The 72,089-nt window shown below is 37.0% G+C and overlaps 1 protein-coding gene across 1 annotated transcript; it reads right to left on the bottom strand.

Annotated features, from left to right (window-relative positions):
- Positions 1 to 29,861: 29,861 nt before the first annotated feature.
- On the bottom strand, positions 29,862 to 68,954 carry RBM46 (RNA binding motif protein 46). The gene is made up of 4 exons (XM_065904814.1): positions 68,804 to 68,954; positions 67,438 to 67,905; positions 66,162 to 66,944; positions 29,862 to 30,061 (listed from the first exon to the last, which is right to left on the bottom strand). The coding sequence occupies exons 1-4, from the start codon at positions 68,952 to 68,954 to the stop codon at positions 29,862 to 29,864; spliced, it is 1,602 nt and encodes a 533-aa protein (XP_065760886.1).
- Between the last annotated feature and the right edge of the window lie 3,135 nt (positions 68,955 to 72,089).

Genomic DNA, 72,089 nt, shown 5'->3' with positions numbered 1-72,089 from the left:
CTATGTGTAACAGAGCTTAGACATCCAAAACTAATCAATGCTGTGGTGGCTGAATACCTGGCCTTTTACATGTAAACCTGTCTGCAAAATTAGTTTTTTAAAAGAAAAATTTGGGGGAGGGGGTTAATTTATCATTCAGAAATCTTGCATTTTCAAAAATTCAGTGCAAGCACCAGGCGATCTGTGTCTAAGGATATGATTTTGAACCATATGGGCAATGCAAAAATATCATGAAACAACTGTTTCCACATTTTACCTGATCAAGAACAGTGCTTCTCCATTTGTTTTGCAGAGAAATGTTTTTCATTTCCTGTGTGTTCCATTTCCCGCTAAAATCCATGATCTGATGTTATCCATTTTTTAAGGCTCCCCCTTTTCTCCTTTCTTAAGGCACTGTTGCTATGGCACTTTTCTATAATCTTTTCATCCTGTGTACAGTAGCTTAAAATTGCAGTGATTGAGCATAACCCACTTGTTTGTATAAATTATTGAAGTCCATTTGGACCCTGTAAGAATGGACTTAAAGTACTGCTGGGTATGTGTGCTGAAAGTACATTGATTGCTCAAATATAAAGAAATGGCCCAATGAACTTGGTTGTGGGAGGGAAGAGAAAGCAAAGCTAGTCAGATGTGAATTGTATTGGTTATAATAAACATGTTTTAAAAAGAGAGAGAAGAAATGAAAAAGGAGAGGTTATAACAGATAATGCAGAAATAAAAAGGGTTGTAAGAGACAATTATGAACAACTATATGGCAATAAAATGGATAACCTGGAGGAAGTGGACAGATTCCTAGAAAAGTTCAATCTTCCAAGACTGAACCAGGAAGAAATAGAAATTATGAACAACCCAATTACAAGCACTGAAATCAAAACTGTGATCAAAAATCTCCCCCAAAAACAAAAGCCCAGGCCCAGATGACTTCACAGGTGAATTCTATCAAACACCTAGAGATGGGCTAATGCCTATCCTTCTAAAACTATTTCAAAAAATTGCAGAGGAAGGAATATTTCCAAACTCATTCTATGAGACCACAATCACCCTGATACCAAAAGCAGACAGACAACACAAAAAAAGAAAACTACAAGCCAATATCACTGATGAACATAGATGCAAAAATCCTCAACAAAATTCTAGCAAACAGAATTCAACAACACATTAAAAAGCTCATACATTGTGATCAAGTTGGATTTATTCCAGGGATGCAAGGACTCTTCAATATATGCAAATAAATCAATGTGATACACCATATTAACAAATTGAAAGATAAAAATCATATGATCATCTCAATAGATGCAGAAAAAGCCTGACAAAATTCAGCACTCATTTTTGATTAAAACTCTTCAAAAAATGGGCATAGAAGGAAACAACCTCATCATAATAAAGGCCATATATGGTAAGCCCACAGCAAACATTATTCTAAATGGTAAAAAACTGCAAGCATTCCCCCTAAGAACAGGAACAAGACAAGGATGTCCACTCTCACCACTATTATTCAAGATAGTTTTAAAGATCTTAGCTACAGCAATCAGAGAAGAAAAAGAAATAAAAGGTATCTAGATCAGAAAAGAAGAAGTAAAGCTTTCACTGTTTGCAGATGACATGATACTGTACATAGAAAACCCTAAAGATAGTATCGGAAAATTTTTAGAGCTAATCAGTACATTTAGCAAAGTTGCAGGATACAAAATCAATACACAGAAATCACTTGTATTTCTATATACTAACAATGAAAAATCAGAAAGAGAAATTAAACAATCAATCCCATTCACCATTGCAACAAAAAGAATTAAATATCTAGGAAGCAACTTACCTAAGGAGACAAAGGAACTGTACACAGAAAAGTATAAGGCACTAATGATAGAAATCAAAGACGACATAAACAAATGGAGGGATGTTCCTGAGTAGGAAGAACCAATCTTGTGAAAATGACTATACTACCAAACGCAATCTACAGATTCAATGCAATCCCTATCAAATTACCAATGACATTTTTCACAGAACTAGAACAAAAAGCTTCACAATTCATATGGAAACACAAAAGACCCTGAATAGCCAAAGCTGTCTTGAGAAAGAAGAATGGAGCTGGAGAAATCAACCTTCCTGACTTCAGATTATTCTACAAAGCTACAGTCATCAAGACAGTATGGTACTGGCACAAAGACAGAAATATGGACTAATGGAACAAGATACAAAGCCCATGAATAAACCCATGCACCTATGGGTACCTTATTTTTGACAAAGGAAGCAAGAATATACAATAGGGCAAAGACTTATCAATAAGTAGCGCTGGGAAAACTGGACAGCTACATGTAAAAAATGAAATTAGCACACTTCCTAACACCATAAACAAAGATAAACTCAAAATGGATTAAAGACAAATGTAAGACCAGAAACTATAAAACTCTTAGAGGAAAACAGGCAGAACACTCGATGACATAAATCAAAGCAACATTCTCTATGACCCACCTCCTAGAGTAACAGAAATATAAATAAAAGTAAATAAGTGGGGGCTGATTAAACTTATAAGCTTTTGCACAGCAAAGAAAACTATAAGCAAGGTGAAAAGACAACCTTCAGAATGGGAGAAAATAATAGCAATGGAAACAACAGACAAAGGATTAATTTCCAAAATATACAGCAGCTCATACAACTCAATACCAGAAAAACAAACAACCCAATCAAAAAAGTGGGGGAAAGACCTAAACAGACCTTTCTCCAAAGAAGACATACAGATGGCTAACAAACACATGAAAAACTGCTCAACATCACTCATTATGAGAGAAATGGAAATCAAAACTACAATGAGATATCATCTCACACTGGTCAGAATAGCCATCATCAAAAAATCTACGAACAATAAATGCTGGAGAAGGTGTGGAGAAAAGGGAACACTCTTGCACTGTTGGTGGGAATGTAAATTGATACAGCCACTATGGAAGACTGTATGGAGATTCCTTAAAAAACTAGGCATGAAACCACATGACCCAGAAATTCCACTCCTAGGCCTATACCATGAGAAAACTAAAAGCGAAAAAGACACGTGTATCCCATTGTTCACTGCAGCACCATTTACAATAGCTAGAATATGTAAGCAACCTAGATATCCATCGACAGATGAATGGATAAAGTAGTTGTGGTACATATACACAATGGAATAGTACTCAGCCATAAAAAGGAACACATTTGAGTCAGTTCTATTGAGGTGGATGAACCTAGAACCTTTCATACAGAGTGAAGCAAGTCAGAAAGAGAAAGATAAATATCATATTCTAATGCAAATATATGGAATCTAGAAAAATGGTTCTGAAGAATTTATTTACAGGGCAGCAATGGAGAAACAGACATAGAGAACAGACTTATGGACATGGGGAGAGGGGAGGAGAGGGTGAGATGACTAACATGGAAACTCATACTGCCATATGCAAAATAGATAACCAACAGGAATTTGCTGTATGGTTCAGGAAACTCAAACAGGGGTTCTGTATCAAACTAGGGGAGTGGGATGAGGAGGGAGATGGAAGAGAAGTTCAAAAGGGAGAGGTTATATGTATCCCTATGGCTGATTCATGGTGAGGTTTGACAGAAAACAACAAAATTCTGTAAAGTAATTATCCTTCAATTAAAATATAAAAAAAATTTTTTTAATTAAAAAAAAAAAAACCAAAGTGATAATAGCCATGATGACCCAAAATTTTCACAGACCAAAAGATAAACTGGAGGAGTGGAGGGATTCCTAGCGAGGTACAAGCAGGCAGAACTGAGAACTTGGAGTCTGAGGCCGAGCATGGGGAGGAGAGGGGCAAGTCAGGGTAGCCCGGGTCCAGTGTCCACTGTCTTATCAAATGTCACTCTCCTTCCCATATAAAAAGGCCCACTGGGGAACTCCAGTGGTTAAGACTCTGTCCTTTCACTGCCCAGGGCCCAGTGGGGGACCTAAGGTCCCAAGCCTCTTGGCATTTCCTTTATAGCACTTACCAGGCAGTACGTTTGCATTGTGACTTGTAATCCCTCTCCCCAACTGGACCATAAGTTCCAGGAGGACTGAGATGTTTGTCCTTTGCCTGTATCTAGAATAGTGTAGAACAGTACCCAGGATACATGTAGTATCACTCTATAAGAATTTACTGAATTTATTAATTCATGAAAACTCATCCCCAGAGAAAGAAAAAAAGAAAAAGGAATTAGACACCAAAGAAAAGCATAGATGACACACCATGAGAACCAGAGATAGCACTTGGTTTTGGATGAGTTTATTTACCTCTAGCTATAATCTCTCATGAGACCAGAGTGTATTATATGCCCATGCATTCTGTTAGAGGCATATCCCTATATTTTTCAAAAATAAATGTCCTCTTTTTATTTGTTTGTTTTCTCAAATTTAAGTGTCTTGCAAGCAAAGGAGCCCTATAAAAGACAACTGGAAAAGTAGGTGTAAGCCAGACAGTGACAGCAGTGCTTAGACCTGAGTGCACCACGGAAGTGGTGGGACAAGGATGATGCAACCAGAGTGGGCTCTGGGAACATCATCATAGCACCACCATCAAGCCAACACTCATTTATCTGAGTGCTGCCATTAGGTGGTGACGTGCGTGTGCATGCTCAGTCATATCTGACTCTGTGACCCCCTGTACTGTAGCCCACCAGGCTCCTCTGTCCATGGAAATTCCCAGGCAAGAATACTGGAGTGTGGAGAAGGTAATGGCAACCCACTCAAGTATTCTTGTCTGGAAAATCCCATGGGAAGATGAGCCTGATGGGCTACAGTCCATGGGGTTGCAAATAGTCTGACATGACTTAGAGACTAAACAATAACAACAATGAACTAAATGCACATCCAGAGAAGAGGAACCATCACTGAAGCCTCTCTCGAAGTTCTCTAAGAAGAGTGTTTCACTCTGGAAGTTATTTGGCAAATTATATCTACGATAGCTTTTTAGCATCTTTGGAAAAAGTATTAGTACTGGAAAAGCTGCATTAAGAGACTGGAGATGGTGTTTGTCTGAATGTCTTTCTTTTATGCAGTCCCACAGAACACTGTGTATAGATATATGGTTGTTATGTAAGATGGAATAAGGAAGCAATGAAGCTTCTAGTCCCTGGAAAAGAGACCTGTTAGTCTAGATCCCAGCCCACTGGCACCTCTACCCCCTTCATCCAATGCCCCTTCACTCCGTCTCTGAGCCCCCTGATGGCTAATCACTCGATGCTCACTTGTCCCTTGCCTTGCCCAGCCTGTGCCAAAGAAGCTCCACAGAGGCTGACGTAGACGTGTCAGACATAAGCCGTGCCTTCGTCACTGTTAAAGGCCCTAGGGAAAACAGGTACACACTGGAGACGGTGGCACACCGGTGTGAGACTGCGTCTGATGAAATGCCGAAATCAGTGACCCAGACTGTGAGGGTCATGGCAGAGTGACCGCAGTAGCTCCATCTTTAGACTTAACCACAGGCTCCCAGTGCACTGTGCAGAGCACCTCACCACCTTAGTTCATTCAAGCCTTCTGGCTGCCCCCACCTGGTGATGGTCATCCTCATAGTTGAGAGATCAAACTTAGGGAAGTAACTGATACAAGTAAGTTGTTACCAGAGATTCAGGCTCAAACTTCTATTAAATCACTGAGAGATGCAACTTATCTGAGGCCTGAGGACTTCAGGAAGAGCTTCCTATGAGACACAGATCTTGAACTGAATGAATGATTTTGAATACTATAGCCAGTGCTATTTCAGATATGTGCTGACCTCCAAGCTACCAGCCTATTCCTCCCCTCACCCCCAATGAGTCCTTCTGCCCTTTAGCCAGAACCAGAAACTATTATTGTTGTAGTCAAGAGTCCTGAAGTGGGCCACCCCAGCTCTGTTAATGTTATAAAGAATGCACTTCACTGACTTTACGTTGTGGTAACCTAGACTGAGGACTGTCAGGGCCTCAGGAAATTGAAGGAACAAAAGAATTTTCTGTGTCCTTGTTTCTAGACATTACTCTTGAGGGCAGAACCTAGATTAATTTAGAGACCTTTATGCTTTCAAAATAAATTTAATGATAATGTCAAAAGATAAAAAAAAAAGAATACTGGAGTGGGTTGCCATTTCCTTCTCTAAGGGATCTTCCTGACCCAGGGATAGAACCTGAGTCTCCTATGTTTCCTGCATTGCCAGCAGATTCTTCACCTGCTGAGCCTTCAGGGAAGCATTAGGTGGTTGAGGACAAGGTAAAAAACAAAGAGTGTAAAAGCAACCTCTCTCTAGGCCAAAGATAAAGCAAGATGACAACAACATGCCTCAGTTCATCTCCCTGAGAAACAAACATCTTCAAAATCAGACTGAAAACAGTCTTCAAATTCTTTATTTCCAAAGTTATGTCTTTTTTCTTTCAACTCAAACTCGGAAACATAAATGCTTTCACTTGTATCCCTAGCACATAGCACAGTGTCTCACCCATGAGAGGCAGTCAGTAAACTGAGGGAATGGCAGTCCCCATTTTATTCATTCCTGAATATCTCTCTTGTTCCTTTAGCTTTCACCTGTGACCTGGTAGCCTTTTCTAGCTTTGCAAATAAGCTAAATAGAATAGGTGGTCAGGTACACTTTTAGATTATGTGGACATCCAAGAATTGTTTATGCAATAAATATTATTTAATGGCTAGCTAATATTTATTTAAGATAGTACACACTCCTTCACCCAGGGAAAACAACAAGAATCAAGCAAACATATTTGTAACTTTTATTTTAAAAAAGCATTTACAATCTTTGCTAAAACCAGTTTGCTGTTGTTATAGGTTTTAATTTTTTTTCCTTAAAAACTGGCGGATGTTTCCCCCTGCAGGAAAACTCAGGTAAGTTCACAAACTGTTATAGGAGGGAGATACATCTGGAAAAGTCATTCTTTGGGTTGGGCAGAAAACACAAAGAGCTTCTGAGAAAAGGCAGTTTGGAGGAAACAGCCACTGAAGCACATTCTTTTGCATACATTTTGACAAACTAGGGAGACGAGAACGTGCTCATTTGCTTTCTCCTTCCCATACACTTCAAACAACAGGGAATGTAGCATCCCCTTCTGGTGGGCCCTTAGAATAGCTGTGGATTCTCTGTTATGGAGCAGGGCTATCTATCGAAGGTGATGGCAGAAAAGGTGAGGTAGCTTATGACTGATTCATATGATGCCATGATGATCTGAGGTACATTTTATGCCTAAGGTTATTCTCCCCTATCAGGGTGCACCTATCTATGTATTAAACTTTTAACATTTAATTTGTTCATCCACTGAGTGTTTCATTTTAATGGATCATGTGAGGTAAAAATCTAATGACACTTCTTTTCCAAAAGTTTAGGCATTTTTCCTAGATATATTTGACATTCCATCTACATAGACCTGTGCAAGTTTCAATCTTACAGTTTACTTCTCTACAAAAATTAAAATTTCAGATACAAAGTGATTAAGGTAACCAGCAACTTAGTAAAGATGGGTGCTCCATACCAGAGTCAGCAAGGGATATACTTCCCATCCTGCCAGTGCAGGATACAGAAACCATTCTAGATATTTCAAGTAAAAAGTAATTTAAGACAGGAAATTCTCAACTCACGTAAAGCTGTCTCACAATGCATCTTTGCATATACAATTTTTCTGCCTGGAAAACTGTGCCCTCTTGTCTGCTTAGAGAACAATTTTCCCTAGTTCACACAGTATATCATCCAGAATTATTTGTGTGGCACCCAAGGTCATTAATCATTATGTACTATTTCAGTGATTATATTGGGGAATTTAAAAGGTCAGAGGGCAGCAACTCAAGTGGAATTGGGCAACTCAAGACAGTTCAAAAGTCAAAGAGCTGTCAGTGGACGATAATCTGGTTTGTGTTCTTCTCTCCAAAGTCTCTGAACATTGCCCTTTTCTTTGAAGAAATGAAATATTTACTTTACTACTTTATTAGTAATAACAAATGACTTGCATCAGTTTATAGATTTTTTTTTCTTTACAGTTGCTTAGTACTCCATGGTGTGGAAATGCCAATCTATCCAGCCAACTTCTCCTTATGAATATTTAAGTTGTTTGCCACATTTTGCACAAATCGTGCTGCAATGAATAGAGATGTTCATATGTACTTTTATTTCCATCTGCATGGTATACATTTGTCATCCCTTTGCATTTGCATTCATAATTTGCTTTGTTTTACCTCTGTTTCATATAGATCGCAGAGTTGAAAACTGTTTTGTGATCCAGTTCACAACTGGGCTTCCCTGGTGGCTCAGCAGTAAAGCATCTGCCTGCAATGCAGGAGATGCAGGTTCAATCCGAGTCAGGAAGATCCTCTGGATGAGAGCAAGGCCACCCTCTCCAGTATTCTTGCCAGGAGAATCCCATGGACAGAGGAGACTGATGGGCTACAGTTCATAGGGTTGCAAAGAGTCAAACACGATGGAAGTGACACAGCACACACACATGCACACATGCAATTCACAATTACTTTATTATCTTAGGGCATAAGTACTATGTGTATTACATTATATTTGTTTTTTCTCTATAGGATGACTTTCCTTCTTTTTCTATCCTTTTAATATTTCAGAAGGCTTGTATTTGTGCTCTGGCAGCTACATTTCTTATTGAAGTGTAGTTGATGTACAATATTATATAAGTTAGAGGTGTGTAATATAGTGATTCACAATTTTTAAAGGTTATATTCCATTTAAAGATATTAGAAAACACTGGCTATATTCCCTGTGTTGTACATATGTCCTTGTAATTTACTTTACACATCCTAGTTTGTACCTCTTAATCATCTCCCTCTGGCCACTCTCCTTTTCCTTCTCACCCCCGGTACCCTTTAATTTGATCTCTGTATCTGTGAATCTGCTGCATTTTTGTTATATTCACTAGTTTGTTGTATCTTTTAAATTCCATGTGATATCATACAGTATTAGTCTTTCTGTCTGACTTATTTCACTTAGCATAATATTCTCCAATTCTATCCATGTTGCTGCAAATGACAAAATTTCATATTTTATGGCTAAGTAATATTCCATTGTGTATATATGAATCACATCTTTTTATCCATTCATCTATTGGTGGACACTTAGGTTGCTACTATATTTTGACAATTGTAAATAATGTTGCTATGAACATTTGAGTGCATAATATCTTTTCTAACTAGTGGAGATTTTTGGATATATATATCCAGGAGTGAAATTGCTAGGTTAAATGGTAGTTCTGTTTTATTTTTTTGAGAAAACTGCATATTGTTTTCAACAATGGTAAACTGGTGGCACCAATTTTCATTCTACCAACAGTGTTCAAGTGTTCCCTTTCACCATGCTATTGCTGATATTTGTTATGTTCTTTTTGATGATGGCCATTCTGACAGTCATGAGATGATATCTATTGTGGTTTTATTTTTGTCTTACCCTAATGATTATCAATGTTGAGCATCTTTTCCTGTGCCTGTGTGTCAACTGTATGTCCTTTTTGGAGAAACCTCTATTCAAACCTTTTCTGTTTTTTAATTGGGTTGTTTGTTTATTTGATGTTGAGTTGTATGAGCTATTTCTATATGTTGAATATTAACCTCTTATCAGTTATATCATTTGCAAATATTTTCTGCATTCAGTAGGTTGTCTTTTTGACTTGTTGATGGTTTCCTTTGCTGTGCAAAAGGTTTTAAGTTTAGCTAGGTTCCATTTGTTTATTTTTATTTTCTTTGCTCTAGGAGATAGGTCAAAAAATATTCCTATGATTTATGTCAAAGAGTGTTTCTTCTAGGACTTTTATGAAATCCTGTATCACACGTTGGTCTTTAATGCATTGTTTATTTCTGTATATGATGGTACAGAATATTCTAACTGCAGTTTTGACACACAGTTGTACAATTTTCAAAGCACCACTTACTAAAAAGACTGTCTTTTCTCAATTGCACATTTTTCCCTCTTTTTTGTCATAGATTAAGTGACCATTTATTTTTGGCCTCTCTATTTCATTCCATTAAGGTAGGTGTCTGCTTTTGTGCAGTACCATACTGCTTTGATTACTGTAGCTTAGTAATAAAGTCTGAAGTCAGGGAGTGTGATTTCTCCAGCTCTGTTCTTTCTCAAGATTATTTTGACTATTCAGAGTCCTTTGTGTTTATGTGTGTGAGTTAGCCACTTACATTTCCACCTCTTTACTATAGTCCACCATGAACTATAGCCTGACAGGCTCCTCCATCCATGGAATTTTCTAGGCAAGAATACTGGAGTGGACTACCATTTCCTTCCCCCAGGGGATCTTCCTGACACAGGGGTTGAATTCTGGGTCTTCTGCGTTGCACACAGACTCTTTACAGTCTAAGCCACCAGGGAAGCCCTAAAATTTTAAAAAAAGATATTTTGTGTGCATTTATATAAAAAATTTTAAATTGATGGTTCTAGTTCTATGAAAAATGCCATTGATAGTTTGACTCATAGAGATTGCACTGAATCTGTAGATTTCCTTGGGTTATATGGTCATTTTAAACATTATTAATTCTTCCAGTCCAAGAATATATTTTTCCATGTTGAAATCCTCTTCAGTTACCTTCACAGTGTCTCATATTTTTCTGAGTCCAGATCTTTTACCTCCTCAGGTAGATATATTTCTAGATATTGTATTCTCTGTTTCTGAAAATTTGTTGTTGGTGTATAAAAATGCAAATGATTTCTGCATATTAGTTTTGCACCCTACTACTTTATTAAATTGATTGATAAGTTCTAGTAGTTTTCTGGTAGCATCTTTAGGATTCTCTACATATAGTATCATATCACCAAAAATGAGTAACAGTTTTACTTCTTCCTTCCAAATTTGGATTCTTTTTCTTTCATTCCTTCTTCTATATTCCTTCCTCTTTTCTTTCTTCTTTTGTCTGATTGTTATCACTAGGACTACAAATACTTTGTTGAATAAAAGTAGAAAGAGTGGGCATTCTTTTCTTGCTCCTTATCTTAGAGAAAAGGCTTTCAGCTTTATGCCAATGAGTGTGATGTTAGCTGTGGGTTTCGAATATATTGGTCTTTATTATGCTGAGGTATGTTTCCTCTATGCCCTTTCTCTGGAGAATATTTTTTTAAATCATAAATAGATGTTGAATTGTATCAAAAGATTTTTCAGCATCTATTGAGATGATCATATACTTTTCATTTTTTTGATTTGTTACTGTAGCATACTGTACATTGATTTTTGAATAATGGAAATATCTGAGATATTTCCCTAAGATAAATCCTACTTGATCATGGTATATGATGATTTTAATGTGTTGTTGGATTCAGATTTCTAGAATTTTCTTGAGGATTTTTGCATCTATGTTCATCAAATCCTCAACAAAATACTAGCAAATAAAATCCAACAACATAATAAAAAGATCATACATCATGATCAAGTAGGCTTTATTCCAGGGATGCAGGGATCCTTCAATATTCACAAATCAATCAATGTGATATAACATATTAACAAATGGAAAGATAAAAACCATATAATTATTTCAATAAATGGAGAGAAAGCCTTTGACAAAATTCAACACCCATTAAGATAAAAAGTCTCCAGAAAGTAGGCATAATTTTTGTATGCCATATTATGTCAAAAATAATTCAACATAAAAGCCATATATTGTCATATATATGGCACACAAACAAACAAACACAAACAATATATACCCACAGCAAACATTATCCTCAGTGGCAAAAAATTGAAAGCATTTACTCTAAAATCAGGAACAATACTAGAGTGCCCATTCCCACCAATACTACTCAACACAGTTTTGGAAGTCCTAGCAACAGGAATCAGAGAAGAAAAAGAAATAAAAGCAATTCAGATTGGAAAATAATAAAACTCTCACTGCTTGCAGATGACATGATCTTCTACATAGAAAACCCTAAAGATGCCACCAGAAAATTACTAGAACTAATCAATGTATATAGTAAAGTTGCAGGATACAAACTTAATACACAGAAATTCCTTGCATTCCTATATGCTAGTGAAAGATCAAAAAGAGAAATTAAGAAAAAAAAAAAAAAGAGAGAAATTAAGGAAACAATCCCATTCACCATTGCAACTAAAAAGATAAAATACTTAGGAATAAATTCATCTAAAGAAACAAAAGACCAGTATACAGAAAACTATAAAACACTGATGAAAGACCTCAAAGATGACACAAATAGATGGAGAAATATACCATTCTTGGATTAGAAGAATCAATATACTGAAAATGAGTATACTACCTAAAACAATCTAGAGATTCAGTGCAATCCTTATCAAACTACCAATGGTATTTTTCACAGAATTAGAACAAATAATTTCACAATTTGTATGGAAATACAAAATACCCTGAATAGCCAAACTGATCTTGAGAAAGAAGAATGGAACTGGAGGAATCAACCTTCATGACTTCAGACTATACTACAAAGCTATAGTCGTCAAGACCACATGGTACTGGCACAAAGACAAAAATATAGATCAATGGAACAAAATAGAAAGCCTAGAGATAAATCCACGCACCTATGGACAACTTATGCTTACAAAGGAGGCAAAAATAAATACAGTGGGAAAAGACAGTCTCTTCAACAACTGGTTCTGGGAAAACTGGTCAACTTTATGTAAAAGAATGAAATTTTAACACGTTCTAACACCATACACAAAAATAAACTCAAAATGAATTAAAGACCTAAATGTAAGACCAGAAAATATAAAACTTCTAGAAGAAAATATAGGCAAAACATTCTTCAACATAAATCACAGCAAGATACTCTATGACTCACCTCCCAGGGTAATGGGGGGTGTAAATAATGGGAGGTGAAAATAACAAATGGGATCTAATTAAACTTAAAAGCTTTTGCACAATGAAAAAAACTATAAGTAAAGTGAAAAGACACTCCCTTAGAATGGGAGAAAATAATAGCAAATGAAAAAACTGTCAAAGAGTTAATCTCCAAAATATACAAACAGCTCATGCAGCTCAATACCAGAAAAATGAACAATTCAAAAAAAAAAAAAAAAAAGGTGGGCAAAACACCTTAACAGACATTTCTCCAAAGAAGACACACTGATAACTAACAAACACATGAAAAGATGCTCAGCATCACTTGTTATTAGAGAAATGCAAATCATATCTACAATGAGATATTACCTCACACTGGTCAGAATGACCAGCATCAAAAAGCCTATACACAATAAATGCTGAAGTGGGAGTGGAGAAAAGGGAACCCTCTTACACTGTTAGTGGGAATGCAAGCTGATACAGGCGCTATGGAGAACAGTGTGGAAATTCCTTAAACAAGTGGGAATAGAACTGCCATACGGCCCAGCAACCCCATTGCTGGGCATATACCCAGAGGAAACCAGAATTGAAAGACACACGTACCCGAATGTTCATTGCAGCACTATTTACAATAGCTAGGACATGGAAGCAACCTAGATGTCCATCAACAGATTAAGGAAGTTGTGGTACCTATACACAATGGAATATTACTCATCTATGAAAAGGAGTGCATTTGAGTCAGTTCTAATGAGGTGGATGAACCTGGAACCTATTATACAGAGTGAAGTAATTTAGAAAGATAATGACAAATACTGTATATTAACACATATATATGGGATTTAGAAAGACAATACTGACAATCCTACATGCCAGGCAGCAAAGGAGACACAGACCTAAAGAACAGAATTTTGGACTCAGTGGGAGAAGTGAGGGATGATTTGAGAGAATAACATTGAAACATTTACATTACCATATTTAAAAGAGATGACCAGAGCAGGTTTGATGCATGAAGCAGGTCACCCAAAGTCAGTGCTCTGGGACAACCCAGAGGAATAGGGTGGGGAGAGAGGTGGGAGGGGGTTTCAGGAAGGTGGGGGGGGGGGTTATGTATACCTGTAGCCAATTCATGTTGATTATGGCAAAAAAAAAATAATCACAATATTGTAAAGCAATTATATTCCAGTTAAAATAAATCATTTTTTTAAAGAAGAAAGAGAAACTAAAGAAACAATCCCATTCACCATTGCAACAAAAAGAATAAAATACTTAGGAATGAATCTACCTAAAGAAGCAAAGACCTGTATACAGAAAACTGTAAGACACTGATGAAAGACATCAAAGATGTCACAAATAGATGGAGAAATAGATGTTCTAGGATTCAAAGAATCAGTATCATGAAAATGAGGATACTACCCAAAGTAATCTATAGTTCAATGCAATCCCTTTCAAACTACCAATGGTATTTTTCACAAAACTAGAACAAATGATTTGACAATTTGTATGTAATTTTCTTTTTGTGAAATCCTTGCTGGTTTTGATAGCAGGGTGATGGTGGCTTCACAGAATGGGTTTGGAAGGATTCCTTTATCTGCACTCTCTTCAGAATAGTTTCAGAAGTATATGTGGTAATTCTTATATAAGTATTTGAGGGATTTCATCTGTAAAGGTATCTAGCCCTGAACTTTGGTTTTTCAGAGGTTTTTAAATCACAGATTAATCAGTTCCAGTAATGTTAATTGGTCTCTTCATATTTTCTATTTCTTCCCAGCTCAGTTTTGGAAGAATGTACACTTCTAATAACCTGCCCATTTTTAAGAGGGAGTCCATTTTATTGGCCTGTAGTTGTTTGTAGTTGTCTTATGATCCTTCTTATTTTGTGGTGGTGGTTGTAACTTCTTTTTCATTTTTGAATTGGGCCCTCTCTCTCCCCATTTTTTTTATGAATCTGGCTAAAGCTTTATTAATACTGTCTTTTCAAAGAACCATCCTTTAGTTTAATTGATCGTTTCTTTTTTTTAGTCTCTCTTTTATTTCTGCTCTAATTTTTTATGATTTCTTTTTTTCCTACTAGCTTTGTGCTTTGTTTGTTCTTCTTCCTCTAATTGTTTTATGTGTAAAGTCCGGTTGTTTATTTGTGATTCTTCTTGTTTCCTGAGGTAAGATTGTATTGCTATAAACTTCCCTGTTAGAACTGCTTTTGCTGTATCTCATAGGCTTTAGATCATTGTGTTTTTGTTTTCATTTGTCTCTAGGTGTTTTTTTCTGTCTCCACAGTTATCCATTGTTTGTTTAGTAACATATTTTTTAGCCTTCAGGTGTTTCTGTTTTTTGCGTTTTTTTGTAGTTAATTTCTAGCACTGTGATGTTGTGGTCAGATAAGACGCTTGATACGAGTTCAGATTTCTTAAATTGACTGAGGCTTATTTTGTGGCCCACTGTGTGACCTCACGTGGAAAATGTTCCATATGCACTTGCAGAATGTGTATTCTGCTGCTTTCAGATGGAATGCTCTATAAATATCAATTAAGTCCATGTGACCTAATGTGCCATTGAAGGTCGGTGTTTATTTTCTCTCTGGATAATCTGTCCATTGATATAAGTGAGGTGTTAAAGTTTCATACTATTATTGTGTTAATTTCTATTTATCCTTTTATATCTATTAGTATTTGCTTTATGTATTTTGGTGTTCTTGTATTGGGTGTATATATACTTATAATTATTGTATCTTCTTGGATCGATCCCTTGATCATTATGTAGTGTTCTTCTTTGTCTCTTGTGAAGTGAAGTGAAGTGAAGTCGCTCAGTCGTGGCTGACTCTTTGCAACCCCGTAGACTGTAGCCCACCAGGCTTATCCATCCATGGGATTCTCCAGGCAAGAATACTGGAGTGGGTTGCTATTTCTTTCTCCAGGGGATCTTCCCAACCCAGGGATCAAACCCAGGTCTCCCACATTGCAGGCAGACACTTTAACCTCTGAGCCACCAGGGAAGCCCTTGTCTCTTGTAATAGCCTTTAATTTAAAGCCTGTTTTGTCTGCTATAAGTATTGTTATTCCAGCTTTCTTTTGGTTTCTATTTACATGGAATACTTTAATCCATCACCTCAATTTCAGTCTGTGTATGTCTTTAGATATGAAGCAAGTATCCTTCATGTAGCAAATATATGGGTCTCATGTTTTTATCCATTCAGCCATTCTATGTCTTTTGGTTGAAGCATTTAGTGCACTTATTTTAAGACAATTACTGATATTTATGTACTTAATCGCCTTCCCTGGTGGCTCAATGCAGAATTGAGAATTGCCCTGCCAATCCAGGAGATGTTGGTTTGATCCCTGGGTTGGAAAGATCCCCTGGAGAAGAAAATGACCACCCACTCCAGTATTCTTGCCTGGGAAATCCCATGGACAGAGGAGTGGGGTCATAAAAGAGTTGGATATTACTTAACAACAAAATAACAACAATGTCTTTAATGCCATTTTGTTCATTGTTTGGGGATTGTTTTCTTAGGTCTATTTTTCCTCTGTTCTTATATTCTTTTCTCTTGTGATTTAATGACTATCTTTGGTATTTTATTTGGATTTCTTTTTCTTTTTAGTGTGTGCTTATTTGTAAGAGATTTTTGCTTTGTGGTTACCATGAAGCTTTTCTGTTCCAATCACATGCATGTGATTGTTTTAAGTTGCTGATCTCTTAACTTCAAATGTATTGTAACAATCCTGAATTTTTACTCTTTCCTCACAATTATTGTTGATGTCATATTTTACACCAAATTGTTTTGCATATCTTTTAACTTCTTACTGTGCTTGTAGACCATTTCATATTTTCATCTTTTAAACTTCCTACCAGCTTTGTGTATAGATGATTTCTTGCCTTACCTGTATAATTTTCATGTTTCCAGTTGTGGCCTTTTCTTTTCTTCTTAGAGAAGATCCTTTAATATTTCTTATAAAGCTGATTTGGTGGTGCTGACTTCTTTTAGCTTTTGGTTGTCTGTAAAGATTTTGATTTCTGCAATCTGAATGACAGCCTTGTAGAGCAGAGTATTTTCTACTCAGGTTTTTGGTAGACTTTCCTCTTTCATCACTTTAAATAAATTGTGGCACTCCCTTTTGGCCTGCAGAACTTATGATGAAAAGTTAGCTGATAGCCTTATGGGATGTCCTTTGCTTATTATTTGTTGCTTTCCCCTTGCTGCTTTTCATATTCTCTCTTTAACTTTTGCCATTTTGACTACAACGTGCCCTGGTGTATTCTTTGGGCTATTTCAGTATGGGACTCTACACTTCCTGGACTTGGATGACTATTTCCTTCCCAGGTAAGGAAAGTGTTCACCTATTTTGCCTTCAAATGTTTCATCAGGCCCTTTCCCTCTCTCTTCTCCTGGGCCCTCTAAATTACAAATATTAGTGAACTTGATGTCCCAGAGGTATCTTAAGCTGTTTTCATTTCTTTTCATTCTTCTTCCATTCAGCATCAGTGATTTCCACTGACCAGTCATCCAGTTCGCTGTTCCATTCCTCTATAAAGATCTATACTCTACCGTTGATGCCATCTTGTGTATTTTTCATTAATTGTATTCTTCTTCTCTATTTGATTATTCTTTATAGTTTCTAATTCTTTGTTATAAAGTACTAACTTCCTGCTCTGTGCATCCATTCTTTCACAAGTCCTTTTGACCATGTTTATGATCACTACTCTGAGCTCTACTCAGATAGACTGCCTAACATCACTTAGTTCTTCTTCTGGAACATGTTCCTCTGTTGCTTCATTTTGCCTAAGTTTCTGTTTGTATTTTTATGTATCTGGTAGGTTAGTTATGTTTCCCATCCTTAGAGAAGTGGTCTTTTATTTGAGATGTCCTGTGCATCCGAGCGGCACACTTCCCTCTTGTTACCCAAGCTATATGCTTTAGAAACTTCCCCATGAGGGCTATGCATGTCCTTCTGTTGTGTTGGTCTGATTGTGTGGACAATCTTGGAGACTTTATTGGCCCCTGGTCTGCTTGACTGCCAGGTCCTGCTTTATGCAGAAGCTGCCAGGTGCTGGCTGGCAGGACCAGGTCACAAGGTTGCAGATGCAAAACCCAGTGGACCCTGTGACTAATGCTGGACTACTGGCAGGCATGACAGGGTCATGGAGCCTGGATGCAGAGCATAGGAATCCTAGAGCTGGTTTTGGATCACTGGTTGGTTACGGGGACATTCCTGACACGGGTACAGGGTCCAGGGTGTCCTGAAGCTTGGGTTGGCCTGCTATTGGGCATGGCCAGGCCCCAGTTGACCCCAGGGCAGGGTCTACCCTGCTGCGGCACACTGGGTACATATGCTGTGGGATTTTGGTTTCCTTTCATCTGTCGTCTGTCACCTGATGAATGGAGCTATGTCCTGGGCTCTCTAATTGGTAGGACCACATCCCATAGTGGCTGTGGGCTCCAGTGGTCTTAAGACAGCCCGTGGATAAATGGGTGGGGATTTATTAACTAACTAACCCAGTTAGCTTCTTGGCCTGAGGCATTTCTCAGGTTCATAACATTGTACAGAGGGGGTTATCAAAACCATCCCTTAGAAGAAGAAAGGCAAAATGGTTGTCTGAGGAGATCCAATAAAGAGCTGGGAAAAGAAGAGAAGCAAAATGCGGAGAGAAGGAAAGATATATCCATCTGAATGCAGAGTTCCAAAGAATAGGAAGGAGAAATAAAGTCTTCCTAAGTGATCACTGCAATGAAATAGAGGAAAACAATGGAATGGGAAAGGGTAGAGATTTCTTAAGAAAATTAAAGATACCAAGGGAATCTTTGAAGCAAAGATGGGCACTTTATAAATGACAGAAATGGTATGGACCTAACAGAAGCAGAAGATATTAAGAAGAGGTGGCAAGAAAACACAGAAAAACAATATAAAAAAGATATTAATGACCTGGATAACCACAAAGGTGTGATCACTCACCTAAAGCCTGACATCCTGGAGTGTGAAATCAAGTGGGCCTCAGGAAGCATCACTATGAACAAAGTTAGTGGAGGTGATGGAATCCCAGTTGAGCTATTTCAAATCCTAAAAGATGATGCTGTGAAAGTGCTGTACTCAATATGCCAGCAAATTTGGAAAACTCAGCAGTGGCCACAGTGCTGGAAAATGTCAGTTTTTCGTTCCAATCCCAAAGAAAGGCAATGCCAAAGAATGTACAAACTACCATAAAATTGTACTTATCTACACGCTAACAACGTAATGCTCAAAATTCTCCAAGCCAGGCTTCAACAGTATGTGAGTCAATAACTTCCAGATCCTCAAGTTGGATTTAGAAAAGGCAGAGGAACCAGAGATCAAATTGCCAACATATATTGGATCATAGAAAAAACAAGCAAAAAACATCTACTATTCTTTCACTGACTATGATAAAGTCTTTGACTGTGTGGGTCACAACCAATTGTGGAAAAGTCTTAGACATGGAAATACCAAATCACCTTACCTACCCCATGAGAAATCTGTATGCAGGCCAAGAAGCAACAGTTAGAACTGGACATGGAACAACAGACTGGTTCCAAATTGGGAAAGGAGTATGTCAAGGCTGTATATAGTCACTTTTCTTATTTAACTTATATGCAGAGTACATCACGTGAAATGCTGGACTGGATGAAGCACAAGCTATAATCAAGATTTCCAGGAGAAATATCACTAAACTCAGATATGCAGATAACACCACCCTTGTGGCAGAAAGCAAAGAGGAACCTGCTCTTGCCTCATGAATAAAGTGAAATAAGAGACTGAAATAGCTGGCATAAAGCTCAGTATTCAAAAAATGAACATCATAGCATCCAGTCACATCACTTCATGGCAAATAGATGGGGAAACAATGGAAACAGTGACAGACTTTATTTTCTTGGGCTCCAAAATCACTGAGGATGGTGACTGTAGCTACGAAATTAAAAGATGCTTGCTTCTTGGGAAAAAAAGCTATGGCAAAACTAGACAGCATATTAAACAGCAGAGACATTATGTTGCCAACAAAGGCCCGTGTAGTCAAACCTACGGTTTTTCCAGTAGTCATGTATGGATGTGAGAGTTGACCATAATGAAAGCTGAGTGCCAAAGAACTGATATTTTTTAACTGTGGTATTGGAGAAGACTCTTGAAAGTCCCTTGGACTGCAAGACGATCAAACCAGTCAATCCTAAAGGAAATCAGTCCTGAATATTCATTGGAACAACTGATGATGAAGCTGAAGCTCCAATGCTTTGGCCACCTGATGTGAAGAAATGACTCATTGGAAAAGACCCTGATGCTGGGAAAGACTGAAGGCTGGAGGAGAAGGGGATGACAGAGGATGAGACGGTTTGATTGCATCACCGACTCAATAGACATGAGTTTGAGCAAGCTCCAGGAGTTGGTGATGGACAGGGAAGCCTGGCATGCTGCAGTCCATGGGGTCGCAATGAGTTGGACATGACTGAGAAACTGCACTGAACTGAACTGAAGCATCCCAGCACTACTGCCGACAGGCTACTGGGCAGGCCCAGGTCTTGGAGTTAATGAGCTAAAGGGAAGATTCTGCAGTGGCACCCAGCCACACCACTGTCCACACAGCAGAGGTAACTCCCATGAATGGCTGCTGGCCGTCTCTATATCCTTGGGGTGCCACAGTCACCCCTTGCCTCTCTTAGAGATTCTCCAAGACTAGCAAGTAGGTCTAGCCCAGTTTCCTATCAAATTTCTGCTTTTGACCTGGGTCCTAGAGCATGTGAGATTTTAGATGTGTCTTTTATGAATAAAGTCTGTGTTCCTCCAATCCTGTGAGATTCCTGAAATTAAGCCCCACTGGTCTTCAAAGCCAAATGTCTGAGGACTCATCTCTGTGCAGGATCCCCAGACTGGAAAGCCCAATGCGGGATTTAGAACTCTCACTCCTGTAGGAGAACCTCTGCAATATTTTTGTTTTCCAGTTTGTGGGTGACCCACCCAGGGTTATGAGATTTGACTATATTGAGTCTGCCCTGCCTACTGGTCTCATTTTTGGTTCCTTCTTTATGTCTTTAGTTGTAGATCTTTTCTGTTAGGTTCTAGTCTTTTTCATCTATGATTGTCCTGCAAAGAGTTGTGATTTTGCATATACACAATGGAATATTACTCAGCTATAAAAAAGAACACATTTGAGTCAGTCCTAATGAGGTGGATGAAACTGGAGTCTATTATGCAGAGTGAAGTATGTCAGAAAGAAAAACAGCAACACAGTATATTAATGCATATATATGGAATTCAGAAAGATGGTAACAGCGACCCTGTATGCAAGACAGCAAAAGAGACACAGACGTAAAGAACAGACTTTTCAACCCTGTGGAAGAACGTGAGGGTGTCATGATTTGACAGAATAGCATTGAAACATGTATATTACCCTATGTGAAATAGATCTCCAGTCCAAGTTCGATGCAGGGAACAGGGTACTCAAAACCAGCGCACTGAGACAATCCAAAGGGATGGAATAGGGAGGCAGGTGTGTGGGGAGTTTGGGACAGGTGGACACATGTACACCCATGGTTGATTCATGTCAACATATGGCAAAAACCACCACAATGTTGTAATTAGCCTCTGATTAAAATAAATTAATTAGAAAAATAGTTGTGATTTTGGTGTGCTTGTGAAGGGAGCTGAGCTCAGGGTTTTTTCACCCTGCTATCATGGCCAATCCCTTGGTGGTAGCCTTTTTACATGCATTTTTTAATAAAGCTTTTAGTCTGTTTTCTTGACATTTTACAGTCTGATTTGTCAGTCATTATGGGAATTCTCTGAGTGCTAGTGACCATTTACAAAAAAGAGTTTACTTCACCTTCCTCTCCCTTCTCTTATTTTCAGTTGCATCATTTCTACTTCGTTACAACACTTGTGTATTGTATTTCCACCCTTAGCCCCACCTTTTAGTATTGGTTCGATTTGGTTCAATTAATGAAATGCTCACAATCATTTCTTTTCCTAAAGTTTCCATAGTCATATCCTCTAGTAGAGTCCTTAGGAAGCCTCAGGAGGATATTCCTCGAGTGCCTAAAGTGGCTTTTGCTTTTCTCATACTGCCAAATGTTTGAGGATTTTTCAGTTTAATATATTGTGTAATTATTTTCTGCTACTGAGTATTTGTTTTTATTTTTCAGGAAATTTTCATCAGCTGAGGTGTATACTCATTTCTGTCTTCTTTTTTATGGTAGCTTTATGAAGAAGTAAACTGCTTTGATCTATTTACTTCACAGACAGGCTTGGCAATTTTGAATGATTTATAAGATTCCAGGTTTAAGAATGCTCTCTTCTCAGGGTAGTAAAGTACAATTTCTTTAACGGATTTTTTGTGGGTGGCAATTGTGTGCTCCCTTTTCTCTTATGGTTATTTGTCTTATAGGATCCTGAATTTCACCTCTTGAATTTTTTTCCCCTTTTACCATTCACAATTCAAAGGACATGTCCCAGTTCCTTTTGACTTTCTTCTTCCAGAACAGACTGCTTGTATATACCAGGATTTTTTTCAGTATTTTCACAGTTTAAGTGTACTCTTAGCTCACCCTTAAGCTTTATAATTCCAGATCCCTTTTTACCATTTTCTAGACCCTTTAACACATCCTTTGTCCTCCACAAAAGTCTGCATCAAAAACTCAAAAAATAACTACTGGAAGAACAAAACTAGAGGCTTCAGGCTTCAAGCTATATTACAAAACTATAATGATCAAAACAGTATGGCACTGGCATAAAACACACATATAGACTAATGAAGCAGAATAAAGAACTGAGAAATAAACACACACATATATGGACAATCAATTTACAACAAAGGAGCCTAGAATATACAGTGGGAAAAACACAGAGTCTTCAATAAGTGTTGTTGGGGAACTGAAGAGCTACATGAAAAAGAATGAAACTGGACCCAATTTACACCATACACAAAAATTAAATCAAAATGAATTAAAGACATTAATGTAAGGTCTGACACTCTAAAACCTTAAAAGGAATTATAGGTAGTAAGCTCCTTGATATCAATCTTGGTGATGAATTTTTTATGTTTGACACCAAAGCCAAAGGCAAAAAAGGCACAAACAGCCGGGTTACATCAAACTAAAAAGTTTCTGCACAGAAAAGGAAATCATTAACAAAATGAAAAAGCAACCTACCAAATGGGAGAAAATATTTGCAAATCATATATTAATATATGATAAGGGGTTAGTATCCAATAAAGAATTCACATAACTCAACTGGAAAAATTCCAATTATAAATGGGAAAAATACTCATTTTTCCTAAAGAACACATACATAAGGTCAATAAGCACATGAAAAGATGCTCAACATAGCAAACCATCAGGGAAGACCAAATCAAAACCACGATGAAGTATCACCTCATTCCTGTTAGAGTGGTTATCATCAAAAAGACAAGAAATAAGTATTGGTAAGGATGCGGAGAAAAGAACACATCTGTGCATTGTTGGTGGGAGTGTAGATGGATGCAGCCACTATGCAAAACAGTATGAGTTTCTCAAAAAGTTCAAAATATAATAACTACCACATGATGCAGCAATTCTTCTGGATATTTATCTGAAAGAAAAAAAATGACTAACTGAAAAAGACATCTGCACCCCATGTTCACTGTAGCATTAGCTCAAAAGCCAGGACAGGAAAATATACTAAGTATACAATGATGGATGAATCAATAAGAAAATGTGTATGTATATATGATGGAAAATTATTCAGCCATAAAGAAGGAAACTTTGCCATTTGCAACACCATGGATGGAATTTGAAGGCATTATGCCAAAGTGGAGTAAGTTACACAGAGAGAGACGAATACTGTATGATCTCATATGCGGATCTAAAAGCAAAAAAAAAAAAAAATTTGAATTCACAGGTACAGAGTTCAGATTCAAGGGTCTGGGAGTTGGCAAAATAGGTAAAGGGGGCAAAAAAATACAAACTTCTAGCTATAAAAGAAATTAGTAATGGGATATAATGTAAAGCTTGGTGGCTATAGTAATACTGTACATTTGAAAATCACTAAAAAATAGATCTTAAAGGTTCTCATTGTAATCAGAAAAAAAATGTCTACTTATGTGTGGTGATGGGTGTTAAGATTTATTTATATGTACAAATACTGAATCACTGTTATATACCTGAAAATAGTATAGTGTTATATGTGAAATACACCTCAATAATAATGAAAACTCTTCTGCATTTGTCATCCGTATTTATTTTTACTTACAGGTAGTTTGCAAATTGTAGTGTTCTCTAGTTGTGCTAAAGGTATGGATCATCCATGGCCTTGCTTTAGATTATTCCATATAGTTTCCAGAAAATGTGTAAAAGAGCTCTGGGTTTTGGTGCATTCCACTATCTTTAGGACACTAGATTCCAATTTTTTTTCCCCTTAGTCAACTGACTTTAGTCAACCCCATAACACAGGAGACTGAGCAAAGGATGGGGGTATAGCAACAACAGTCCTTTAGACTATGACATGCCACTTCCAGCTGAGAGCAGGGCTGCCGGGCACACACCTGGTGACAAAGCGACACCCAATTCATGAGGGTCATCTCTATCAAAGCCTGTGACTGTGTGCATCACAACAAACTGTGGGAAATCCTGAGCAGGCCACCTGACCTGCCTCCTGAGAAACCTGTACGCAGGTCAGGAAGCAACAGTTAGAACTGGACGTGGAACAACTGACTGGTTCCAAATAGGAAAAGGAGTACGTCAAGGCTGTATACTGTCACCCTGCTTATTTAACTTCTATGCAGAGTACATCATGAGAAACGCTGGGCTGGAGGAAGCACAAACTAGAATCAAGATTGCTGGGAGAAATATCAATAACCTCAGATATGCAGATGACACCACCCTTATGGCAGAAAGTGAAGAGGAACTAAAAAGCCTCTTGATGAAAGTGAAAAAGGAGAGTAAAAAAGTTGGCTTAAAACTCAACATTCAGAAAACTAAGATCATGGCATCCCGTCCCATCACTTCATTGCAAATAGATGGGGAAATAGTGGCTGACTTTATTTTTCTGGGCTCCAAAATCACTGCAGATGGTGACTGCAGCCATGAAATTAAAATTTACTCTTTGGAAGGAAAGTTATGACCAAACTAGACAGCATATTAAAAAGCAGACACATTACTTTGTCAACAAAGGTCTGTCTACTCAAGGCTATGGTTTTTCCAGGGGTCATGTATGGATGTGAGCACAGAAGAATTGATGCTTTTGAACTATGGTGTTGGAGAAGACTCTTGAGAGTCCCTTGGACTGCAAGGAGATCCAACCAGCCCATCCTAAAGATCAGTCCTGGGTGTTCATTGGAAGGACTGATGCTGAAGCTGAAACTCCAATACTTTGGCCACCTCATGCGAAGAGCTGACTCATTTGAAAAGACCCTGATGCTGGGAAAGATTGAAGGCAGGAGGAGAAGGGGACGACAGAGGATGAGATGGTTGGATGGCATCACTGACTCAATGGATATGGGTTTGGGTGGACTCCAGGAGTTAGTGACGGACAGGCAGGCCTGGCATGCTCCATGTTCATGGGGTAGCAAAGAGTCAGACAGGACTGAGCAACTGAACTGAACTGAACTGAATCTCTATTAAACCTAATCACAAGCTAAGAGCTGTCTTTCAGGAAGAGACTTATTTGCCTAAGAAAATGCAACTTTGTTTCAAATCTTGGAGGTCTTTTTTCACTGTTTTTCCTATCAGAGATAGACACATTTCAAGTACACTGGACCCACTGAGTCAAAATTGGTTAAGTGCATAACTGATTACATTGCTGCCTTTACCATGCTGTTTATTTTGCCTGAGTTCCCTATTCAAGACCCATTAACTTCTGATCACAGAGTAAAGACACCAGTGCAGTTTTTCCTAATGTGTTTGTTTGAATTATGGTTCACTAAAGATCTTCATTTTGTTTCTTAGAAGTAATATATCTTTTTACTTAAAAGAAATTTAGATAAAATATAGAAGAGCCAGATAGACCAATTTATCATTATACTGTATCTGGCGTGAAGGGAGCTATGCTTTCCTCATAATCATTTATTTTGTAATCCCTTCACAGTCTAACATAAACACATACAAATGTTTTCTCCCTCTTTACCCAAAGTACATCATAGTATCTTATACACATTATTTCTAAACCTTACTTCTTCACATCGCCTTCTATATTAGGAATAAATATTATTTTGTATAACTTTTCAGTTCAGTTCAGTTCACTCACTCAGTCATGTCCAACTCTTTGCGACCCCATGAACTGCAGCATACCAGGCCTCCCTGTCCATCACCAACTCTTGGAGTTTACCCAAACTCATGTCCATCGAGTCAGTGATGCCATCTAACCATCTCATCTTCTGTTGTCCCTTTCTCCTCCTGCCTTCAATCTTTCCCAACATCAGTGTCTTTTCAAATGAGTCAGCTCTTCACATCAGGTAGAAAAAATACTGCAGTTTCAGTTTTAACATCAGTCCTTCCAATGAACACCCAGGACCAACTTCCCTTAGGATGGACTGGTTGGATCTCCCTGCAGTTCAAGGGACTCTCAAGAGTCTTCTCCAACACCAGAGTTCAAAAGCATCAATTCTTCCACACTCAGCCCTCTTTATAGTCCAACTCATACTATGCACCAATAAAGGTATTATTTAATCAGTCCCCTAATGACAGCTTCGTTTATAACTCAGTCGGTGAAGAATCCACCTGCAATGCAGGAGACCCCGGTTCGGTTCCTGGGTCGGGAAGATTTGCTAGAGAAGGGATAGGCTACCCACTCAAGTATTCTTGGGCTTTCCTAGTGACTCAGCTGGTAAAGATCCACCTGCAATGTGGGAGACCTGGGTTCAATCAATGGGTTGGAAATATCCCCTGGAGAAGGGAAAAGCTATGCACTCCAGTATTCTGGCCTGAAGAATTCCATGAACTATAGAGTCCATGGGGTCACAAAGAGTCAGACAGGACTGAGCAACTTTCCCTAGTGATGGGTATTTCAGTTACAAAATGTTTCAATGAATAGTTTTACACATACTATTTCACACACATGTGCAAGTATATTCCAGAAATAGGACTTCTGGATCAAAAGAGTTAAGTATTTGTAATTTTGGATGATAGCTAAATAATTGCTCTCTACATGAATTACACTAACTTATAATCTCACCTGCAATGTATGAGAATGCTCATTTTATTCACTGCTTCCAAAGGTTTATCAACCTTTTGAATTCCTATAAATCTAACTTTTCAGATTGCATTTTTTTCTTATAAGAAAAAGCACTTTCTCATATGTTTAAGGATCAACAATCTTCTGTCTTCATACATTTTGCCCATTTTCCTCTTGAGTGGAAGTTCTTTTCACTGATATTTATAAATATTAGAGATTAGCACTTTGTGAATCAATTCACAATTATTTTTCAAGTTTTATCATTTGTCTTTTGACATAACTGATAGCATTTTCTCGTCACACAGGCTTTCCTTTTTAAATTGGACTTTCACCTTCTTCTATAATGGCCTTTAGATTGTGAGTCATAGTTACTGAAAACTTCCCCACTCTAATATTGTAAAAGGAAAACCAGAGAAGAGAGGTAAGGTTAAACTCTCTGCGTAACTTTTCTAATTTTTCTTCTTACCAGGGTTCCTATGCAAGCCAAGGATCATAACTACTTAGTACTTCATATTTCAGCCATAGCTCCTTGCACAAAGTTGCACAAAGAATTTGATAAACAGCTGTCTTTAGAAGTGTTTCCCTGTTCAATGAGCTGCGTGACATAGCTAAGAAAGTTACCAATTAATAATGGCTTGTGGTTAACAGCTTATTATAGAGCCTGTACTATAAAAATTAAAGCAGCAAGTAATTAGTAGCTATGTTCACAGGTGAAATTTCATATGCAGTATGGACAAAATTGACCATTACGTCAATCATTACAAGCTCAAACATTACATCACAGAGACAGTGCTTGATAAGAATGCATGATCTATATATTTCTGGCTAAAGGGAACAGAGAGGAGAAACCAGTACATTAAGTGACTACTATATATTATATAATTACAGCTAAACAATACAGGCTCCTGCTTGAGTGCTTTCTCCTTGGAAGTGCTTTACCTTTAATGCTGTCAAGTTATCAGGATTATACAGATTTGAAATTATAGCTTCGAGAGATTACAAATCATGTACAAGCTCAGAGTCATTACTTGGCTGCGGCAGAACTGGTAATCAAGCCTGAGGCTTGTACATACCTGGCATACGGGATGGCAGCTATGGCAGAACTGGTAATCAAAGGCCAAAGTTTTTATGTTTTCCCACCATGTAACTATGGATCTCCAAATGCACTGTGTGATTGGTAAACTCTGAATTGTGATGTACAGCTGATCCTTCAAGAACACAGGGGGTTAGCAGTATCCATGTTCCAGTATCCATGGTTCCACATTGGCAGATTCAGCCAACCACAGATGATGTACTATAGCAGTACATATTTATTGAAAAAAATTCACATATAAGTAAACACGCATTTTATTGTTCAAGGGTCAACTGTATAATATTTTAAGTGAAAAAATTATGTGGGAACTTGTAATTATATTTGGGCCACTCCAAACATTTCTATGAAAAACTGAATTAATGTGTCTGTTTATCTTCTGGTTTGAATCAGAGTCACCTTTGCATCTCAAGGGCATTTCCATAGCAGCTGACAAAATGCTCACTGTATGTTTGCTGAAGGAGTGATATGAAGCTGTGAATCACAGAAGTTAAACTGTAAAGTCAGATGTCAGAAAAAAATTAACACTACTTAAAGATAATGTCTATGCTCATTTAAATTAGAAAGTCTAAGGCAACAATCTAGAGAAAGTATTAAGTATGGTCTGATGGAATGAACCTTCTTTAGAGGATGAAAACAAGGCAAATTTATTATCTCCAATAACTTCTGCTAAAGAAAAACTTCAGTAGAAGACATATACACAGCTATTTAATATTCTACTTATCAAAACCCTATGTTCCATACAATGAGATGATTACCAAAGCTAGTATCTGGGATCTAAACAGTGAAAAGATTTTTGCCTCCTATGGAAATCATCATTAGAAACTGATTACAGATGTATGTTACTAAACTATTAAACAGCCCAAATGACCTGAGTTTGTTAATTATTCATAAGAAAGAGGGGAAAACATCACTGGGTTAATCAACAAAACATTTCTACCGGCCCCAAGAAGGACTTTGCTAGTATTTTCTGCCTGCATTACCCTTTGCTTTGACCCCAGTGAAGAGAGTGAGCCTATGCATACCAAGCAGGGAAACTGGCTTCTAGGTCAGGTCAAGACAATCACGAGAACTAAACTTTTTCCACATACTTAATAAACAAGTGAGACACACACATATTAGAAACACTGTATATTTAATGTCAAAGAATTTGAATTCAAGTACAAAAATTAAACAACACATGATTTCAACGTTAAAAAACAGTATAACACTTCTTACTCAACTATACATTGAATATCAAAAAACAGAAGTATAACTATAAAAACCTTGAATACATTAACAACAAAGTTATAATTTATTTCTACAACAAATAATTATTAACTAAAATATTTATAGTTATTTTCAAGGACCACAATGGTAGACTGCTTTTTCTTTCATACTGCATAAAATTTGCATCTTAATCTTTTTGCCCTTCATTTCTTTTTACATAATAGTTAGATGCTCCTGGTTATATAATTGTTCTAATCTCTGATACAGATAGTGATCCTTGGTAATCAAATCTAGTGTAACCATTGTCTGCAAGTGCTTTAATACTTGTGAAACTCTATTTAGTAAAGTTACAATGAAAAAATTTAATGTAAACTTCCGGGTTCTACAGACCACTCAAGAATCAGAAGTTATTTAAAATCCCAAAAGCTTAAAACGAACAGCAGTTTGTTATACCTTTATCAAGAGAAATCACTGAGTAACTTTTTAACCGTAGCATTTTACAAGTTTTACAACTGTAGGTTATTGATGTTTACTATGACTGATGTTTATTATGTTGAATATATAATTTTCATTTTAAAACCAAATGTACAAACCCGATTCTAAAATTAAACAGTATTTTAATGTGCATGCTTTACAAAGAAACTTCATACTCCTGTTTACAGTATTTTCTTCAGAAGAATGAGGCCTGATTGGAGATATATAGTCGCTGTCCAACATGGCTGGCATTAGCAAGAGGCATCGTTGGTGACAAGGAATAGCTTGGATAAGAGTAAGGCCTTGAAGTATAAGGAAGCACGCTGGGAGTCCCAGAAGAGAGGGTAGCACTAACAGGGGAAAGACTATTTATTGAGCTGCGACGGAAACTGTAGTCTGTAAACAAATACATAACAATTATGCTGCACATCTTTATGGTTACAAATTTAACTCAAAGAGACAAAGCATTATAACTATAATCACAGTTTAACATAATGTTCTGAAACTTTCAAAATCCTGATAATTTTATATTACTGGTAAAGACTATTTCAGCATTCACTGCATTGCAAATCCTGACAGTTTCATCAGTTAGTATTATGAAAACTTTCACTGACACAATGCTTCAGAGATCTTACTAGAATGCATTCTTGGATATCTATTAATTGTTTTGTGTCTTTATGATCACTGAAAAAGATAACCTCTGATTTCTCTTACTCTATTCACAATGAAGCTCCTTTTAAATCTGATACTGACACTAACAGGTCGGTCATCCATGAAGAAAAGATATGAAACACTGAATTCATTATTTGCTTCTTTTTTAAAACTGTGTCAGGTATCAAACCAGCAGAAACGTCTACCCCTGGACTGCAAAAATTACCTAATATAACTTAAATATTAATATAAACAATTATACAACTCAACAAACCAACTTAGTATCAGAATCCTACCAGTACCATAAAACAGTAAAATGAATCATCTTCATAAAATAAACATCAAGAAACCATTACCAACTTACAGTATTGAGAAATCCAAAAATCAAACCAAATTATTTTTTGAAAACCAGTATTTGAAATATTGCTGTTCCAAAATAAACATTCATCTTATGTAGCTGCAATTTCCTGCTTCATTAACTATAATGTTTAGAGATGTGTGTGAGCATTAAAGACCAAATCTGTTAATCCTGTACTTTCCAAAAACTCAACTATGTTCTTTAGTGTAGACTAAGTCAAAGAGTGTGAAAATGACTATAAAATGATTATTTATAAAAGGTATGGTACTTCTAGGGATGGAAAAAATTAGGTCATCTAATACATAGGTCAAGTTTTTTCTACATTTTCCTGGTACTATAAATGAGGCCTAAAAATGAACATTAACCTAGTATTGTCATGGAACTTAACAGTAAGCCAACAAGAATGAGATCAACTGCAGGGGAATAAGCTCAAGAAACATCAGAAAGAACCTAGTTAAGAAAAAAAATGGAAAAAATAAAAATCAGTTAAATATAAGTTTATTTTCTAACACTGTAAAAACTCTAGTTAGAATAATTTTTATAAACTTTTAATGGTACCATAAGATCAATGAAAGCAGTTTGCTACATGTCAATGTATGGCAAAAACCACTACAATATTGTAAAGTAATTAGCCTCCAACTAATAAAAATAAATGAAAAAAAATAAAATAAGAAAAAATTAAAAAAAAGAAGATAAATACCAAGCGTCCAGTTAAAAATATTTTCAATATTTTGAAACTGGATAAGGAATTACTTTGATACCATTTGCTTTCCTAATATCTAGGTATTATAGAATAAAGTAGCATAAATCCAGGTATTATAGAAATTTTTTTTCTTCTTTTAAAGGATCCTCTTTGCCTGAAGCGTTACAATATTGAGTATAAATAGAAACCTTAGTGTTTCTGATAATTCTAATGATTGTTTTTTAAAAAGTTCTGATTCTCTCCTCTCATTCTAATGATTATCACACAAATACAATCAATTCCTTATTCAGTTCAGTTCAGTTCAGTCACTCAGTCGGGTCCGACTCTTTGCAACCCCATGAATCACAGCACACCAGGCCTCTCTGTCCATCACCAACTCCCAGAGTCTACCCAAAGCCATGCCCATTGAGTCGGTGATGCCATCCAGCCATCTCATCCTCTGTCGTCCCCTTCTCCTCCTGCCCCCAATCCCTCCCAGCATCAGGGTCTTTTCCAATGAGTCAACTCTTCGCATGAGGTGGCCAATTCCTTATTAGCCATGCACATATAGTTCATGCTTTCAAATTTTAACAATGTGATCATAGACAACATGATTTAAAAGAACAGATCTTTAAATAGTTATACTTTGTATGTGGGGAAACAGAGTTTGCAGAGAAATCACTTTCAGTTTGGGTTGCAGCCTATTCATGGAATATGGCTAAAAGAGAGATTTTCAGAAGATTTCACAAAGACAACTGGCTACTAACAAGAGTGTTCATTAGGTCTGAAAAACTGCATTTTTGATATACCTCTACTGTAAACCTTCAATTTAAAAACACACTAATGACCACTGTAGTCTCTCACTCTGAAGGAGACTAATAATAAAAAATTAAAAGGGCACTTTGACGGCTTTATTCATAGAGGATAAATAAAGGAAAAAAATTTCTCCCTAATATTACAAAGATTGGGAAATAAAAAGCTTCAGATGGTTACAATTACAAGCATTTCAAAAAAATTTATTTTGCAATCTAAAACACTAGATATATTCAGAAAACATCTGGGTGTCTAGAAAATATAATACATACCAAACTTGAGATAATACCTGTGAGATAAATATAGATGAACTATATTTCCTCTAACATATAATTTATGTATCACAGACAACAGAACTCAGAAACATCACTGATTTCTAAGAAACAACAAATTAACAAATGAATTAAAATTCCTAACATATATTTACTTGCCCACCCCTGCTTTTTCTTCCCAATGAACATCCTTAGTTCTTCAATCCCACTGTTTCTCCCTCAGACTGGGATATGGACTCCCCTCTGCCCTTCTTCTTAAGGGAATGATATAGAACCAATTTCAGAATGTTTTACATTGAGAATTATTCAACTGTCTTAACACTTTTTAAATTGAAGTACAATATACATTTTACATTTAAATTCAGGTACAATTTACATCGGGCTTCTCTGATAGCTCAGCTGGTAAAGAATCCACCTGCAATGCAGGAGACCTGGGTTCGATCCTGGGTTGGGAAGATCCCCTGGAGAAGGGAAAGGCTAACCACTCCAGTATTCTGGCCTGGAGAATTCCATGGACTGTACAGTCCATGCGGTCGCAAAGCAGTCAGACACGACAGAGTGACTTTCACTTTCACAATTTACATATAATAAAATGTATACATCTTATGTGTTCATTACAATGAGTATTGCTAACTATAAAAACCTATGCAAACAACACTTAAAGCAAGATATAAAACATATCCTTCAATCTAGAAGATCCCATTATCCATTTCAGAGTCCTTCTATTGGAGGCAACCACTTTCTGATTTCTAGCATTATTAGCTTAGTTTTGCCTGTTCTTGAACTTTATATAAAATGAATTCTTAAGGTACTTTTTATGTCTAGATTCATTCATGTTATATCAGTAGTTTGTTCATTCTTATTGTTGAGTAGTGTTCCACTGTATGAATACACCACAATTTCTTTATCCATTTACCCGTCGATAAAAATTTGAGTTGTTTCTAACTTTGACTATTATGATTAAGCTGTTATATACATTCTTATGCAAGTTCTTTTGTGAACATATATTTTCATTTCTTTGGGGTAAATAAGAGTAGAATTGCTAGGTGATAGGGTAGAGACAGACACTGCTAAACAGTGCATTTACAACAGTACACTCACATCAATAAAATATGAGAGCTCCAGTTGCTCCACACCTAACATATTATTGCCAGAGCTTTTAATCACCGCTATTCCAGTGATGTGAAGTGATATCTCATTTTGGTTTTAATTTGTATTTCCCTTATGTCTAATAAGGTGGCTCAGATGGTAAAGAATCTGCCTGCAATTCAGGAGACCCAGGTTTGATCCCTGGGTTGGGAAGATCCCCTGAAGAACAAAATGGCAACCCCCTCTAGCCTTCTTGCCTGGAGAATCCCCACGGACAGAGGAGCCTGGTGCGTTATAGCCCACGGGGTCGCAAAGAGTCACACACGACTGAGAGACTAACATTTTTACTTTCACAAAATTTCATCATAAAATTTACAGATCTCCAGATAATTGGGGTTACAGAAAACCTCACAGCCTGCTGAATGGGGGCTACATTCCTACTTGTTATGGCATGCACGAGACTGGTGGAACATAACCAAGCTGTTTAAATTGCAGAAGTCAAGTTGCAAAGAGCTCCTGAGATGCAAAGACTGGCTACAGGCATATTTCATGGCATGTAGCATCTGAAAAGATTCTTTGTTATGATTTATGAGGGTCCTGGTTAGGTCTTGGTTCTGACCCCAGTGACTTGCAATAAAAATGAACCCAAAGGCTTGAACTAGATATTTTACTAAAATGGTCACTTACTAATCATTCTTTCTGGTTCTTTCTTCTTACTGTTGATATTAATAAAGTTTTTTACTAATTAAATTCTCTAAATCAAAATATTAAATAGGAATAGCTTCAGTCCTCAGAAGTCTCTACTTTAAACCACCTCTTTCACTGAAGAATATTACTGACAAAAGATGGTGGATTTGAGTGACTTTTTCATATTCCACCCAGTTAAACAGAGAAAAAACAAGTTAAAAGTCAGGCCTTCTAACTCCTAGGAAAGTAGTATTTCCACCTGATCAAGCTCTTTTACTCCCACAATTTCCTCAAAACTGGGTTGAGAGAAAGTGTTTTTCAAAAGTGTGTCGGGGGCAGGGTGAGAGAAAGGGAGTACTGAAGCTCCCCCGGGGGCTCAGCTGGTAGAATCTGCCCGCAATGTGGCAGGACCCAGGTTTGACCCTGGGTGAGCTGAGAAGATTCCCTCATGGAGGGATGGCCACTGACTCCAGTATTCTTGCATGGAGAATTTCACCGACCAGAGGAACCTAGTGGACTATAGTCATGGGGTCACAAAGAGTCAGACATGACTGAGTGGCAAACACAAAGCTACCTGGCTTCTGCTTGTACCTACCCCCACCCTCATTTTGTACTTCAACACACAGCTCTGCATTCCCTTGCTTTAAATGCTAAACTTTTATTCAATATTTCATTTAAGGAAAAGGCCCTTTTGTACAAAAAAATGTGTGAGTAACTTGCTCTAATATAATGCTTTATTAGAGATACCATTTTAATCTAATCCTCTAAAATTCCATATTTATATGCTGAATAAAAACATTTTTACAGAATAAATGTGACTTATAGGCTTAACCTTAAGTGGGCTCTTAATTCCAGAAGATTCTGAGGCTGTGTCTGGAGTGGGCAGGATCGTAATAGCCATGGAGCCACATGTGGCCAGGGAGCGAGTGCAGAGCCTGCCTGCCAGACCCACCTCTGCAGTGAGCATAATGTGGTCTCCTCCCCTTCTCTGTCCAGCATGAGAGACAAATGCCACCAATGCGTTTCTCAGTGAAAACTGAGACATAGGTATACTGGTTTCTTCTATTTGTGTCTTGCTTTTCTAACTCTCTTACACGTCTTGACGGAACATCACAGAACGCTAGCTGGTTTTGTTTCATACAAAGGAGAAAGCCTTAATAGAGACTGTAAAGTGAGTTCCAAGAAAGTATCCTCTCATATTAATCTTTTTCTTTTGGTTTCTAACCAGACACCCTTTAAATTAATTTTCCATTAGAAAGTAAATTCCTCATAAATGGTTTTTTCCCTTCTCCTTGTTAGCTCTGTGAATTCTACCTTGATATCCACCTCCTCTTTTTGATGTACCTTTTTAAAGTGTATGATTCAGTGATTTTTAGTACATGCACAAAGTTATGCAACCAAACACCACTATCCAGAACATTTTCAAGACCCTCAACAGAAACTCTGTATGTACCTATTAACAGTCACTCCCCATTCCATCTCCTCCAACCCCAGCAACCACTCACTTTTCTGTTTCTACAGATTTGCCTATTATAGATTTTTCATATAAATGAAATTACATAATTAAGGTGGTCTTTCTTAACTGACTTAGCATGATTTTAAGGTTCATCCATGTAGTATGTATCAGAACTTTTTATAGCCATTGTATAGAGATAATGCATTTTGTTTATCCAAATTGTTTATCAATTTGTTTATCAATGGACATTCACCTTTTGGTTGTTAGGAATAATGCTGTTAAAGAATAAGTGCACAAAATTTTGTGTGAACATATGTCTTCAATTCTCTAGAGTGAATAACTAAGAATGGAATTACTGGGTCATTTGGTAAATTCTATGTTTAACTTTCTGAGGTATTGCCAATGATTTCCAAGAAACTATATACCATTTTAACATTCCCAACAGCAATGTGAAGCACCCAATGTTTTGACCTATGAAAAACATTTCCACCTTTAACATGTATTTCAAGCATTTCTTTAGATTTCTATGAGATCTCTGTCAAAATTTTGAAAAAATTTCATTTTACCATTTTTATTTCAATTTCTAATATTCTAATAGCCATAACTATAGTAAATCAATAACTTTCTTTTACTGAACCACTGAATTGTATCTTTAAAATAGTTTTTTGTAACAATACTATACATATCTAGAATATTTTTAAAAGGCTGGGTTCAAAGATAGACATTAGAATCACATATGTTAGAAAACCATTAACACTTATCATTCATTACGCTGTATTTCTATCCTAGTGCAGAAGACCAAAAGCTAACTGTAGAGCAGAGGACAGCATTTCCAGAATTGGTAATTACTAAGCAACTGTAACCTATGAAGTACTTAAAACTCATTAACTAAATCTTTATGTGATATTTTTGACTGGACTACATTAGGAGTATCAAATTTACTGGTATTTTTACCTCATTTACTTTCCTCAGTTCAAGTAAATTCTTTAAAAGTATTTTTACTTCCTACTTAATTTTTCCTATCAGGTGAAGAGCACACATGCAATGACCAGTGTGTTTCTCTAAGACTAGGCCCACAGCGTAACTAAGGTCAGTATTTCTGTTTTAACATGGTTTATAGGAGGGTTTGAAGATGACAGTCTTAGAAACAGGTGGCTGGGTAAGAAAGTTACTGTCTATAACTGTTTCCTTATAAGCTTCTAGTTAATTAGTTCTCTGGTTTTACTAGATGATTATATTTCTCAGATGCAATTTTGAGGGAAAATTATTTACTGCTGTTTTTAATTATTTTTTAAAATTAGTGTAATTCCCATATAATTTTAAAGATTTGGGTTTAAAATCCTTACTCTAAAAACTCTGATATCATATATCATAAACATTTTGTCAATTATCTGTATTATCATTAAGAAATTACAGCTGTTTCATTCTAAATCGAAACCCCAAAACAAAGGTTTGAAATCCTCAAAAATGCAAACTAATATCACTACAGTGAAAGCAATCAGTTTCAGTATCTGCCTGGGAAAGAGGACCCAGAAGAAGAAATGAATTATAGCAAAGGCGACAGAAATCTTCATTTTCTTGATTTCACAGATTTATAAAGCAAAACTGACCAAAGCGTACACTTTAAATATGAGCATTTTATTGTATTTTAATTATACCTCAAAAAAGTTATAAAGAAATCCCAAACATTTCTCTGGGTTAGTTTAAAAGTTTCCCAAACTACATCCCACACAATTCTTGTTGAAACAAGAATCCCTTAGGCCAAAAAACGTCTTAGGAAAATTTTAGGAAAGATGGATCTAACAGCTAAACAAACTGTATTATAGTTATTCAGGATGCTAATTGCAATGCATTACAACTTCCAAGGGGAATATATATAGTTTATGGTTCTTCCCAAACTTGACCACAGAAACAGCTAATTCACTGAACAACTGTGCAAATCAGTATAGGAAGAACCTTTAATAAGATTACTATATAATGGGAAAACATTAAAAACAAATCAGAAAAATTCTTAAAATATGTTAAATACAGCAATTATAAACTCAAATGTCTTCAGAGGCCAAGATGTAACAAACAAAAGAGCTCAAAAAGGACCAAATGTAAAATAAGAGGTGTCCAGCTATTTGTACTGAAGTGAAACCTAGCTGCTTTCCCATCAAAAAACTGAAGAGACCAAACAAATTGTTTCTAGAACTTCCAGTATGCTACCTTTGTATTAAGAGATTTAATCATGTCAAATTCCTTTTAATGCTAGTTTATACACCATTTGGAAAAAGAAGAAGAAAAGAGCAGCTTGTGAAAGGGAAAATTATGATTTGAGTAGCAGCAAACAGGGTTCCTAGGTGGCGCTAGTGGTAAAGAACTCACTTGCCAATGCAGGAGACTTAAGACAAGAGTTCAATCCCTAGGTCAGGAAGAGCCCCTGGAGGAGGGCAGGGCAACACCCCAGTATTCCTGTCTGAATCCAAGGTCCAGAGGAGCCTGGCAGGCTAGTCCATAAGGTCACAGAGTCAGACATGACTGAAGCGACACCACACATACAAAACTAGGCTTCAGTGTAGCTTAAAATTTGTAGCTGGCTACAAAAACCGTCTTGAGCCAAGGTAAAGATACAGCTCTAGGAAAGACAGCAACTCTTCTCAAGTTTCATTTCCATCAGTAAATTTAGTCCTTATAATTTAAAATTTGAACAAAAAAAATTGTAGAGAAGGCAGTTCTGAGAACAGCATCACATATTTAGAAATTTTAACTAAGATTAAGATCTGTACAAATAAAGTTTTAAGTTTCAAACTTAAATATATTGCTTGTATCTGAAGTATGTTGTTCTATTCAGTTGCTAAATCATGTCCTACCCCCATGGACTGTAGCAAACTGGGTTCCTCTGTCCTTCACTTTCTCCCAGAGTTTGCTCAAACTCATGTCTATTATATAGTCGGTGAGCCTATCTAAATATCTCATCCTCTGCTGCACCCTTCTCCTTTTTCCCCTTTCTCCTTCTGCCTTCAATCTTTCCCAGAATCAAGCTCTTTTCCAGTGAGTCAGATCTTTGCATCAGGGGGCCAAAGTATTACAGATTTAGCACCAGCATCAGTCCTTCCAATGAATGATCGGGGTTGATTTCTTTAGGATGGACTGGTTGGATCTCCTTGCTGTCCAAGGGACTCTCAAGAGAGTCTTCTCCTGCATCATAATTCAAAAGCATCAATTCTTAGCGCTCAATCTTCTTTCCAGTCCAACTCTCATATCCATAGGTGACTACTGGAGAAATAGGAGCTCTGACCATACAGACCTTGTTGGCAAAGTGATGTCTTCTTTTTAATACACCGTCTAGAGGCTTCCCTGATAGCTCACTTGGTAAAGAATCCACCTGCAATGCAAGAGACCCCAGTTCGATTCCTGGGTTGGGAAGATCTGCTAGAGAAGGGGCACGCTACCCAATCCAGTGTTCTTGGGCTTCCCTTGTGGTTCAGCTGGTACCTGGGATCTTCCCTGGGTCAGGAAGATCGTCTGGATAAGGGAAACACTACTGACTCCAGTATTCTGGACTGAGAATGCCGTGGATGTGCACAGTCTATGGGGTCACAAGGAGTTGGACATGATTGAGCGGCTTTCACCTTCACTTGGGTTTCTCATAGCTTTCCTCCCAAGGAGCAAGCATCTTTTAACTTCAAGGCTGCAGTCACTGTCCACAGATAATTTTGTAGCCCAAGAAAAGAAAATCTGCAACTGCTTCCACGTTTTCACCAACTATTTCCCATGAAGTGATGGGATCAGATATTGTGACCTTAGTTTTTTTAATGTTGAGTTAAGCCGGCTCTTTCATTCTCCTCTATCATCCTTATCAAGAGGTTCTTTAGATTCTCTTCACTTTATGTCATGAGAGTGGTATCATTCAAATATCTGAGGTTCTTAATATTTCTCCTGGCAATCTTGATTCCAGCTTGTGATTCATCCAGCCTGGAATTTCACATGGCATACTCTGCATATAAGTTAAATAAGCAAGGTGACAATATACAGCACTCCCATACTCCTTTTCCAATTTTGAACCAGTCAGTTGTACCACGTTTGAGTCTAACTGTTATTTCATGACCTGCACACAGGTTTCTCGTTTCTCAGGAGACAGGTGAGGTGGTCTGGTACTCCCATCTCCTGAAGAACCTTCCAGTTTGTTGTGATCCATACAGTGAAAAGCTTTAGACATAGTCAATGAAGCAGAAGCAGATGTTTTTCTAGAACTCCTTTGCTTTTTCTACAATACAATGAATGCTGGCAATTAAATCTCTGGTTCCTCTGCCTTTTCTAAATGGCATCTGGAAGTTGTACATCTGGTCTGTACATCTAGAAGTTCTCAATTCACATACTACTGAAGTCTAGCCTGAAGAATTTTGAGCATTATCTTGCTAGTATGTAAAATGTGGTGCAATCACACGGTAGTTTGAACATTCTTTGGCACTGTCCTTCTTTGGGATTGGAATGAAAACTGATCTTTTCCACTTTTGTGGCCACTGCTAAGTTTTCCAAATTTGCTGGCATACTGAGTGCAGTACTTTAACAACATCATCTTTTAGAATTTGAAATAGCTCATCTGGAATTCCATCATCTCCACTAGCTTTGCTCATAGTAATGCTTCATAAAGCCCACTTGAATTCACACTCCAGGATGTCTGACTCTGGGTGAATGACTATAGTATCATGGTTATCTGGGTCATTAAGACCTTTCTTGTATAGTTTGTCTGTATATTCTTGATACCTATTCTGAATCTTTTCTACTTCTGTTAGGTCCTTACTTTTTCTTTCCTTTATCGTGACCATCCTTGCATAAAATGTTCCCCTAATACCTCCAATTTTCTTAAAGAGATTTTTCTATTGTTTTCCTCTATCTCTTTGCAATGGTCATTTAAGAAGGCCTTGTTATCTATCCTTCCTGTTTTCTGGAACTCTATATTAAAGTTGGGTATATCTTTCCCGTTCTCCCTTGCCTTTTGCTTCTCTTCTTTCTTCAGCTATTTGTAAAGCCTCCTCAATCACTTTGCCTTCTTGCATTTCTTTTTTTCTGAGATGCCTTTGGTATCCGCCTTCTGTACAATGTTTTAAACTTCCGTCCATAGTTCTTCAGGCACTCGGTCTACCAGATCTAATCCCTTGACTCTTTTTGTCACTTCTACTGTATTAATCATAATGGATATGACTTAAGTCATACCTGAATGATTTAGTGGTTTTCCCTACTTTCTTCAATTTATGTCTGTATTTTGCAGTGAGGAACTCATCATCTGAGCCACAGTCAGCTCCAGATCTTGTTTTTGCTGACTGTATAGTGCAACTCCATTTTCAGCTGCAAAGCATATAATCATTTTGACTTTGGTATTGACCATCTGGTCAAAACTGTTAAGCCTTTGCCCTGCTTCATTTTGTACTCCAAGACTAAATTTGCCTTGCTATTCCAGGTATTGCTTGACTTCCTACTTTTGCATTCCAATGCAAAAGTGTGATTCTTTCATGGATCATGGCCTTGTCATGGCAAAGGAGCTTGTGTAACTTAATGAAGCTATGAGCCATGCCATGCAGGGCCACTCCAATTGATTGGATCATAGTGAAGAACTCTGCAAAATGCAGTCTAGTAGGGGAACAGATGGCATACCACTCCAGTATTCTTGCCGCAAGAACCCCATGAACAGTAGCTGAAGTATAAGTTATAGTTAATGTTTACTGAGCATTTACTAAGTACAAAAGTAACTACACAAGATCAGCAGTATTTAATCCTTACAGTAGCCTTACAAGGTAAGTACTACTAATTTTCTCTTTAACATGGAGGAAATTGAGGTACAAAAAGGTAAAAAACTTACTCAAGAATATATGGATTACTTCCCAGTGAACTACAACATTTTTTTTGCCTCTATATGTAAAAATGAATTTAGATACTAACAATCTTTACTCAAACTCTAAACTACCTTTAATTTCCAACTAAACTTATCCTCCTCAGTACCACACTGAAAAAAACTAAGTGAATCCTAATAAATATAACTTTTATTCTAAACTGTATCAATAATAATTTTGGTTTAATAAATTTGAAAAAATCAGACTTCCATTGTCAAGTTAGTTTGAGAAATCTGGGGTAGTCTACTTATGATAAGCTTGTTTCAACTACATCTACGTTAAAATACTGTTTGTCATCTTAGTGCTTTACAATGTACCCACTAGCCTGTTTAAAGTGTTGAGAAGTCCTAAAATATGGAAACCAGGTTAACTTTTTAAAACTTTCTGTAATGTGTCTATAATCAACAAAGCTATAATCATCAAAAATTGTCACAAGGTTTCACTGGATAGTTTTAAATAATTCTTCTTAAAACTGTAAGAAGAATAATTTATAACTAGCTTTCTGAAAACTAAATATATCACTTAATATTCCTAAGAGGCTTTTTCTTACCTGCTTATTTTCTCCAAATTCTTCTACATAGGTCCAGGCTGAAGAGACTGTGTTCCCTGTCTGTAAGCAGTGAAGACAGAAAAGAATTGAGTCTTTAGATTGATGTTATCCCTATCTTGGAAGTGATAGAATCCTTGATAACTTCAGTTAAAATTATCTGATCAGTAAATATGAAAATAAATTTAGAGGAAAAGAAACAAGTGATAGTTATTTCTGCAAATTTGAACAAAGAGCAGTGTTTTGCTTTTGGAATGAAAATTGTGATTTAATACATTAACAGAATTAACATATCTTTCTATACAAATTAAGATCTTATCAGCTGGTTTTTCCAAGAAGTACTACTCTACCAATAAAATAAGAAAAATATTTTAAAAACAAATGAGATCGCCCAATTTTTGCTAAGTGGATAGCCAAAGAACCTAAGTGAATTTGAAAAATATCAATATCCTTTCCCTCTGTGTTAAAAAGAAATAAGTAGCCAAAATAATACTAACCTTAAAAAATATTTGACTTATTAACAGCTAAACTTGATCTACTTGAAGCCTAACTTAGCTATATACAGTATAACTTTGAATGTCCATCCCTTTTGGTGCATCTCTGTATTTAAGTATGAACAAGTAAAAAATGTTTGATCCACATAAAACTATAGACTTTTAAATACTGATCTTACACATAACTCAGCATAAAAATTCACCATTTTTTCTGATTTTTATGTAATAAATTAGGTATTTAGTCAACCCTTCCCAGTGAGAACTAAATACCCAGACATTTATTAAAAGAAAAGCTAACTATCTGAAAGCACTGAGAATGGTCAAGACTGAAGAACTGTGGGACTGTGATTTTAGACAAGAAGAAACTCAAAGTGGTATACACATCTTCCAGAGGTGTCTTTTGCCTACAAAGATTGGCAGGTTCTAAAGAGGGATCTGAAAGACAAAGGAAGATGGCAAGATACAGACAAGTTCTGAGGATAAGAGGACAAAAACTGGAATTGAGGAGCACATCTAAAACCCTGAATAAAACTGAACTAGAAGTAGACCAATTTTAACCTAATTTAGATTACTAAATTAAACTTTCCTCAATAGCTGACAAGATTAACACAATCTGGGGTTGCCAGTCCTATGGTCACCTTTTCAAAACAAGCATATTACCTTTCAGATCACCACCACGTTTTTCATATATAACACCTGGCATTCAATTGAAAAGAACCAATCATATAAAAAGAAAAAATAATGTGACCTAAAATCACAAGAAACAGAAGTCAACAGTAACAGAGCTATAGGAAATGTAGACAAACTTTTCAGAAATAGACATCAAATAATTATGACTGCTATCCTCAAGGAAAGGGTAAAAAACAAGACTGAAAATTTTGGAAGGAAAATATAAATCACAACAAAAAATCAAATGAAATTTCAGAATTTAGAAATTCAAATAATTACTTTATCCTGTTAGACACAGATGAAAAAGGAATTCATGAGCCAAAAGACAAGCCTGAAGAAAATATATAGGAAATTAGTATACAAAAGAATGAAAAAGTATAGAAAGAACACAGTAGATAAATGGGATACAGTAACATGGTCCAACAATTCATAACTGAAGTACCATATAGAAAAATAGAGAAAATGGGACAAAAGCAGTATAAGAAAACAGAATAACTTAAAGCTTTCTAAAACAAGTGAAAAACATTGATCCAGATTAGAAGTGGTGAAAATTCCAATTAAGACAAAAACTGAGAAAATTACACCTAAATCTACCATAGTAATACTTCTGAAAATCACAGGAGAAACAGAAAATATTAAAAGCAGCCAGAGGAGTTTATAATAAAGGAGTAATGGAGGCGGTCGCAAGATGGCCAAAGAATAGGACGGAAAGACCACTGTCTTTCATACAAATTCATCAAAAGATCATTTGAATGCTGAGCAAATTCCACAAAACAACTTCTGAACGCTGGTGGAGGACACTAGGCACTCAGAAAGGCAGCCCATTCTCTTTGAAAGGAGGTAGGACAAAATATAAAGGATAAAAAGAGAGACAAAAGAGTTAGGGACGGAGACCCGACCTGGAGAGGGAGTCGTTAAGGAGGAGAAGTTTCCAAACAGTAGGAAACCCTCTCACAGGCGGGTCTGTGGGGAGTTTTGGAATCTCAGAGGGCAACATAACCCAGAGGGGGAAAAAAAAAACCCCACACAGAATAGGTGCCTAACCGCAACTGCCAACGGAGAAGCAGCCCAGACGCTCGCATCCACCACTAGCGAGTGGGGGGGCTGGACAGGGAGGCCGGGGCAGCATCATCAGTCCTTAGGGTAAGGACCAGACCTGAATGCCCTGAGGACAATCTGAGGAAGGTAATGTGAGAAAGCAACCCAAACTGTGGGATCTCTAGAGAGGAAAAGTAAGAAAGAGAGAGAACTTTCCCACGGAAGGCTCTAACACGCAGCCTGGCCCGCTCACATAACAAAGGACTGAGAATACCAAAGCAAAGAGCCAGCTGCATACAGCCCTCCCCACCCCCGCTGCCGCTCCCCGCTAGGGCAGAGAGACAGGCATGCTAGAGCCACAGCCAGAAGGCGGGGGGCTGCTCCAATCTCGGCCCCAGAGAAGGCACCCTCCACCAGCCCGCGAGCAGGCCCCCAGCTGCTCACCACATCTACCTGGGATCCTACACGGCTGACACCTGCCAGGAGGTCGCAGCCTGAGATCACTCCCCAGAGGAGATGCACAGCTGAGATGGCGCTCCTGGGGCACAGCAGGGAACCCAAGAGGCTGAGACCAGGGAGGTGATAGGATGCACAGCCCACCTAGGACAGCGCACTAGCCAAGCACCTGGTCGCCTGACCTGCTCAGACCTGAAGGGCACAAAATGGATGCCCAACCGAGTCTGTGCCCTTGTGGACTTCCCGAGAACCTGAGTGGCTTGGCCCTGGGAAGTGCACGAAAGGCAGGGCCTGCTTTGGATAGTGCGCTGCAGAACACCCTGGAGCCTGAGCAGTGTAGACCCGGAAAGCACACGCCTCTGTGAGCGGGGGCCATACCCTGCGGGCACCCCCCACACAGGCCAGCAATATTTGTCTGCAGTGTTCCTCCCTCCCCACAACAGGACCGAGCAAGTCAGCCTCAGTAAGTGACCACATCTGCCCCCTTGTGTCAGGGTAGAAATGAGAAGAGACTTGCAAACAGAGAAAGGCAAAATGAACAAATAAGAGAGAACTGCTCTGGAAGTGACAGGTGCAATATACTAAACTCCTGTAGTTAACACTGACTAAGCACTGGAGGGAACCTATAGACCTTGAGAACAAGTACAAGCTGGAACCAGGAGCTATCTAAAACTGAACTGACCCTACACTGTCCACAACAGCTCCAGAGAAATTCCTAGATATATTTTTACTATTATCACTTTTTAATTTTTTTAAAAAATTAGCTCTTTACTACTCCTTTAATTTTCATATAACCTTGCAAAAAAGGCTCTATTTTTAAAGCAAATTTCGTATTTTTTTTTTTTCATTTTTGTGATTTTGTTTTGTATCTTTAATATTGTATTTTTGAGAGTCTAACACCTCTACTCTAGATTTTTAATCTTTGCTTTTGAGTATTTGTTACCAATTTTGTACCTTTAAGAATCTAATCTTCAGTATCCATTTCCACTCAGGGGTGTGACTACTGGCTTGATTGCTCTCTCCCCTTTTGACTCTCCCTTTTCTCCCCCAGGTCACCTCTATCTCCTCCCTCTCCCTTCTCTTCTCTTCTCTACGTAACTCTGTGAATCTCTGAGTGTTCTGGGCTGTGGAGAACACTTAGGGAACTGATTTCTGGCTAGATGGGTCTCATCCCTTTTGACTCCCCCTCTTCTCCTCCTGGTCACCTCTATCTCCCTCCTCCCTCTTCTCTATGTAACTCTGTGAATCTCTGGGTGTTCCAGACTGTGGAGAGCACATAGGGAATTGATTACTGGTTAGCTAGCTCTCTCCCCTTTTGATTCCCCCTCTTCTCCTCCTGGTCACCTCTATCTCCCTCTTCCCTCTTCTCTTCTCCATGTAACTGTGTGTACCTCTCCGGGTGGCCTTCACTGTGGAGAAACTTTTCATCACTAACCTAGATGTTTTATCATCTGTGCTGTATGGATGGAGAAGTCTTGAGGTTACTCTAAGAATAAGACTGAAAGCCAGAGGAAGGAGGCTTAACTCCAAAACTTGAGAACATCAGAGAACTCCTGATTCCAGGGAACACTAATCGACAGCTCATCCAAAAGCCTCCATACCTACACTGAAACCAAACTCCATCTAAGAGCCAACAAGTTCCAGAGCAAGACATACCAAGCTAATTCTCCAGCAAAGCAGGAACACAGCCATAAGCACTAAAAGACAGGCTGCCCAAAGCCATACCAAACCCACTGACACCCCAAAACTCACTACTGGACACTTCACTGCACTCCAGAGAGAAGAGATCCAGCTCCACCCACCAGAACACAGATGCAAGCTCCCCTAACCAGAAAACCTTGACAAGTCACTCGTCCAAACCCGCCCACAGGGAGGAACCTCCACAATACAGAGGAACCAAAAACTTCCAACCTACAGAAAGGGAACCCTAAACACAGCAATCTAAACAAAATGAAAAGGCAGAGAAATATTCAGCAGGTAAGGAACACAATAAATGCCCACCAAACCAAACAAGAGGAGGAGATAGGGAGTCTACTGGAAAAAGAATTCAGAATAATGATAGTAAAATGATCCAAAATCTTGAAAACAAAATGAAGTTACAGATAAATAGATGAGAGACAAGGCTTGAGAAGACACAAGAAATGTTTAACAAGAACCTAGAAGAAATAAAGAAGAGTCAATCAATAATGAATAATGCAATAATTGAGATCAAAAGCACTCTGGAGGGAACCAACAGTAGAATAACTGAGGCAGAAGATAGGATAAGTGAGGTGAAAGACAGAATGGTGGAAATAAATGAAGCAGAGAGGAAAAAAGAAAAAAGATTAAAAAGAAATGAGGACAACCTCAGAGATCTCTGGGACAATGTTAAACCCATCAACATTTGAATTGTAGGAGTCCCAGAAGAAGAAGACAAAAATAAAGGGCATGAGAAAATACTCGAGGAGATAATAGCAGAAAACTTCCCTAAAATGGGAAGGAAATAATCACTCAAATCCAAGAAACCCAGAGAGTCCAAATAGTATGAACCCAAGGCGAAACACCCTAAGACACATATTAATCAAACTAACAAAGATCAAACACAAAGAGCAAATATTAAAAGCAGCAAGGGAAAAGCAACATATAACACACAAGGGGATTCCCATAAGGATAACAGCTGATCTATCAATAGAAACTCTTCAGGCCAGAAGGGAATGGCAGGACAAAGTAACGAAAGAGAAAAACCTACAACCCAGATTAACGTACCCGGCAAGGATCTCATTCAGATATGAAGGAGAATTCAAAAGCTTTACAGACAAGCAAAAGCTGAGAGAATTCAGCACCACCAAACTAGCTCTTCAACAAATGCTAAAGGATCTTCTCTAGACAGGAAACACAGAAAGGGTGTATAAACGCGAACCCAAAACAACAAACAAATGGCAACGGAACCATACTTATCAATAACTACCTTAAATGTAAATGTGTTGAAGGCCCCAACCAAAAGACAAAGACTGGCTGAATGGATACAAAAATAAGACCCCTATATATGCTGTCTACAAGAGACCCACCTCAAAACAAGGGACACATACAGACTGTAAATGAAGGGCTGGAAAAAAATAACTCACGCAACAGAGACCAAAAGAAAGCAGGAGTAGCAATACTCGTATCAGATAAAAATAAACTTTAAAATAAAGGCAGTGAAGAGAGACAAAGAAGGCCACTACATAATGATCAAAGGATCAATCCAGGAAGAAGATATAACAATTATAAATATATATGCACCCAACATAGGAGCACCGCAATATATATGACAAATGCTAACAAATACGAAAGGGGAAATTAACAGTAACACAATAATAGTGAGAGACTTTAATACCCCACTCACAACTATGGATAGATCAATCAAACAGAAAATTAGCAAGGAAGCACAAACTTTAAATAGCATAATGGACCAGTCAGACCTAATTGATATCTACAGGACATTTCACCCTAAAACAATGAATTTCACCTTTTTCTCAAGTCCACACAGAACATTCTCTAGGACTGATCACATCCTGGGTCATAAATCTAGCCTTAGTAAACTCAAAAATACTGTAAAGATTTCAAGCATCTTTTCTGACCACAATGTGGTAAGATTAGATGTCAACTACAGGGAAAAAAACTATTGAAAATACGAACACATGGAGGCTAAATAACATGCTTCTGAGTAACCAACTAATCATGGAAGAAATCAAAAAGGAATTCAACATATGCATAGAAACAAATGAAAACATGACAACCCAAAACCTATTGGATTCAGTGAAAGCAGTACTAAGGAGAAGGTTCATAGCATTACAAGTTTACCTCAAGAAACAAGAGAAAAGTCAATTAAATAACTTAACTTCACACCTAAAGCAACTAGGAAAAGATGAATGAAGAACCCCACGGTTAGTAGAAGGAAAGAAATCACAAAAATTAGGGCAGAAATAAATGAAAAAGAAACAAAGGAGGCTACAGCAAAAATCAACAAAACTAAAAGCTGGTTCTTTGTGAAGATAAAGTAGCAAACCATTAGCCAGACTTATCAAGAAAAAAAGGGAGACTCAAATTAACAAAACTACAGATGAAAATGGAGAAATCACAAGACAACACAGACATACAAAGGACCATAAGAGACTACTATCAGTAACTATATGCCAATAAAATGGATGACTTGGGAGAAACAGACAAATTCTTAGAAAAGTATAAATCAAAAATTGAACCAGGAAGAAGATAAAAATCTTAACAGACCCATCACAAGCATGGAAATAGAAACTGTAATCAAAAATCTTCCAACAAACAAAAGCCCAGGACCAGATGGCTTCACTGGTGAATTCTACCAAAAGTTTAGAGAAGAGCTAACACCTATCCTATTCAAACTCTTCCAGAAAATTGCAGAGGAAGGTAAACTCCCAAAGTCATTCTCTAAGGCTACCATCACACTAATGCCAAAACCAGACAAAGACACCACAAAAAAAGAAAACTACAGGTCAATATCATTGATGAACACAGATGCAAAAATCCTCACCATAATGCTAGCAAACAGAGGCCAACAACATATTAAAAAGATCACACATCATGACCAAGTGGGCTTTATCCCAGGGATTCAAGGATTATTCAACATTCACAAGTCAATCAATGTAATGCTGTTAAGCTGCCTCAGTCGTGTCCGACTCTGTGCGACCCCAGAGATGGCAGCCCACCAAGCTCCCCCATCCCTGGGATTCTCCAGGCAAGAACACTGGAGTGGGTTGCCATTTCCTTCTCCAAGTCAATGTAATACACATTAAAAAATTGAAGGATAAAAACCATATGATTATTTCAATAGATGCAGAGAAAGCCTTTGACAAAATTCAACACCCATTTATGATAAAAAAAAAAAAACTCTCCAGAAAGCAGGCATAGAAAGAACATACCTCAACATAATAAAAGCCATATATGTTTATTACACAGCAAACATTATCCACAATGGTGAAAAATTGAAAGCATTTCCCCTGAAGTCAGGAACAAGACAAGTAGTCACCACTACAATTCAACACAGTTTTGGAAGTTTTAGCCACAGCAATCAGAGAAGAAAAAGAAATAAAAGGAATCCAGATTGGAAAAGAAGAAGTAAAACTCTCACTGTTTGCAGATGACATGATCCTCTACATAGAAAACCCTAGAGACACCACCAAAAAATTACTAGAGCTAATCAATGAATATGGGAAAGTTGAAGGATATAAAATCAATACACAGAAATCCATTGCATTCCTATACACTAACAACGAGAAAACTGAGAGAGAAATTAAGGAAACCATCCCATTCACCATTGTGACAAAAAGAAGAAAATAATTAGGACTACATCTACCTAAAGAAACAAAAAATGTATATATAGAAAACTATAAAACACTGATGAAAGAAATCAAAGATGATATAAATAAAGAAATATACCATGTTCGTGGATCAGAAGAATCAATATAGTGAAAATGAGTATACTACCCAAAGTAATCTATAGATTCAATGCAATCTCTATGAAGCTACCAACAGCACTTTTCACAGAACTAGAACAAATAATTTCATAATTTGAATGGAAATACAAAAAACCTTAAATAGCCAAAGCAATCTTTAGAGAGAAGAGTGGAACTGGAGGAATCAACCTTCCTGATTTCTGACTATACTACAAAGCTACAGTCATCAAGGCAGTATGGTACTGGCACAAAGACAGAAATATAGACCAATGGAACAAAATAGAAAGCCCAGAGATAAATCCACACACCTATGGACACCTTATCTTTGACAAAGGAGGCAAAAATATACAATGGAGAAAAGACAATCTCTTTATCAAGTGATGCTGGGAAAACTGGTTAACTACGTGTAAAAGAATGAAACTGGAACACTTTCTAACACCATACATAAAAATAAACTCAAATGGATTAAAAATCTAAATGTAAGACCAGAAACTATAAAACTCCTAGTGGAAAATACAGGCATAACACACTCTGACATAAATCACAGCAAGATCCTCTATGACCCACCTCCTAGAGTAATGGAAATAAAAGCAAAAATAAACAAATGGGACCTAAGTGAACTTAAAAGCTTTTGCACAACTAAGGAAACTATAAGCAAGGTGAAAAGGCAGCCTTCAGAGCAGGAGAAAATAATAACAAGTGAAGCAACTGACAAAGAATTAATCTCAAAAATATACAAGCAACTCTTGCAGCTCAATACCAGAAAAATAAATGACCTAATCAAAAAATGGACCAAAGAACTGAACAGACATTTCTCCAAAGACAACATACAGATGGCTAGCAAATACATGAAAAGATGCTCAACATATGAGGTACTATCTCACAACAGAATGGCTGCTATCCAAAAGTCTACAAGCAATAAATGCTGGAGAGGGTGTGGAGAAAAGGGAACCCTCTCACACTGTTGGTGGGAATGCAAACTAGTACAGCCGCTATGGAGAACAGTGTGGAGATTCCTTAAAAAACTGAAAACAGAACTGCCATATGACCCAGCAATCCCACTGCTGGGCATACACACTGAGGAAACCAGATCTGAATGAGACACGTGCACCCCAATGTTCACTGCAACACTGTTTACAATAGCCAGGGCATGGAAGCAGCCTAGATGTCCATTGGCAGATGAATGGATAAGAAAACTGTGGTACATATACACAATGGAATATTACTCAGCTATTAAAAAGAACACATTCGAATCAGTTTTCATGAGGTAGATGAAACTGGAGGCTATTTATTATACAGAGTGAAGTAAGTCCGAAAGAAAAACACCAATACAGTATATTATTGCATATATATGGAATTTAGAAAGATGGTAATGATGATCCTGTATGCGAGACAGCAAAAGAGACACAGATGTAAAGAACAGACTTCTGGACTCTGTGGGAGAAGGCAAGGGCGGGATGATGCGAGAGAACAGCACTGAAACATGTATATTACCACATGTGAAATGGAGGACCAGTCAATGCATGAGACAGGGCTCTCAAAGCCGGTGCTCTGGGACAACCCAGGGGGATGGGAGGGGATGGGGAGGAAGGTGGGAGGAGGGGTTGGGGACACAGGGACAGATGTATAACCATTGCTGATTCATGGCAATGTATGGCAAAAACCACCACAATATTGTAAAGTAATTAGCCTCCAATTAAAATAAATAAATTAATAAAAAAAGGAGTAATAAGCAAATTTCAGCTGACTTCTCAACAGAAACAACAGAAGCCTGAAGACTGAATGGAATTAATAACCTCAAGGAATTAATGGAAAGTAACAGCTGGTATAGTAAAAATACCCTTTCAAAAGGCAGATGCATTAAAGACATAGTCAGGCAAACAAACGGACATAACCTGTTACTGGCATATTCATACCAAAGAAAACACAAATGAATATTCTTTGAGCAGAATAAAGAAGGGGTCATTAATCATAGTTGATGCTTGGCAACATCAGAAAATAAAGAGGAAAGGAAATGATATATAAACAGTAAAAATCTATGTTAACTAAAAACTACTATAATTAGGTATTTGGGGGTTAAAACAGTCCTAAGACATACGGAAATATCAAGACACTACAAAAAATTGGAAGAGAACATTTAATAAGTTAGAGTGTATTAAGGCCCTTGCATTGTCTGAAATGGAATAAAAGCACTAATTACTATTACATTTCAGTAACTTAAGAATACATGTCGGGGGCTCCCCTGGTAGTTCAATGGTTAAGACTCTGAACTTCTACCACAGGGACAGCCAGTTCAATCCCAGGTCAGGGAACGAAGATCCTGCATGCTAGGCAGTGCAACCCCCCAAAAAGCATACATACTGGAGGCTGCAAGGTTAAAACTAGTGTAATAAAGACTCTAGGACTAACATAGCTAAAAGAGGAAGACAGAAAAAAGCAACTAAACAATCCATTAAAGGAAAGCAAGAAAGGAGAAAGGGGGTGAGTACACAAGGACTCAGAATAAGGAATCGAAGGCAAAGGGCAAGACAAGAAACTTAATTCTTAACATTCGTGCAAGTATATTAAATGCAAGCTGATCACTTAAAACACAGACTTTCAACAAAACCAAGTATCAGCAACACAAACAACACGAACTCTACATTGGGGTCACCTTAAAACTAAAATGCAGGGAAAGTAAAAGCTCAAAAATGGAATAAAATACATGTGTGAAACCCTCATCAAAAGAAAGCCTGGTAACCTATGTTAATATCAAAAGTATTCTTTAAGGCAGGAAAGAATGATAGGAGCCAAGATTGCCAAGAGAAATATCAATAACCTCAGATATACAGATGATACCACTCCCACGTCACAAAATGAAGAACTAAAGAGCCTCCTGATGAGGGTGAAAGAGGAGAGTGAAAAAGCTGGCTTAAAAGTCAAGTCTACAAGCAATAAATGCTGGAGAGGGTGTGGAGAAAAGGGAACCCTCTTACACTGTTGGTGGGAATGCAAACTAGTACAGTCACTATGGAGGACAGTGTGGAGATTTCTTAAAAAACTTGAAATAGAACTGCCATATGACCCAGCAATACCACTTCTGGGCATACACACTGAGGAAACCAGATCTGAAAGAGACACATGCACCCCAATGTTCATTGCAGCACTGTTTGTAATAGCCAGGACATGGAAGCAACCTAGATGCCCATCAGCAGATGAATGGATAAGGAAGCTGTGGTACATATACACCATGGAATATTACTCAGCCATTAAAAAGAATTCATTTGAATCAGTTCTAATGAGATGGATGAAACTGGAGCCCATTATACAGAGTGAAGTAAGCCAGAAAGATAAAGAACATTACAGTATACTAACACATATATATGGAATTTAGATAGATGGTAGCGATAACCCTATATGCAAAACAGAAAAAGAGACACAGAAGTACAGAACAGACTTTTGAACTCTGGGGGAGAACGTGAGGGTGGGATGTTTTGAAAGAACAGCATGTATATTATCTATGGTAAAACAGACCACCAGCCCAGGTGGGATGCATGAGTCAGGTGCTCGGGCCTGGTGCACTGGGAGGACCCTGAGGAGTCGGGTGGGGAGGGAGGTGGGAGGGGGGATCGGGATGGGGAATACGTGTAACTCTATGGCTGATTCATGTCAATATATGACAAAACCCACTGAAATGTTATGAAGCGACTGGCCTCCAACTAATAAAATAATATTTAAAAAAAAAAAAAAATCTAAAAAAAAAAAGTCAACTTCAAAAAACTAAAATCATGGCATCCAGTCCCATCATTCCATGGCAAATAGATGGGGGAAAAGTAGAAATAGCAGCAGAATTTATTTTCTTAACTTCAAAATCACTGCAGATGGCGACTGCACCCACAAAATTAAAAGACACTTGCCCCTTGGAAGAAAAGCTATGACAAACCTAAACAGTGTATTAAAAAGCAGAGACATCACTTTTCATTCATATAGTTAAAGCTATGGTTTTTCCAGTAGTCATGTACAGATGTGAGAGTTAGACCGTCGAGAAGGCTGAAATTGATGCTTCTTTACTGTGGTGCCAGGGAAGACTCCTGAGAGTCCTTTGGACTGCAAGGAGATTAAACCAGTCCATCCTAAAGGAAATCAACCCTGACTACTCATTAGAAGGATTGATGCTGAAGGTGAAGCTCCAATACCTGATGAGAAGAGCCACTCATTGGAAAATACCCTGATGCTGGGAAAGATAAGAGCCGGAGGAGAAGGGGGCAAAAGAGGATGAGACGATTGGATGGCATCACCAACTCAATGGACCTGAGTTTGAGCAAACTCCAGGAGATAGAGAAGGGACAGGGAAGTCTGGTGTGCTGCAGTCTACAGGGTTGTGGAGTCAGACACAATTTAGCCACTGAACAAAACAACAACAATGCATAATAGAGATAGAATGACAGTATAATAATAAAATGTACGCTTCACCAGAAAAACATAGCAATTCTAGATTTCTATGCACCTAGTAATACACAACCTAAAGTTATATAAAGCAAAAACTGACAGAACCAAAAGGAGGAAAAGCCAAATTTGTAGTCACAATGGGTAATTTTCACAACCCTCTCACAGTAATAGAATAAGCACCCAAAACACATGAAAGATAAAGGATTTTACATATGATTAGTAAACCTAGTCTAATTTATGAGTTGAATCGTATGCCCAAAAACGGTATGTTGAAGTTCTAATCCCTAGCACCTCGTAATGTGACCTCAACTGGAAACAGGTTAATTACAAATGTGATTAGTTAAGATGAGGTCACCCTGGAGTAGTATGTGCTCAGTTGGGCACCAGTGTCCAACTCTTGGTGACCCCATGACTATAGTCTGCCAGGCTCCTCTGTCCATGGAATTCTCCAGGCAAGAATACTGGAGTGCACTGCCATTTTCCCCCTCCAGGGGACTTTCCAAGCCAGGGGTCAAACCTGCATATCCCCTGTGTCTCCTGCACTGCAGGCAGACCCTTTGCCTGCTGAGCCATCGGGGAAGCCCACAGTAGGGACTCAACCTAGAGTGCTGGACACCCTGACAGAAACAGAGAGACACAGAGAAGACGCCTCATGAAGACACAGAAAGATGCAGGGAGAAGACACCCCCACTCAGCAGAGGCAGAGGCTGCAGTCATGCCTAGAAGCCAACGAACCAAAGGGCTGCTGGCAAATACTTGACGCTAACTGGTGCAAGGAGACGCTCCCCTACCAACTGTAGAGGGAACCAACACCTTGATTTTTTATTTCTAGACTCCAAAACTATGGACAAATAAATTTCTGTTGCTCAAGTCAAACAGAATGCTATACTTTGCCACAGCAACCCTAGCAAACTAAATACATTGCAATTAACAACTGGAAATACATTCTTTTTAATCAGGCATGAATTATTTAGTCTAATTAATCATTAAAAAACAAAAGACAAAGTACGGAAATGATCCATAATATACTTTTTGATCATAGCAAAATAAAAAGCAAAAACATAACTATAGAAATCTTCGTATGTTTAAAATTTATACTCGTGAAATACTTCAAAATGAAGTATTTTCAAATAAATAAAGATAAAAATCAACAACATCAAGACACATGTGACACAGCTATAACCACACTTAAGAGGGTAATTTGTAGCCTTGAAATGTACACAGTATAGTAAAAGAAAGGCTGAAAACTCTAAGATAACTTCTTAAATGATATTCCACATATCCAAAAATATACATATAATGCAAACCAAACTCTTCCATAGAACATTAAAAGAGAAAAAATTTAGTAAATGTTTTTATGAGGAAAAGTATAGGCCAACCCCATTAATGAACACAGATATAAAAATCCTAAAGAAAATATAAAAATGAAATTTAGCAATACATTAAAAAGGATAATGTATATCATGATCCAACTGGGTTTATTTCAGAAATGCAAGACTGGTGTCACATTCAAATATCAATCAATGCAGTTAACATTAAAAGAATAATAGATAAAATTATATAATTATCCATAAAGATGCAGAAAAACTTCATCACCCATTTGTGATAAAACCTCTGAGCAAACTATGAATAGAAGGGCCATGATAAAGAGCTTCTATAAGAACCACAGTAAACATCATAGCTTAACTGAGAAATACTGAAAGGATTTAAGAATGCCTTCTATGATTATTTGTATTCAAGGCTGGATAAGTGGTTCTAGCCAGTGCAATAAAGCAAGAGAAAAAAAGAAAAGTGAAAGGACAGAAAAAGAAGGAAAAAATCCCACTTTTTGGTGGTGATATGACTGTTTAAGTAGGAAATTTTTAAATAATATAGTCAAACCATTATACTCAAATAAATAGTATTATTCAATACATAATATGTAAATTGTATTTATACAAACAGAAACAATTAGAAATAGAATAAAAGACAGCATTTACAATGGCAGTGAAAAACTATTAAGACTCAGGAATAAATCTAATAAAAGCTGTAGGAGATATTTACACAAACATTTATAAACTATTGAGTGTTTACAGAAATTAAAGAAAGTCTAAATAAATGTATAGATCTATAAGTTTCAGGGATCAGAAAGTCCAATCATTTCATCACAAATGGAGCTACAAATTCCAACCAAATCCCTAGTAGGATATTTTTTGGTGAAAATTTACAATTGATTCTAAAATTTATATGGAACTATAAAGGCTAAGATGAGTCAAGGTAATTGTGAAGAAACGAAAAAAGTATGGGAAGATAATTCTCTACTAAATATCAAGATTTTCATAATTAAGATGCTGTAATAAAATCGATCAATGGAAGAAAATACAGAATCTAGAGTAAGACTTATACCAATATATATGTAAACGTATACATACATATACATACAATCCATACTTCACAATCTCACTAAATTTGAAAGATAAAAGTTTCTAAAAGATAATACAGGAGAATATTTTATCACCTTGAGGTAAGCAAAGATTTCTTAAGCAGGGCACAAACTACTAACTTTTAAAGACTGATAAAGTAAACCACACTAAAATTAAGAACTTCTGTCCTTTTCAAAGTATATCATGTAGAGAGTAGAAAGGTAAGCCACTAGTGGAAGAAGGTATTTGTAAAGTATATATCCAACAAAGGGCTTGTACCTTAAAAAAAAAACCAATATCAGAAAGAGACAAAAGATTTAAAAGGAGACATTTAATCAAAGGGATTATCTTAATGCCCTATAATCTTATTAAAAGATGCTCACTATCCATTACTCAACAGTGATACAGAAGTTATAATCCCAATGAGACAACAATATATATCTAGCCAGAATATTTAATATCAAGAGACTAATAATAATATTCAAAGTAGTGGCAGGGATATGGAACAACTGAAACCCATGTACTACTAGTAAAGTATAAATTGATATAATCACTTTGGAAAACTGTTTGGCCTTATCTGCTCAACTTTTAAAGGCTCCCCAGGTGGCACTAGTGGTAGGGAACCTGCCTGCCAAGGCAAGAGACCTAAGAGACTCAGGTTCAATCCCTGGGTGCAGAAGATCCCCTGGAGGAGGGCATGGCAACCTACTCCAGCATTCTCGCCTGAAGAATTCCATGGAGAGAGGAGCCTGGCAGGCTACAGTCTATAGCGTCACACAGAATAGGATATGACTGAAGTGACTTAGCACATATGCACTCAAGTTTTAAAAACAGTACCTACCACTTCTATGCCTGTGTATTCAACAGAAACACATTCAAATGTACACCGGAAAAACCCACAAGAATATTCACAGCATCGTTATTCAAACAGCTCAAATATGAAGCACTCAAATTTCTAACAGAAATAGCAAACTGTATGATTTTGATGGAATCCTTACACAGATGACAGTACATATAACAATGCAGGCCAATTTCATAAACATAATGTCAAAATAAGCCAGACAAAAATATACAAAATTCTGTACAAATTTCTAAAACAGAAGTAATCACAAGATTAATTTCCTTTGGGAACAGAGATATCTGAGTAGGAGTACCGAGGACCATTCTAAGGTATTGATATTTGGTCTTCCCCTAGTGATTACAGCTCCCTTGGTGGCACTACTGATAAAAAACCTGCTGGCCAGCAGGAGACTTAAGAGACACAAGTTGAGCCCCTGGAGGAGAAAATGGCCACACACTTCAGTACTCTTGCCTGGAAAATCCCATGGACAGAGAAGCCTGGGAGGCTACAGCCCATGGCGCTGCAGTCAGACACGACTGAAACCGCTGAGCACACAGCAGTGGTTACACTGAGGTGCTCCCTCTGTGGTAATTCTCAAAGCTTTCAGTCAAGAACTGGGCATACTTTTCAGTTTGCATGCAAAGTGGTAAGTTAAAAAAAGAATTAGAGGAAGTTTACAGTACACTTATCAAATTGTCAGGCAATACAATTGAACAGACTGATGTTTTCTAATGACTGCACTTTGATACTCTTCTTAACTGGAAGTTATAAGTACATTTATAGTAGAAATCATTAACAGTGGTACGTAAGACTGTATTTGCTAAAGGCAATGCAGAAAGATATACATTTAGCCAAATAAATGATTCTCTTAAAATATGAATTATTGTAAATAAATTTTATAACTCACATGTCATTTGTGGCAAGGAAAGGCCCACATATAACTAATGACCTTTAACCAAATATTCCAAACTTAAGGGCAAGAAAATCCAAGTTGTTATTAATATTTTGCTGATGTAGAGATTCTAACAACCTAGGGAAACTAGAGTTTTTATTTTTTTTTGACTCTCCAGAGGCAAATACACTCTTAGAGGTAATGCACTATCAGGTCTTGGATAGAATATATCACTCTATGACAGAGCATGACTTGCTCGAGTACAGATACTATATCTGAAATTAACTAATAAGATCAGGTGCTACATTTAATCCTCACCAAAAAGCTTGGAAGCAACTGACATTGAGTAATTTTAAAGTGGTTAAAAGCACAAATGATCACTTGAATAAATTCATCACAGTAAAATCATCTTTCCAAAACAGCTTCCATACCCATTCACTAGTCCATTCATTTTACAGCATCAGCAATTACTGTCTACTAAATATTAAGTAGGAAGCAGAAATAAAGGCATAATAGTGCAGCTTCTACAGATTTTCACTATTCTAAACCCTCCAAAATAAGTAAGCTTTAGAGGAGAGAAAAAAATCAATACTGAAATTCCTTTTAAAGCCACACTGAAAAATATATTTAGGGGATACCATGTGGCAAAATTTTGAGTTGCTCCTGATATCTAAGAATGCACATATGCAAAATTTACTGTGGCCTATAACACTAGAGGAAAATTTACAAACCATGGGTTTTTTAAATATTAAATATCATACATTAAGTTTATAAATTAAAAATCAGTAGCTACTATTAAAACTAGTGTATTAGAAAAAGAATAACCAAAGATACTAAGAAACTGTAGGATGGAAGATTAAGGATGACTAAATGGAAGATTAAGGATGACTAAATGAATGTATAAAGTAAATGAAATCACTGATCACATCTGTCAGCTAATAATATAACTGGAATAAATACTGGTCATATATGTTTTAATATACATCATTAATTTCCTAGATTCTCCGGTACAAAAACTAATTTCCAAATTGCTAAGTAATTAGGTTGTTTTATAAAATCTTGGTTTTGATTGTAACTAATTGACAAATGCATGGAAAGAAAAAATAATTACTTGTTATCATGAAAATGAAATAGGTTAACTCATTTTCTTAATCTAGTTGTTTTTGCTGTGAAGCAGACAAACAAGTCTTGAATTATATGAAAGAAGGAGCATTAAACTGAGAAAAGGGTTAATACTGACAAAAGCAGCTCTTGATTTAAACTATCTGAATTCTATCTCAGCATGCATAAGAAAAACTCAAGTGTTGTTTTTTGGTTCTTTACAGAGTTTTTATCATACTTTAAACAAAACCACAGATATGGGGGAAGTGACCTCCTTAGCAGTCACCAGGTAAAACCCTGGCGTTTCAGAGATGGCGGCGCCGTGGCCCACAGAGGTGGCCCATCTCACGGCCACATTCTGTTGGCAGCTGAGACTACAGTTTCTTTTACTTGATTACTCTTTATTAAGCTTCTCTGACAGCAGCAACTTCATAAAAATTATGGTTCGTTAAAACAAGTGTTAGTAAGATAAAAATTATGAGCAATACCAAACGATGATCTTCTGGAAAAAAAAAACTGTAAGTTTCAAGAGGAATAAAACACATTTTCACAAACAGGGGGCCCTCTCAGAGGTCCAAAGACACATAGTTGAGTTAATGGAATTTTCACCTCACCACTTGGTCATATGAAAACAAATTAATGTATAAAATGTTGGTGCTCATCCCCACTTAACTAGGTGAATTTTAAAGCAAATTCAGAAAATTACTTTTTTTCTTTAAAATATAAGCTTAAAATAGTATAAAAGTTAGATCCATAATTAAAACTGAAAAGGAAAGATTAACTTTCTAAAAGTGTTAATTTTTCTAATTATTTACAAAAATAGTATAAAAGTTAGATCCATAATTAAAATTGAAAAGAAAAGATTAACTTTCTAAAAGTGTTAATTTTTCTAATTATTTACAATTTAAAATTTCACTATAACCATTATATTATATTTAGCTTAAGTGTCTCCTAAAATTTCTTAAATATAAGAAACTAGAGAAGTTTCTCTTTGTTTCAAAGCAATTTATTGGCAAATTTTTAAACTTAAAATTTTATTTTTTAATTTCTGCCCATCAATCTGGAAATATGATAGCAATAATGATAATAATATAATGATAATAGCAATATAGCAACAATAGCAATATAATGATAATAGCAATAATGATAGCAAATAATGATAAGAAAACAGCACCAATTATTTTTCAGATGAAAACTTCTCAGAATAGTATTTCTTCATCTTACTGTGTCTTCTATTTAACAACTTTCAACCAAGTTACAAGTGACAACAGAAATAAAAACCTAATCCCCTAATCTTTTAATGATATTAAAGGGATAGCAAACATAATGGTCACGTGCTTAGAATATATATATTTAATATTTTAGCACTCAATGACCAGAAAAAAAAAAAAGATTCTGATGATGTATGTCATTACAAACTCAAATATGAGAAGCAACATGCAGGTCAACCAAAAAATGCTGAAGAAAGTACAGAATATGTAAAAAAGATGAACATTCACACATAAACCGGCCCACACAAATCAAAACGGATTCATCTAAGAAAAACATTACTTGCACAGAGAAAAATCAAGCATAGTCAACACAGTTGTACTAAAAAAGAAAGAAAATATCCACAAAGTTTCAAAAAATAGAACCGATGAAATTGCGATTAACTAAAGTCCACCTATTTTCTATTTCTAATTCTAAATATCTGACTGAAATCACCAAAGCACATCTCTGTGTTCCCAAAGTAACTATGCGAAGAGCTCACACCTCTGCCTTCTTCAGCAGATGTGACTCCTTAAGAGCCAAAACAATGCTTTATTTACCTTTAGGTCCAGACTGCTTGGTAAAGTACAATTCACACAAGAGAGGCATTCAAAAAAGATTTGTTCTTTAATTAAATCTCATCAGTCATAACCATAGTGCAAAATTTCAGACGAAATTAAACCAATGTCACAAACAAGCTGGTTTGTGACAGGTTCTTCACTCCTGTTTTTAAAGAGTGGTCATTCAAGTAAAAAAACTACCATTTGCATCAGGAATGAACAAACACAGAAATGAGAAATGTCTTGCCTACAGTTATTTGTTAAATTATTTAACAGAATCAATTATCGTCACACACTGAGGCTACCTCCCTCCTTCCAGTAAGTATTCTCCAGGACTTTTCTACTTACAAAACTAGGACTTTGCTTTATCACCTTGATTTCTGTTTCCTAAATAGAGAAGACTCCTCCTAAAGAAAGCCATGGCAATACTGGAAGGCCCAGATTCAAGACAGAGGCAAAGAAAGTTTTAGGAAAAGCAGGATTATTCACACTGATAGTCTGATCAATTATTAAACAGATAAAAATTATGAGATAGAAAAGGTTTACGTAAAAAGATGTGATACGGAATGACCCGAGATGTTTCCATACACCAAATATTTAGTATAGAACCTATCTCCTATCCCCCAAGTCTGTATTCGACTCATTAAACCTACTGATGGTGGTGTGGTGGTCTAGTTGCTAAGTCATGTACAATTCTTTGCAACCCCATGGGCTGTAGCCTGCCAGGCTCTTCTGTTCCTGGGATTTTCCAGGCAAAAATACTGGAGTGGGTTGCCATTTCCTTCCCCAGGGGATCTTCCCAACCTAGGGACGGAACCCACATCTCCTGCATTGCAGGCAGACTCCTCACTGCTGAGCCACCAGGGAAGCCCTTAAACCTACTGAGTATCCCATTTATTACAGCTTCCTAACACTGAATAACCAAGTGATAGGTAATTTCTTATCTTGTTGGTTGGGTACTGAGTTTTCAGGGAGGTTGCTCTATGACATTTAGAAGATGAAGACAGTCTCTATCTTTGAAGTAAATAATAATAATAATAAGGGTTCAATTTTGGCAAGAACCCCAGCTTCCAGCTTTTCTTAAATCATTTTGCTTAAAATAAAGCTTACTATAAATGGAAACAAAAAACCCAATATATTTTAAAAATTCATTTTACATTACTATGCAACAAGAATATTTTGAACTCTAGTAAGAGCACTAAATGGTCGCCAGAAGTACTCTGATTTTGGTACTTATATAAGATGTCTGCTCTCCCTTGAAAAAACTTCTATGTCCCTCAACACCAATAATCATCATTTAACTAAATTAAATCTCTTTTTTCTCTTTTATTTTCAGACTTGAAAAACAGGCATAGCGAAACTAAAACAAATGTGGATAGTGAAAGCACATTCTTAAAGAGCTCTGAGACAAAAAGTAAAATGACTGTTTATATAGCAAAGAACAGCCAAAGATCACTAAGGTAAGATTTAATAGCATCAAAATAGCATCAAAACTGAAAGAGAAGAGTGTCAAAGCAAACAAAATGCTACACCTAAAGAAAACATCTAAAATATTAACAGCAGTTAAATTCACTATCTAGGAAATTAGATTCAAATTCTTCAAGAAAATAGAACCAAAATATGATTTCATACTTAATGAACATTTGAGGGGGCTTCCCTGATAGTTCAGCTGGTAAAGAATCTGTCTGCAATGCAGGAGACCTGGGTTCAATCCCTGGGTTGGAAAGATCCCCTGTAGAAGGGAAAGGCTACCCACTATAGTAGTCTGGCCTAGAGAATTGCATGGAGTGTATAGTCCATGGAGTCACAGAGTCTGACATGACTGAGCAACTTTCACTCACATTTGAGGAATTCCAGGAACCAGTAGCAACCTCTCAAGATCTCAGAACAATCCAATGCTTGAAACATGCAGAACATCAATAACACAGCACCTCTTCCCCTCTAAAAACACACCACTATCACCAACTGATCTCAACCCTGAGTCCCCAGTGAAACTCTGCAACCTTTATTTAAAGGAAACCACACATAAAAAGGCACAGTTCATTACAGCCCAAAGGATCCAATGCTAACAGAAGGAACAAGCACTCCAGAGCACTGCCAACAGTATTCAATCTACCCCTAGCCTGCCCTGTGGCAATATGTCGCTTTCCGGCTGCCTACGTTAGACACCTCTGAAGGTCTGATATTTGTTTTCTTATTAAAGATTTCTAGACTTCTGATTTCTGATTCTTCCACTTCCTTGATTTCTCTTTTCCTGCTTAGCTGCCTCTTAACTCAGCCTTCACTTGTATTTCTAGTCAATCACAGTTTGTGTGCTACTATCTATAGACAAGGGCTCTGACCTTGTGCATGAAATTCAAATTTTGGCTTGTATTTGGATCTTGGCTTTTGTCTCTGATGATGAACTGAAACTGAAAAAAAAAATAAAATGAAACTGCTCAACTTTTTATAAGCAGTTTTGATATACATTGATAAAATCTGTAATAGAAGACTAAAACAAACTGTCTGTGCCCTCTAACAACTTCATTCCTTGAAACTAACTGTATCCCTGATGAACATAATCAAGTTGGAAATACTATAAATGAACAGGGGTTGTCTTTGGGAACTACAGGTGAATAGGCATTAACTATGGCCCTAGGACTCAAGTGAAAAACATCTTAATAATGGAATTTAAAAGTAAATGGATAAACTATGTCTAAATAGAAAATCTGACAAACTAAAAAAATGTTTTAAGAATCTTGCAAGTTTAAATTTGTAAAGGAAATGAACGCATATAGAAATAAAATATGTTTCAAGCACAAGTATCTTGCTAAGCAACTGAATGCCAAACATTCCACCTTGAAAGAATAATTTGATCCATTTTCTCTAAGAACACTGTTAGTCATTTGTTATCCACCTAATATTATCTTTAACTCAGACTGTCTTTATTAAAAGAAAAACTGAAGGATTCTATTGAGTTGGCCAAAAAGTTCGTTTCAGTTCTTCTCTATCATCATACAGGCTTCCCAGGTAGCACTAGTCGTAAAAGAACCCGCCTGCCAATGCAGGAAATATAAGAGACACAGATTCAACCCCTGGGTTGAGAAGATCCCCTGGAGGAGGACATGGCAACCCACTCTAGTACTCTTGCCTGGAGAATCCCATGGACAGAGGAGCCTTGCGCGCTACAGTCCATGGGGTTGCAAAGAGTCAGACATGACTGAAGTGACTTTAGCATGCATATATGTATCATCATACAGAAAAACTCAAACTTTCTGACCAACCCAATATTTTGTACATTAACAGAAATCACATCTAAGACTTTATTAACTTAGATGATTGTAAAATTTCCAAATTCTAAACTAATAATTGAGAACACTGCTGAAAAGTTTCTTGTAGGGAACCTCCCTTCAGCTCTAAAATTCTGACTCCACCTCCAAATCACAATCTCCTAAAAATATTCATAATAGCATGGGAGTGGCCATGATAAATAAGCAAGTCTATAATGAGGTACAAAAATTACTCTCCCTTTGACAATGATTTTCCTTTTTGATTTCCTTTCCTTAACAAATTTGAGAATATCAACTTTAAATAGATGCAATCTTCAGTAATATGATACTGCAACTATATAACAAATAAATTTTAAGCTATGACTAACAATTATAATCAAGAACAATTATAATCCTTAGTAGGAGACCTTTCCATTCTATTGTAACTTTCAATAAGCCAGTATTTTCTAATAAATATTATTTTAAACACAAAGTAATAACAACTGAAATCTACAGCTGCATTAAAAAATGAAACAAACTAGTACAAGAGGAGGACACTAACTCAGAACAGTAAAAAACAGCAGAAGGAAAATACCAGAGTGAGGTTACATCTCTTTCTTCACAATGCCAAATATTTAGTTAGCATATGGCCCAAAGTGTGTTTTAATTATCACTCAAATGCTTCAGAGAAACTTTTTTAAAAGCATGAAAATAAAGAGAATGGTAATAAACATCTCTTAATGATGTCTTGTTTTTCATGAGTAATAATGACAGATTTCCAGATTGGTGAGCATAAGGTGTGTCTACATATGACCCATCTGAAATGCTTCTGAGTTTAAGCCTAAGCCTGCCCTCGAAAAAAGATTATCGTGTAGACTTCACCAAGGATGCAGAAACACTCTTATAAACTGGTTTAAGTAATAAATAATGCAACTTATATAGAAATTATTTCACATGAGGATTAATCACTACAAAAACAGTAAATTGATAAAACAAGATAATGAACTCTCAGTAAATCAAAACCAAATGTCCTTCCCCCTCTTACTAAGTAATAAATAAAAAGCTAAATACAGGAAGATCAAACAGAAGTATCAACAAAATTTAGCATAAGTTCACAAAACTGAGGTAAAATTTATGTTAAATACTCACCACTGAGTTCAAACAAAAGAAATTTATAAATACTCTATAATAATACTTTCTAATTTCATATTCTACTATATTGTTTAAAGTACTTATAAACTTACCCAAATGAAGTAATGTAAACTGGGCTGCCAGTTCCTTTGCATCTTCTAATGTAGTACAGAGTTTGTCTGGCATGAAATAACTCTGGGATCCATTTGCAATAGCAGGAATAACGATTTTATATACCAAGAGTACTTTCCCATCTTGACTTGTTGTTGAATATAAATAATATTCTGGTGGTGCCCAATTATTTTTGTTGCAGTAATAATCCAAATGCATTACTGCAGAATTGAAATGATTGGATTTTAAAGAATACATACTAATTGGAGTAAGCTTTGTTCCAGGAAAAAAAGGGTAAGTGCATCTTTCAATTTCAGGGGGGCTTGGGCTATGCTGGCCATTAAGACGAGCTGGAAGAGTTGGCGGTTTGCCTAGAATTTTGGGGTGACTCTCTTCTTTGTTAGCAAACACAATCAGGTTTTCAGAATTGGGGCTAATCTGACCATTAAGATGCTGTCTCCAAGTGTTTTCTTTATTCACAGGTTTTGCCAGTGTTACCTCAATACTTGCTCCATCAATACATTTTCCATTCATTACTGACATGGCAGCCACTGCATCTTCTCGGTTGAAAAAGTGAACAAAAGCATAATCTCTAAGTTTCTTTACTCGCTCAACTGTACCAGGTTTGAATTTATTGAATTCTGCTTTAATTGTTTCCTCAGTAGTTGAGATCATTAAATTTCGTACATAGAGAACTTTAACTCTCTGCATGGTTTCCTCATCAACCTCTTTCTCTGGGTCAGCCCAATCTACCTGAATGGTATGGCCCCACAGTTGGAAGGTTCCTGTAAAAAAATAAATTAATTTGAAGACAATTAAAATAAATCAAAGTCAAAAATAAGTAAAACTGTTTCTCCAAAGAAGAAACTCAAATACATATAATATATTTGGTAAAGTATTAGTTTCCTATTCACACAAGTTTTTACTAAGGTGAACCCAGACAGGATTTAACAATGAAATTAATTTTGAGAGTCAAAAGAACAAATACACTTCAAAACAGATCTTTAATTATAAGGATTAGGTACTGTCCTTTTTATTTTTACCAAACAACTAACAGCTAAACAACACTGTATACATTCAGTAAATCAGTAAACTGTTATAAAAAATGACTCATTTTATAGAACCATATTCTTTTAGAATAATTTGTTTTACTTTCTTAATTTCTATTCCTCTTCAAGGGCACTACATATTTTCATAAATTGATATATGAGGTACTGCTATTTTTTAAAATGTATAGTAAGGTTAACAGAGAAAAATAACCTTTGAAAAAGGATTTACCTGGAATTAGTTTTCTCCTAGCCATAGCAGCAGCTCTGTGAGATTCATATTCCACAAATGCAAAACCACGATTTTTGGTCTTATCAGTTGCACTTGGGTAGACAATGACATCTACAACTCCTTCTGTAACTTTCTTCATTTCATCCAAGATGTCTTCTTTCTTCTTTTCTTTCGGAATAGCTCCAATAAATAATCTGCAATTATCCAAGCTTACACACACGCCAATAAATTTCCCTGGTCGAATTTCATAATTATTAAGAATTCTAATGGCTAACTGGGCTTCTTCTTTTGTAGTATACATCACAAAAGCATAACCTCGATTTTCACCACTAAATTCCATCATAAGTCGAAATTCATATATTTTCCCAGCTCTTTCAAATACAGGAACTAACTCATCTTCATACATATCACGAGGTATTTTTCCTACAAAAACTTCACAGCCTCGAGGTGGGGGTGGACCTTCCCAACCTGAAAAACAAAAATAAATAGACAAATTCTAATAAGGTATTTATGTTTCCTATTCAATAATTCATTCAACAGATTTACTGTGAGCCTTCTATAAGCCATGCACTATTATACATATGAGGGATACAACAATGAACAAACTAGAAGCCTCCTTCCCTCGTGAAGCTTATATTCAAAAGAAAAAGAAGACAATGAATAGCGAGTGCTATGAAGAAAAATAAAGCCACAGAAAGGTTGTTATTTTTGGTAATCAGGTACATCTTTTCTAAGCACATGAGGCTTAAGCAGAGACCTGACTGAAAGAAGGACTCAGCCTTGAGAATATATCAGAAAAAAGAAAAAGCAAGTGCTTTTTATATGAGTCATACTAGAACAACACACAGCAAGCAGGTCTGTACAGCAAACATATACTTGGGGGAGGAGTAAATGACAGGCAAAGCAGCCATCACTGCAGTGAGAGGCCACAGCTCTCGTTTAGGTCTCACAGAAAGTTAACTGGAGGGTTTTGAGCAAGGAAACTGTACTGGCTACTGGTAGAAAGGCAAAACATGGTATCTAATAATCTGCTTGCATCTAGTATAAACATCACTCCTTTACTTGTTCCTCTTTCTGATTCCTCCCCAAATGCCCTCCCCTTTCAAAGCTAGAGTCCACTTTCCCCACTGACCTAATCCTGACTTGTTTCTTAACTGCTACTTAAACCAACAGTAGAATGTTTAGGGGAAGACACGCATAACAAATGTAATCTACCTCTTTTCCTTCACAACACTAAAAATGACTGCTGAGGTCTTAAAGCGGTTTCAAGGAAAGAGTTATTTGTTTGGGATACTTGTGGAGATATATATCTAATGTAAATGACAGCATTAAACATGCAATTTTTTGAACATAAAGAAATCCACACCTGGAGGTGGGCCACCAAACTTCCTTTGCCCATTTTCTTGAACCATGTTGTATCCAGTCTTTTCCATCAAAGCAAGTAATGCTGCTTCATTCTGAGTACCAGTCCGCACTTTGTTGCATCCATTTGTTCCATCTACAGTTTCTTCATTCATGGCTGCAGTTCCTAGAGCAAAATTTAAGAGAAGTGTTTATGACATGGAGCTCCAGGAGGAACCTATGAAGCATTTCACTGAGTGCAAAAACCAAGAATAGTTGTTGTGGCTGCTCTATTCAGAGATCACTGAAGCCTTGGCCCCCCAAGAATAGTTGTGGCTGCTCTATTCAGAGATCACTGAAGTCTTGGCCCCCCAAGAATAGTTGTGCTGCTCTATTCAGAGATCGCTGAAGCCTTGGCCCCCCAAGAATAGTTGGGGCTGCTCTATTCAGAGATCACTGAAGCCTTGGCCCAAAGTTCTTCCCTACAGGAGAATTGAAAACCTTTTAATGTCTCTAATCAGTTAAGCAGCACCTTTATAAGGCATAAGCTACAAAGAAAGGGATGCAAAAGTGAAAAAGACAAAGGAACAACAAAAGCAAAGTGGGAAAACAGGAGTAAGTGAAAGGGAGTTAGAGGAGAAAACAGCCAGCGGAAGTAGTGACAAAGCATTCAGAAATGCTGAAATGATATAGCTAATATTAGGTGACCTGAGAAAGTCCTTCTGAGTTCTAAAATATCTGATTTTTCTTCTGAGTGATGAGAAATACAGCTGCAAACATCCATTATCATATACACCACACGCACAGTCTTTTTACAGTTCCTCCCAAGCTACCCAGTTGCATCAATGATACATTTCTGAAGACAACATGGTGGGGAAGTAGCCCATGCACCCACACAGCTAAATGTAGCAGTCCAGGGCTCTTTATTAAGCTACCAGTCATTATCAAACTGCCTACTGAGTTTGCCTAGCAAACACTAAGAATGAGATTTTTAACTGGCATCTTGAATTCAACAGATTTAAAACTGAATGTCATTTTATCCTCCAAACCTGTTCCTTCCTATTTCACCTTATCTCCATCAATTCACCTGGCCAACCAACAATGGCACCACAAGGATTATTTATTACTCCTTCTCCAAAACGTCACAATCAGAAACTCCGGGACTTAATCTTGAGGCCTTCCTCTGACTCACAGGTAATCAACCACAAAAACCTGCATACTTTCCCTTTCAAATATTTCTTGAAATCAAAAATCTTTTCCTGTATATCCCCACAGCCTATTCTCAATTGTATCTTACTTGAATCAGCATAGTCATTTTTCATCACTCAGGATCCACAGGGGATGGTTCTAGAACTCCCAAGGACACCAAAACCACTTACGCTCAAACCTCACATAAAATAGCATAGTCGTTTCCCTATAACTTATGCATATCTCCCCATATACTTAAACCATCTCTATAGATTACTTATAGTAAAATATAAACACAATGTAAAGAGTTGGAAATACAATGCAAATGCTATATATGCCAGTATGGGTGGCAAATTCAAGTCTGAGGAACTTTCTGGAACTATTTTTCAAATATTTTTGATCAAAGGTTGGTTGAAATTGCAGTTGTGGAACCATGGATTGAGAGAAATGACTATGCTAGGTTCCTAACCATTGTTCCAGAGATTTTTGTCCCTTTCAGATAAAATCTCAGTGCTGTCAATATGATATAAAAATATGCACCTGACTACTTTAAGCTTCTACAAATCAAAATTAAGGGGGAAATGAGTGAATTTACTTTATCTTAGAATCAAGAAGGCTCTTCTAAGTAATAAAAAAACCCTCAAAGAAAAATAGTACTAAATTACTTTTACTACCCTGGTGGTTCCAACAGTAAAGAATCCGCCTGCAATGTGGGAGACCTGTGTTTGAACCCTGGGTTGGAAGATCTCCTGGAGAAGGGAAAGGCTATCCATCCAGTATTCTGGCCTGGAGAGTCCATGGGGTCGCACGACTGAGCAGTTTTCACTTTATTTTTACTAAATAAGTATTAACTATTTTGAAGGCAGAAAATTATGAACGGGGGGAAATGGTCTGCAACACAACATAATAAAAACCTAATTTTCTTAAAACAGAAAGAGCAGCATGGTATCATAATTAAGAGCAAACTCAGGTACCTAAACGACAGCTTAAATGCGAAGTCTGGTTCCTCCCCTCATTAGCTATGACTTTGGACAAGTTTGACCTCAGTTTGTCTCTAAAAGTAGAAAATAACACTTTCTATTTCATAAGGTTGCTGTCAGGATTAAGCATAAAGGGCTTAAAATAGTATTTTGCATATAAGCACTATAAATTTACTAGCTAATTAATACAATAATATATATACTTAATATTAACTTTTAGGAAAATAATATCATATAATAAATTAATAAAACAACAAAAAAACAAACTGCTAAAAAAAAAAAAAAAAAAACTGCTGACCAGACTGCAAACATGAATTCACTCATTCATTTATTCAATGAATGTTTATTAAGGACAAACTGTTTGCCAGACACTATTCATTAAGTCTGGGATACATCAGTAAGGTAAAAACCAAAACTGCTCCCTTGCACAGCTTATACTCCAAGAAGAAAAACAAATGATAATACAAGTAATATGTAATAATATATGTTAAAAGATAACAGGAGGAGGAAAATGAATGGGTACAGGGTACATGGATGGGGAAGAGGTATGCAGAAGACAGTGTACAATTTTAATCAGATAACTAGAATTCAGAGTTTTCTGAGAAGATAACATTTGAGCAAAGAACTGGGGAACCTGGCCGTGTTGGGAAGAACACCACAAAAGGAAAAATGAGGACAGAAGCCCAAGAAGAGAAGTGTGCATGGCACATATGGGATCAGTAAGGGGACCAGTATGGTAAAGCCAAGAAGAGAACAGCAGGAGATGAAGTCAGCAAGGTAACAAGCTGCCACATCACACCAATCTTCTAAGTCAGGTGCTAAAGGTCCTCAGCGGTGGAGCCACTGGAGATTCTGAGCACAAGAGTAATACGATCCTTCATTTTAAAAGGATTATCTGCCTGCTATATTGTGAAGTCTGCAGAAGGGCAAAGGTGGAAGCAACGAGACCAACAAACACCAAGACTAAAATTCAGGTGAGAGATGATGGTGCCATGGATCAGAAAGGGAGAGGCGGAGGGGAGTCTCCAATGTGAGATATAATTTGAAAGTACATCCAATAGTTTTCTGACAGATCGGATATGAATGAGATAAACAGAGATGTCAAGGATAACACCAAAGTTTTGACCTGAGCAACAAGAAGCA

Source organism: Muntiacus reevesi, chromosome 13 (assembly GCF_963930625.1).
Source record: "Muntiacus reevesi chromosome 13, mMunRee1.1, whole genome shotgun sequence".
NCBI lineage: Eukaryota > Metazoa > Chordata > Mammalia > Artiodactyla > Cervidae > Muntiacus > Muntiacus reevesi.
The sequence above is the reverse complement of the archived record's forward strand: the minus strand, read 5'-3'. Positions and strand labels throughout refer to the sequence as shown.

Excerpts from the sequence above, each read along its gene's own strand:
- RBM46 (XM_065904814.1), bottom strand. The coding sequence starts at position 68,954 with ATGAATGAAGAAACTGTAGATGGAACAAATGGATGCAACAAAGTGCGG. Across the intron at positions 66,945-67,437 it reads TAGGAGAAAACTAATTCCAG|GAACCTTCCAACTGTGGGGC; the intron begins GTAAATCCTTTT and ends ATTTTTTTACAG. Across the intron at positions 30,062-66,161 it reads GTTTACATTACTTCATTTGG|ACTACAGTTTCCGTCGCAGC; the intron begins GTAAGTTTATAA and ends ATTTGTTTACAG.